This window comes from Spermophilus citellus (genome assembly GCF_964194105.1).
Source record: "Spermophilus citellus genome assembly, chromosome: X".
In the NCBI taxonomy this organism is placed as follows: domain Eukaryota; kingdom Metazoa; phylum Chordata; class Mammalia; order Rodentia; family Sciuridae; genus Spermophilus; species Spermophilus citellus.
Genome location: NC_138190.1, coordinates 116,714,284 through 116,786,372, shown reverse-complemented (window position 1 = coordinate 116,786,372; position 72,089 = coordinate 116,714,284). Strand labels below are relative to the sequence as shown.

The following is a 72,089-nucleotide window of genomic DNA, read 5'->3' as shown; positions in this document are numbered from 1 at the left end:
CTGTCCAGAATGCTTGATATGTTATATAATACAACATGCCTGTTCACAGGCAGGGAAAAACTTAGGAAATAACTTATGTGAATTTCTTGATTTCATCGTACAAGACAAGTACAAAAGCACCACCCATGCCTCTGAGAACATTGGACCATGCACCCTTGAAAAAAGCTTTGCCTCCTTCATCACGGGCAATTTTCCTCCAGCAGTCAATCGTGCCTGTATACATGATGTCAGCTGCAAAGAATAAAAACACGGTTAGAGACCCAAGCCAATCAAAGCCCTAAAATTCACTAGACTAAATAAAACAGAGCCCCAGCTGTAAGAACTAATGCCAGTTTTTTGCTTATTTGCAGTGCTGGGGAGCTAATAAACCCAGGGTCTCAATCAAGTGCTCTACCACTGAGCTACTACACCCCAGCCCCTAATGTCAGTTTAGAACTCAACATTTGCACATGAGCACAGGCAATACTGAAATATTAATGCTGTGATTGGAGAACAACAAGCATGTGTAGACTACCCACCGGTCTTAACCCCTAATACCATTTAAGCACCCTCATTCATAGGCATCTAAAGGGCCTGCTCACAGGCAACTGTGTAGCAGCCAGATGCTACACAGCTGCTATCAGCCCCACCCCTTGGCCTGAACACACTGCCATTTTTAAAGGAAGGCATCACTAGTTTGTGACTACAGTTTTCCCATGCCCATGACTTTATTTTCTGCTCAAGTGCAACTTACTTCCTTTGCGCCCTGACTGCATCATCATGCGGCGGCGAACAGTATCAAATGGATAGGAAGTCAACCCAGCAACAGCAGTGACAGACTGTGCAATCATCCAGCTGATGAAGATGTGAGTATTCTTGGGATCCGGAAGCATTCCTGGGAATAGAAAAGAGGCACTTTTATCAAAAGGCAGGGTTTTAGTGACCTATTTTCCATACCCTCCAAACATTTAATCTGTTCATGAGTGTTGAAAGGGAGGAGCTTGGCTTCCCTCAGCAATTAAAAACCAAATCTCTGGCCCCTGGACTATCAGGTTGGCATAATGGTCTTTTAAACTGTCTCATAAGAACACAGCTTCAAAACACAGAGCAAACTTACCCTTTGCAGTGTCATAGATACCAAAGTAGGCAGCTCGGTAGATGATAATACCCTGCACAGACACATTAAAGCCCTGGTACAGGCCCTTAATCCCATCAGATTTGTAGATCTTAACCAGGCAGTCACCGAGGCCTTTGAATTCCCTTTCAGCTCCGGCTTTCCCCACATCGGCTGCTAGGCGGGTTCGGGCAAAATCAAGAGGATATACAAAACACAAGGATGTGGCCCCTGCGGCACCGCCTGATGCCAGGTTCCCTGCAAAGTAGCGCCAAAACTGGGTCCTCTTGTCCACACCACCCAGGAAGATCTGCTTGTATTTATCTTTGAAGGCAAAGTTGAGAGCCTGGGTGGGGAAGTATCTGATGACATTGGCCAGGTTACCACGCCAGAAGGACAGGATTCCCTGCTCCTTGGGAATACGAACCACGCAGTCTATAATGCCCTTGTATTGCTTATCTGCAGTGATTTGCTTGCTGGCATGTTGTACCTGAAGGACAGAAGGAGGCCAACAGGGACAGTTATAACCATGGAGAAGGGAAGAGCATACATATATCATTTCGTTCAACACCCTTCGATGTTGGCTTTCCTTTCTCCAAATCTAGTCTTCCACATCACACAGGCTGGACCCTACTTAATGACTGCCACCCTCATAGGGTAAAGGGGATCTGCATCACCAGAGGCATTAAGCCTCCACCCCTTGGGGTGGGGAGGGGGCACATTCAAGTGGAACCGTGACCTTTAGACCCGGGAGAAAGGTCATTACCTTAGTCTCAGGTTCAGAGGCATTAGGGTGAGTCCCACGTAGGGCGCAGTCACCTTGTGACTGTGGCCTACCGCTGTTTCCTCCTGCTCCACCCCCCTACTCCTCTCCTATAGGTGACCGGTGGGCTACCACCCCTCCACTTGCCCCGGCGCGCCCTCTAGAGCTAGAGCCAACCAGCGCGCAGCGCAGTAGAGCAGGCCCAGGGACCGCGGCGGCTGCGCGGGGGCGGACGTACAAGGCACATGCGCTGCCCAGCGCCGGCCGGAAGCTGGCGAGGTTTGAGCGCGGTTGCCGGCTAGGCGGCCGCTGGGCCGGTCCGCATGGCCATAGCAAGGCTGTTATCTCCTTGCCGCGACCTTGAGGTCTTCGGTAAGGACAGGTGTTCCTCCTTCTACCTCCGGCTTTCAGGCTTTGCCCTTGACCCTCATGCCTGGGGTGACAGTCTCTCCCAGACTGCCTCCTGCGAGTTCGCTGCCTCGGCAATACCGATCCCTAGGTCTCACTTCCCTTGGTCCCCGACCCCTTCCCAGACTCAACTACTGATCACTAAAGGCACCTCCCTCAAGTTTCCCTTTTGGTTCGGCTCTGTGGTCACTCCTGCCCTCACCTCCCCACAAGTCTAAATAACTAGCAGCGCCACCCTTGGGGACACCCTCTTTCTGCGCTGACCCCCAACTTCCTGGTTGGGCCCTGAGATCCCAGGACATACCTGCAACAGCAGCTTGACCCGCTCGATGGGCGCAACCGCGGTCTTGGAGATGGCCGCGGCCACTCCACCAGCCAGGAAGTCCTTGGCGAAGGACACAGCAGCATCTGTCATGTTGGAAGAGGAGGAGGCGGGCTACTAAAGGACCAGACGAGATTAAGAACCGGCTTTGACTCCGGGCTCTGGGGCGGAGCGAAGCAAATGGCCGGTTTATATAGGGGAAGCCGGCGCCCCGGCGGCCGGCGTCAGGGGCGGGCAGGGGCGGGCGCCGAGCCCCGGCGCGCAGGGCAGCAGAGCCGCTGAGTGGCTCGACGTGCCCGGGGAGGAGCCCTGGAGGTCGGGCCAGGCGCCGCCTTCCGCGCCGCCGGGGGTAGCCCGCGGCACCCGACCGAGCCAGAGGAAGGGGCCGCCTCATGGAGTACCTAGCACCTAGACACTAGACCCTGTGCCAGGCCTAGGAGTGGGGAGGAAGGGCGAAGTCAACAGTGTGCTTAGAGAAAAAAAGCCTTGTAGCGAGCGGGGCCAGACCTAGAGGCACAGTAGTTACCGGGACACCAAGAAAACTCAGTAATCAAGATAAATAATATTGAATGCAATATTTAAAAATTTTCATATAGGCAAACCACGACCTGTAGGCTGGTCACTTGTTTTTGTAAATAAAGTTTAACTGGATACCCCCGACTGGGATCACAGTGAGACAAGTGAATCAAGGTCATACTAGTGCAGGATGGGATCCTTTATTTATTTATTTATCTTTTGGTTAACCGATGGACCTTTTTATTATTTATTTATTTATATGCAGTGCTGAGAATTGAGTCCAGTGCCTCACACATGCTAGGCAAGTGTTCCACCACTGAGCCACAAGTCCACCCTGGGGATCCTGTCTTTATTTAAAGTTTTCATCATTTGCTTATCATGAATTTTTGCATTACTTTTTTGGGGGGAATTGACGTCAGGGGCACTCGACCACTGAGCCACATCCCCAGCCCTATTTTTGTATTTTATTTAGAGACAGGGTCTCACTGAGTTAGTTGCTTAGCGCCTTGCTAAGTTGCTGAGGCTGGCTTTAAACTGGTGATCCTCCTGCCTCAGCCTCCTGATCCGCTGGGAATACAGGCCTATGGCACCACACCGCACTGCACCGCACCGCATGCCGGGCAGCATTACTTTTGACTTAAAAAAAAAAAAAACAGTGCATTAAAATAATTCGTCTTGATTACTGAGTTGTTCCTCACCAAGGTGCATAGCTTGATTCACTTCACCCTAGACCTGGCACTGCCCTGAAGCTGCACCAGTGAAGCCAGAGAATATTGGGGGAATAGTAGGGCTAGGACACTGTCACCATGCCCCAGACCCCAGTTTGCAAATACAATTTAACAAAATTTTTTCAGAAAATTGGCCTAGGAGAGTTCAAAGGACTGGGCTGAGGGTTAAGAAATGATTTTAGCCAGAAGCCTAATACAGAGATTGTAACCAGAAAGGTTAACAGGCTTAAGAAGGTTAAGAACTAGGTTGACATTTGACTCCCTGGACCCCAAGTAAAGTGCTCTTGGATTGAGTAGATTTCTGAAGTCCCCAAAGGTTTGGAGGATTCAATAGACTTAGACCCACAGCCATTGTGTTCATAGACAAGTGTTCACAGAGCCCCTTAATCCCTGCACTGGGTAAGCATTTGCCACAGATGTCCTTAAAAGCTTGAGTGCACTCCCTCAGGTTCAGAACAGCAGCAGATAGTGTAATTGCAAATCCCACATCTAAATAATCATAACAGTGTCTATAGAGATGAGGACAACTTTTAAAAACAGCAACTGCTGCTGAACCTTAGGTACCCAGACTTTCAGAATTCTCAAGGGCAGAACACCAGCAGGCCTGTGCTCACTGAAGGCATAGTAGCATATTCCCTCATTTTCCTCCCCTGCCCTCTCCCACCTTCTCCAAATCTGCCCACTAGAAGACCAAATTCTACAGTTCCTCCAGGATTGTCAGGCTCTTCTACAAATATACTCTGTAATTTGTTAGTCTTCCCAAGAACCCTAGCAACCCAAAGTGATGGGTGCAAACGACAGGTGTTCAAAGAGCAATTTTGAATAAGGCTTGGTGATTCTAGGGGAAATCTTTGACCTGTGTTAGTGAGAGGCTGAGTGTTTTTCATTAGCTGATTATGACAGTAATGCAGTAGGATACAGAAATGACCTGGCTGTACAGTGTTAGAAAATGATAGGGTATATTCTCTGAAAGCCACAGTCACTTTTACTTCTGGTAAGAGAAGTAACAGCTAAAGCACAATCCTATAGAGGGTTTTATTTGGAGGGAGATGGTTTTATAATGCATTTCATAATAAAATTTAAAACCTTTCTAGTTTGAACCCCTGACATCTGAAGTAATGCATTTTATTCAAATGTTAATTGCTCCTTGATATACCCCACTAATACTAATAAACCCCTTTTCTGTGTGTGAACTTTCATTGGCCACATCTGCTATTCCCTTTCAGCACCATGCCCCTACTCTATTCTATTCCAGAGCTCTTTTACCATTTCAAGCACTTCCCCATTTACCGTTTTGTCAGATTTCTTTCTCTTTCTCTCTACATGCATGCGCGCGCACACACACACACACACACACACACACACACACAGGCATACAAAATAGGATAAAATAATTACATGGAATTTGTCCCTTCTCAGTCCATGAGTAACTAAGTGTAGCTTTACTGAAGATGAAATACAATCTAGGTCATTTAAAAACCACTTCCTGACACAACCTAGAATTTTGCTAAGTCCACAGTGATTTAGAGCTCTCCTAGTTGCCTATTACCATGTATACTTCAAGATTCAGGATGTTCTTAAAAGTGTCAAGATCATAAAAGACAAAGACTTAGGAACAGTCAAGGATTAAGAGACTGAGACCTGAAAACTTAATGTGTTTTGTGATACTGGGCACGAAAAAAGAAATTGGTGATACTGTTGGTGAATTTTGAATATCTGTAGGTCAGAATAGTAATACAACTATTCTTAGTTATGGTAGTTATATAAGATGTTAACATTTAGAAAAGCTGGATAAAGGATATATAGAGGGGCTGGGTTTGTAGCACAGTGGTAGAGCACTTGCCTAGCATGTGTGAGGCCCTGGGTTTGATTCTCATCACTGCATATAAATTTAAAGGTCATCAACAACTAAAAAATTATCCTTTTAAAAAAGGATATATAGAAATTCTTTGTGCTTTTTTTTTTTTTTTTTTTTTTTGGTACTGGGGGATTGAACTCAAGAGTGCTTTACCACTGAGTTACATCCCCAGTTCTTTTTAGTTTATATTTTGAGACAGAGTTTTGCTCAGTTGCTTAGGGCCTTGCTAAGTTGCTGAGGCTGGCTTTGAACTCGTGATCCTCCTGCCTCAGCCTCCCAAGTTGCTAGGATTACAGGTGTGCATGCACCACCATGCCCAGCTCTTTGTACTGATTTTTTTAAAAAAATTAAATTTGTTTTAATTAGTTATACATGACAATAGAATGCATTTATGCCCTTTGATATATCATACATAGATGGGATATAATTTCTCATTTATCTTTGTGTACGTGTTATGGAATCACATTGGTCATGCAGTCACATATACATATAAAGTAATAATGTCTGTTTGGTTCTACTATCTTTCCTATCCCACATCCCCTCTCCTCCCCTCCCTTCACTTCCCTCTATCTAACCTAAGGTAACTCTAATCTTCTCTAGTGCCCTGCCCTCTTATTGTGAATTAGCATCCACATATTAGAGAAAACATTTGGACTTTGTTTTTTGGGGGGATGGGCTTATTTAACTTAGCTTGATATTCTCCAACCCCATCCATTTAGTGGCAAATGCCATAATTTTATTCCTCTTTAAAGCTGAGTAACATTCCATTGAATATATACACCACATTTTCTTTATCCACTCATCTATTGAAGGACACCTAGGTTGGTTCCATAGTTTAGCTATTGTGAATTGAGCTGCTATAAACATTGATGTGGCTGCATCACTGTAGTATGTTGATTTCAAGTCCTTTGAGTATAGACCAAGGAGTGGGACAGCTGGGTCAAATGGTGGTTCCATTCCAAGTTTTCTGAGGAATCTCCATATTGCTTTCCAGAGTGGTTATACCAACTTGAAGTCCCACAAGCAATGTATGAGTGTACATTTTCCCCCACGTCCTTGCCAACATTTATTGTTGCCTGTATTCTTGGTGATCACTATTCTGACTGGAGTGAGATGAAATCTTTATGTAGTTTTGATTTGCATTTCTCTAATTGCCAGAGATGTTGAATACTTTTTCATATATTTGTTGATCGACTATTTTTTTTTCTTCTGTGAAGTTTCTGTTCAGTTCCTTAGCCCATTTATTGATTGGGTTATTTGTTTTTTTTTTTTTTTGGTGCTAAGTTTTTTGAGTTCTCTATATATCCTAGTTCTTTATATATCCTAGAGATTAATGTTTTATCGGAGGTGCATGTGGTAAAGATTTTCTCCCAATCTGTAGGCTCTCTTCTCACATTATTGATTCTTTCCTTTGCTGAGAAGAAGCTTTTAAATTTGAATCCATCCCATTTATTGATCCTTGGTTTTACTTCTTGTGCTTTAGGGGTCTTGTTGTGAGGAAGATCCTAGGCCCACATGGTGAGGATTTGGGCCTACTTTTTCTTTTATTAAGCACAGGGTCTCTGTTCTAGTGCCTAAGTATTTGATCTACTTGGGGTTGATTTTTGTACAGGGTAAGAGAGGTTTAATTTCATATTGCTACATATGAATTTCCAGTTTTGCTGCCACCACTTGTTGAGTAGGCTATCTTTTCTCCCGTGAATGTTTTTAGCACCACTGTCTAGTATGAGATAACTGTATCTATGTGGGTTTGTCTCTGTGTTCTCTATTCTGTACCATTGGTATACATATCTGTTTTGGTACTAACACCATGCTGTTTTTGTTACTATAGCTCTGTATAGTTTAAAGTCTGGTATTATGATACCTCCTGTTTCACTTTTCTTGCTAAGGATTGCTTTGGCTATTCTGGATCTCTTATTTTTCCAAATAAATTTCATGATTGCTTTTTCTATTTCTATGAAGAATGTCATTGGGATTTTAATAGGAATTGCATTAAATCTGTATAACACTTTTGGTAGTATGTCTGTTGTGATATTTTCTTCTTTGTCTTCTATTTTAGTAATTTGAGTTTTGTCTCCTTTTCTCTTCATTAGCAAGGCCAGGGGTTTATCTATTTTATTTAGTTTTTCAAAGACCAAACTTTTTGTTTTGTCAATTTTGTCAATTTTTTTTTTAAATTTTAGCTCTGATTTTAATTATTTCCCGTCTTCTACTGCTTTTGGTGTTGATTTGTTTTTCTTTTTCTAGGGCTTTGAGATGTAGTGTTAGGTCATTTATTTGTTGACTTTTTATTATTTTAATGAATGTGCTAGGTGCAATAAACTTTCCTCTTAGTACTGCCTTTATAGTGTTCCAGAGATTTTGAAATGTTGTATCAGTGTTCTCATTTACCTCTAAGAATTTTTTCCCTTGATTTCTTCTACTATCCATTCATCATTCAATAGTTTATTATTTAGTTTACATTTGTTAGAGTAACTTCTATTTTTTTACTTTATTGTTGATTTCTAATTTCATTCCATGTGGTCTGATAGAATGCAGGGTATTATCTCTGTTTTTTGTATTTACTAAGAGTTGCTTTGTGGCATTAGATATGGTCTATTTTAGAGAAGGAGCCATGTGCTTCTGAGAAGAAAGTATATTCACTTACTGATGGATGAAATATTCTATAGTTGTCTGTTAAGTCTAAATTATTGATTGTATTATTTAGTTCTATACTTTCTTTATTTAGTTTTTGTTTGGAAGATCTGTCCTGTAGTGAGAGATGTGTGTTAAAGTCACCCAGTGTTATTGTATTGTGGTCTATTTGATTCTAAAAATTGAGAAGGGTTTGTTTGATGTATGTAGATGTTCCATTGTTTGGGACATAAATATTTATAATTGTTATGTCCTGCTGATATATACTTCCCTTAAGAAGTATGAAATGTCCTTCTTTGTCTCTTCTGATTAACTTTGGTTTAAAACCTACTTTATCTGAGATGAGAATGGAAACCCTTGCTTGTTTACATGATTCATATATGTGATAAGTTTTTTTCTCATCCTTTTACTTTCAGCCTGTGGATGTCTTTGCCCATGAGGTGAGTCTCTTAAAGACAGCATATTGTTGGGCCTTGCTTTTTAATCCAATCTGCCAGCATGTGTCTTTTGATTGATGAGTTTAGGCCCTTAACATCCAAGGTTATTATTGAGATATGATTTGCATTCCCTGTCATTGTGATTTATTCCTGGCTTTTAATTTGATTTAGTTTCTCCTTTGGCTAAATGTTTCTTTAGTGTGGATGCTCCCTTTGTTGGTTTTTACTTTTTTTCCCCCTTTTTATCCTCATGGAATATTTTGTTGAGAATGTTCCGTAGTGTGGGCTTTCTAGTTGTGAATTCTTTTAATTTTTGTTTATCATGGAATATTTTAATTTCATCTTCAAATCTGAAACTTAATTTCACTGGATATAAAATTCTCAGTTATCATCCATTTTCTTTCAGAGCTTGAAATATATTATTCCAGGACCTCCTAGCTTTGAGGGTCTTGGTTGAGAAATCTGTTGAGATTTTAATTGGTTTCCCCCAATACGTAATTTTATTTTTTTCTCTCACAGCCTTTTTAAGAGTATATCTTGGGCTGGGGATGTGGCTCAAGTGGTAGCGCACTCGCCTGGCATGCGTGAGGCTCTGGGTTCGCTCCTCAGCACCACATAAAAATAAAATAAAGATGTTGTGTCCACCAAAAACTAAAAAATAAATATTAAAAAATTTTCTCTGTCTCTTTAAAAAATATTAAAAAAGAGTATATCTTTATTCTCTGTGTTAGTCATTCTCATTATAACATGTCTTGGTGTTGGTCTTCTGTAATTTTGTACATTTGGGGTCCTGCAAGCCTCTTATATTTGATTTTCCATTCCATTCTTTAGGTTTGGAAAATTTTCTATTATATCATTGAAAAGATTGTGTATTCCTTTGGTTTATATCGCTGCTCCTTCATCTGTTCTGATAACTCTTACATTTGGTCTTTTTATGTTAACCCATAATACTTGGATGTTCTATTCATGGTTTCTTATTATCTTCTCTGCATGTTTGACTCTACTTTCAGGATTATGTATTTTGTCTTCATTGTCTGAGGTTCTATCTTCCAAGTGGTCTCGTCTGTTGGTGATGCTTTCTATTGAATTTATAATCTGGTTTATTGATTCCTTCATTTTGAGGATTTCTGTTTTTTTTTCACAATCTCTCTTTATTGAAGCGATCTTTCACTTCCTATATTTTTTCTTTGATTTCACTCCTTATACTATCCTTTAATTCGAAGATCAATTTAACTATGCACATTCTGAACTCCTTCTTGGACATTTCTTCTACTGTGTGATCAGTGGCTTCTGTAGTTAGAACATCTTGGTTTGTTTGGGGTGTCTTATTCCTTTTTTTTATGTTGCTTGTGTGTTTTGCCATCTAGCATTATGGATGTAAGGCAGCACAAATTCTACCCTGTAGACCTGTAGTGTCCCTGAAGGTTTCCAGCACCTCACCTTTAGTGATGAGACCAATACCAACAGCACCCAGTATAAACAATATATAGCCTTAAACCTAATAGCTCCCACTAAGGCATCTACTACTTTCTTGCATTAAACCAAAATGATGAGTTCAATAATTTTAGTATAAACAGAAAATTTGCTAAAGTGATTTACAATTTCGAATGGTGGACAAGAAAACAGAAGTAGGATAGTATGCAGTTTTCACAAAGGAGGAAGAAAGAAGCTAGAAGCAAAGATTCACAGGAAGAGTGGAAGAGGAGCCAACAGAGATTGGCTGTGGGTTGGAGAAAAGTTGGAAAGAGAATCCAAGAAAACAGACAAGTGATAAGAAAAACATGAACAAAGAAAAAAAATTAAAAATATACAAAAATAACAAAAATGCAAAACACCATTCATATATCATTGTCCTCCATACACTGATGCATAAAAAACACTCTAATCCAAATATGGTAGTGATGTTAGAGAATGGAAAAATAAAATAAAAATACATCTCAATGGAATGTTGAACTGTATCCATCAGCATTCAAAAGTTTCTCAGCCCTGTCTCTGAGATCTCATGGGAGCACCAGGCCCAGAACTGCCCTCAAAGACCCAGTAACTATCCCACCAATATGGGCTTCAGATACCTCAGGCCTGGCCACACTGCAATCCCAAGATCTCAATGATGCTCTTTCTTGCAGAGAGACCACCAAGGATACACTCATGCAAAGGAGCAACCCTGAGATGCAGCAGCAAGACAGAGGCCACCAGCACTCCTAGCAGGAAGACCCCAGGTGTCTCCAAACCCACAGGCACCCCCACACTGGGCTTGCAGGTCCTGACTGTAGTCCCCAGACAGATGCTGTTGTGGTGGTAAATCTGCTGGCACTCTGGCCCCAGGCCCTGGTTAGTCCCCCAAGATGGGTGAAGCCACTTGCAACCAATCCTGGAGTCTCCCCCGCAGTGGTCCTCTAGGCAATGTTAGCAGTGGTAGTGCTGGTGGTTGGTAGCAGCAGGTCAGCAGCAGCGGTACTGCAATGGTGTCTGCAGTGGTGGCTGCAACTGTAGCTGTGGAGGCAGCGTCACCCAGATGATCTCTGGGGGATGCAGCAGGTGGCTGCAACTGCATGGGCAGCAGTACCCAGAAAGAAGACCTCCAGGCAACCTCGGGGTGGCAGCAGCAGTATCAGAGGCAGCTGTGAAGGCTGTAGTGGTGCAGGCTGCAGCTGATTGGAGAAGACACCTCCTGGCATCAGCAGCAGTGACCTCAGAGGTAGCATTGGAGGTAGTGTTGGCTGTGCCCAGAGAAAAGACCTCCAGACTCTTTGTAATTTTTAAAATTAAACTTTATTTTTAACTGATACATAAAAAGAAAAATACTACATATTAATGGGATACTATGTAATGTTTTGATACATGCATACATTGTATAACTTTTTTTGGGGGGGCGGGTATCAGGGATTGAACTCAGGGGCACTCCACCACTAAGCCACATCCCCAGCCCTATTTTGTATTTTATTTAGAAACAGGGTCTCACTGAGTTGCTTAGCACCTCACTTTTTGCTGAGGCTGACTTTGAAGTTGCAATCCTCCTGCCTCAGCCTCCCAAGATGCTGGGATTACAGGCAATCGCCACTGCACCTGGCTACATCGCGTAACATTTATAGAGTTAAATACATCTGAAAACTTCATAATTTTTTTTCTTTTTTTCTGTTACTAGGGATTGAACTCTGGGGTGTTTTTACCACTGAGCTACATCTCTACCTTTTTTTAAATTTTATTTTGACACAGAGTCTCACTAAGTTGTGAAAGGTGGCTTCAAATTTGTAATCCTCCTGCCTCAAACTCCTGAGTAGCTGGTACTACAGATATGTACCACTGCACCTGGCCATTTACCTTTTCTTTATAACGAAAGCTTTCAAAATCTTTTCTTCTAGTTTTTTGAAATGTACATTGTTACCTATAGTCACCCTACAGTGGAGTTTCTTATATATTCTGAATATCAACCTCTTGTCAGATGTATCTTTGCACAATTTTTTGCAACATTATTGTAAGTCTGAAAGTTGAAACAAACAAACTAAGAGAGCTCAGCGGAATAGAAAATAATATTGATGATAAGAATAATGTTGTTTATATATAGCTGACCAATTCATTAAAATCTCATTTCTCTAGTGAGACATGGTAGGGACTGTGTTAGTAACTATTTTGTTTCTTGGAGCTATATAGAATACAAGACAAATAAAAAAAAAGAATAAGAAGAACTAAAGCTAAGGCAGTGCCTAGTAATTCTCATGAAAAAAAAAAACAAGGAAGAGGCTCAGAAGCAAGACAAGGGCCTTAGATATACATGTACCAACACCCAGAATATGGGTAATAAAGTGAATGTAAAATTTTAATACAAGCAGGAAAACACAATTTTAAAGGTATTGTTCAGTTTCCATAGAATGGGACTTATGGCTGACATCTGGAAAAGGAAGAATAAATCTGGTTCAGAGAGATTCCATGTAGGAGGAGAGGAGAGCAATAATTTATTAAGAAGGTATAGTCAGGGCTGGGGATATAGCTCAGTTGGTAGAGTGCTTGCCTCACATGCACAAGGCCCTGGGTTCAATCCCTAGCAACACACACACACACACACACACACACACACACATACACGCACAAGAAGGAATAGCTAGTAATTCATTGGCTAGAGGGTAAATGTGTTCATCAAGAATGAAAAGGAGAAATGAAAGTGATTTTAGTTGTGAAGGTATATAAGAGGTACTGCTTAGGTAGATAAAAAAGATATGAAGAATTTATAAAACTGTGATAGAATCAAGAAATTATCACAAACATGGACCATCTGAATATCTGCTGGAAGTTTCATTTTTTTGTTTGTTTGTTTTTTGTTTTGGTGGTGTTGGGTATTGAACCCAGGGCCTTGTGCATGCAAGACAAGCACTTTACCAACTGAGCTATACCCCCAGCCCAGTTTCATTATTCTGATGGCAGCACATCTGGCAAGTTTGTGACTCTCTTCCTGATAATTCCAGTTTGCACACAAATGAGAAATAATGAATACATTGCTAAGTTGGGCTTAAAACAACCAATAAGAAAGATCTGGTTAGCAAAGTGAAAGTGACAGGAATCTTGGGGAAAGTGACCATGCCATCTGGATCTGTTAAGCAAAAGAATTGGTCACATAGGTTAATTGGCGTGTGTGTGTGTGTGTGTGTGTGTGTGTGTGTGTGTGTGTGTAGAGCTCAGAGAAAAAGTAAGTGTGATATCCTGTTCAGATACCAAAAAGGAAAATTCAAGAGGGAGGGGGATCCAAAAACAAAATATAGATCTGCACAATTTAGTGAAATTCCAGTGAGAAATTAAACAGGCGAGATATCTAATAAACTACAGGATCCATATAGATTATTCTCTGATGAGCTCACATTTTATAAGTACATGTAAAGATGACAAAAGGAGGACTAGGCTTCCTAGTACAAAGACCAGAGTATCACAAATCTCCAGGAACTGAATCATAAGGACAAAAGTCCAGAATATACCCAGGCTCATAAAATGGGAAGAACTGCAATAAAGTGTTCTAATGCTATATTTAGTGCAAGACATTTAAGGATAAAGAAGTAGAACTTAATTGTAGTGTGTGTGATAAAGAACTGGGGGGGGGAGGGATCTTGTCTGTGAATTGGTAATGCCCCAAAGGGCTGAATGTTGGGTGGACAGCTCAGGGGGACTAAATGGTAGAAGCTTCATGAAGGTAGATTTCAGCTTGACAAGATTACTTTCTAAAATATGAGGTAGTTCAAGGTCAAATATGTTGCTGTGTGATGTGGTGCACTTCCCATTCTTGGAAATGCTAAAATTTGAGGTAGACTAGCCACTTAATATGGACACTGTGGAGGGGATTGCTGTGTTGGTTGGGAAGGGAGGTCTACAGGCCTTCCAGTTCTATGATTATATGGCTCTATAGTTTTTTTTTGATGGGGAGGGTGGGTGGGTACTGGGGATTGAACTCAGGGGCACTTGACCACTGAGCCACATCCCCAGCCCTGTTTTGAATTTTTTTTCTGAATCTGCTACATTTTATCAAAGAAGTATTTTGCATTTGCAGAGGCACTGAAAAGTTATTGAACCAGTAAGCAATATAAAGGTTACTGCATTCTTTGGAAGAATTGTATTATGTATGTTCTTTTTTAAACTTTAAATTTATTTATTTATTTCTAATTTGTTATACATGACAGCAGAATATATTTCAATTCATAGTACCCATACAGAGCTAGATCCATAATTTTTTTTTTAAAAAGTATGCATTTGTAAATTAAAAGTGAATAGTTGTTTTCTAATGATTTACTCAGGCTTTTCTTAAAATGCTGCCATTTGAGACTATAACAATTTCACCCAGTAAAATATCTTGATATTTAACTGATAGGTCTAAAAAATCCTTTCAGAATTAAATCCAGATCTCAGATGTTGCGGTTGAAGCACCTGCCTGCCTTTTTGTTTTCCTTCCTTATTCATAGTAAAAAGAAAAAGCAAAAGAAACAAATGCAATAACCTCTTCTTTGTCTTCCTAAAAATGTAAGCTGATTTTCAGAAGGCAGTTAGTAGTACATCCTTTTTCTTTTTTTAAACTTTTTATTCTAAATTGTTATATATGACAGCAGAATGCATTACAATTCGCCTATTTTGTATTTTATTTAGAGACAGGGTCTCACTAAATTGCTTAGTGCCTTGCTTTTGCAGAGACTGGCTTTGAATTCATGATCCTCCTGCCTCAGCCTTCGAGCCACTTGGGATTACAGGCCACTGCGCCTTAGGGAGGCCCTAAGCAACTTAGTGGGACCCTGTCTCAAAATATAAATATATTATAAGATTGAATGGGTTCAAACATCTGGGTCCCAGCATATGGGGCAAAATGAGAAAAGTTATCCCAGTGGTTAAGAGGGTAGACTCTGGAGCCAAACTGCTTGAATTCAAATTTGGGCTCTGCCATGTTCCTAGCTGTCAGGCCTTGAGCTATGTTGCTTTTCCTCTTTAAACTTCAGTTTTTTTCAGGTATTAAACAAAAATGATAATAGTATCTACACCTCAAAGGACTGTTCGAACAAGTAACAATAATAAGCAATAATGTATATATAGAACAGAGCCTGATACACAGTATGCATTCAATACATGTTTGATTTTATTACTATTAAGAAAAGTGCTACCTTACTTATGTTTGACCATCTCTAAATTTTAGTGAACAGTTCACTCAACCCTGCTTAAGTAGGGTGGTAACCCAGTTCTTCTGTAGCCCAAAGGTACTTTGGCAACCCTATCAGAGGCCAAAGGATTTGAATTTCTATGAGGTGCTCAGAAAAAGTACTCTCATTTCTTTCAGACCTGGCTTATGCTTCCAGTGTGGAAGATTAATTAATAGTGTAATTACTGGGGAAAAATCCATGTATATAATTTGTGGATCATTCTTTTTGTGTCTAGTCTCTCACTGCTTCAGCTTCTGGAATGTTCCTGCCATGCCCACTTTTTATCACATCAACTGTTACTCAAGAACCTAATGGCTCCCTTTTGCTTACTGGATCAAACCTAAACTCCTCAGCATAGTCTTGGAAGCACATTTTTCTTTTACCCTCAGTGCTTAGAGGGACTTTATTTCTGGCAGGCTTAGAAAGCATTTACAGATTTCAGCCCTGGGGTAAATGCTTAGAAGAAACAAAATAAATCTTACTGAGGTATAATTGTCATGCAAGTAGCTGGGGCCCTGGTGCATGCATATAATCCCAGTGGCTGAGGCAGGAGGACTGCAAGTTCAAAGCCAGCCTCAGAAACTTAGGGAGGCCCTAAGCAACTTAGTTGGACCCTATCTCAAAATAAAAAATTAAAAAGGGCTGGAGATGTGACTCAGTGGTTAAGCACCCTTGAGTTCAATCCCCAAAACTGCCCTTCCAAATAATTATCATGCAAAAGAATTGTACATATTTGAAGTATACACTTTGATAATGTTTTTACATATGTGTATACCTGCAAAATTATCATAGCAGTGAATATAGTGAACCTGTCCATCAACCCCTTCAAACTGAACATGCCCCTTGGTAATCCCTCTACCCCAACACAACCATCATTCAGCTTTCTGTCATTCTAGATTAGTTTGCATTTTCTAGAATTTCATACAAATGGAATCATACGGTTTCATTTTATATTAATCATACAGTTTTTGTGGTCTCACTTCTCTTGATGTATTATTATTATTATTTTAAAATTCATCTATGACATTGTATGTATTAACAGTTCTTTCCTTTTGCTAAGCAGTATTGCATTGTAGGGATATACCACATTTTATCTGTTCATCAGTTGATGGACATTGGGTTATTTCTACTTTTTGCCTATCATGAGTGATGCTGCTATAAACATTCATATGTAAGTTTTTGTGTGAACATAGATTTTCATTTCTGGGCTACAAACCTAAGAGTGGAATTGCTAGGTCATATGGTAACTCTATATTAAACCAGTTGAGGAACTTTCCATTTTTTCCAGAGTGATTGTATCATTTTACATTCCCAACTGCAGGGTACAATTGTTCTATTTCTTCCACATCTTGAGGGCTTTCTTTAGCTGCTATCCCCTCCATGTCATTTCTTATTTCTTTCTTTGAGTTTCTTCCCATCTACTCCTTTGATGGTCTCATTCAGTCCCTCCAGTTTAAATGCCATCTATCTGCTGATGACACCCAAATTTCTATCTCCAACCATCACTTTTACCTGAACTACAGACTTCTCCTATTTTGAAATAATTATCAACAATGTTCTGGCATATTAGTTTCCTATTACTTCTTTTTTTTTTTTAAGAGAGAGTGAGAGAGGAGAGTGAGAGAGAGAATTTAAATATTTTTTTTTAGTTCTCGGCGGACACAACATCTTTGTTGGTATGTGGTGCTGAGGATTGAACCCGGGCCGCACGCATGCCAGGCGAGCGCGCTACCGCTTGAGCCACATCCCCAGCCCCTCCTATTACTTCTTTAACAAAATTATCACTAACTCCATGGCTTAAACAACACAGATTTGCTATTTTATCATTTTGTAAGTCATAAGTCTGACATGGGTCTCACTGGGTCAGAATCAAGGTTTTGGCTGGGCTGTGTTCCTTTTCTTTCTGGAAGATCCACATGAAAATCCATTTCCTACCTCATTCGGCTTATTGACTGGATTCAGTTCTTTGTGGTCATGGGACTGAAGTCCTCCTTTCCCTACTGGCTGCCAGCTGAGGTTCATTCTCATCTTCTAGAGTCCTTCTCCATTCTTTGGTTCCCAGGTACCTTTGTCTTCAAGGCCAGCAGTGAGTTGAGTCCTGGTCATGCCTCATTTCTCTCATCTTTACTGCATCTCTGACCCACTCTTCTACACCACTTTTAAGGACTCCTGTGATTAGACTGGGCCCATATTAACAATCCAGAATAATCTCTCTGTCTCAGTGTCTAAGTGTAATTTCCTCTGCCAGATCTCTCTCTCTCTTCTTTTTTTTTTTTTTTTTTTTTTTTTTTTGGTACCAGGGATTGAACTCAGGGGCACTCTACCACTGAGCCACATCCCCAGCCCTATTTTGTATTTTATTTAGAGACAGGGGCTCACTGAGTTGCTTAGTGCCTCACTATTGCTGAGGCTGGTTTTGAACTTAGGATCTTCCTGCCTCAGCTTCCCGGTCTTGGTCTCTGGGATTACAAGTGTGCATCATCATGCCTGACTTCTTGATTTCTATGTGTCCTGGGCATTTTGAATTTTACATGTCCAACATACAACATTTAATTCTTTCCCCATCAAAACTCTGCCCCCTAGTCTTTCCCACATCAGCAAATGGCAATATCATCTACCTTGCTAGCTCAAATAAAAACCTAAAACCTGGGCTGGGGCTGTAGCTCAGTGGCAAAGCACTTGCCTAGCATGTGTGAGGCATTGGGTTCCATCCTCAGCTCCACATAAAAATAAATAAATAAATAAAATAAAAGCATTCTGTCCATCTACAACTACAAAAAAATTTTAAAATAGAGCCCAAAACCTAGGGGCTATGTTTAATTCTTTCCTTTTACTCCCTACATTCAATTGTTCAGCAAATCCTGCTGAGTCCAATTCCAAAATATGTCTACCTTTATTGACACCATTGTACTTCAAGCCTTCATTTCTTGCTTGGACTTCTGAAATCACCTCTTTTTTTTTTTTAGAGAGAGAGTGAGAGAGAGAGAGAATTTTAATATTTATTTTTTAGTTATTGGCGGACACAACATCTTTGTTTGTATGTGGTGCTGAGAATCGAACCCGGGCCGCACGCATGCCAGGCGATCGCGCTACCGCTTGAACCACATCCCCAGCCCTGAAATCACCTCTTAATTGGTTTTCCCACTTCCAGACTTGCTTGCTTCCACTCCATTCTCTACATAGCAACCAGAATGATCTTTAAAAAATGAAAGTCATATTGCTTTTCTGCTTAAACACCTTCAATACTTCCCACTGTATTTAGGATAAAATCAAACTTCTATCTCTGGCCTATGTGGCCACATAAGATCTGGCTCTTAGGATCTGGAGCTGTCGCTCAGGGCTAGAGCATGTGCCTAGCTTGGGCAAAGTCCTGAATTCAATCCCCAGTGCCATAAACAAATGAAACAGATCTGGTTCTCTAATTCAACCTCATCTCACAGTACTTTCCCACTTGCTCACTGCACTCTGGCTACACTCCCCAAACCTTTTCCCACAACCAGATTTTTATACCTGTTCTTCCCTCTGCCAAAAGTTTCTTCTTATTTCTTTCTATGGTTTCTTATTTCTTTTCCTTTGGATTTTATCTCAAATGTTTCCCTCGGAGTGGGCTTCGTTGACTCCTTGATTTAAACCGGTTCCCTCTTTACCTCATAATCCTTTAATAAAGCACTGTTTATTACCCTCATAGTGTAACCAAAAGCTCGGTCCTTGTCCCTGATGCCAATTCAATAAGGAGGTCACAGGAAAAAACTTTTTTTGCTATACTAGCAAAGGAGAAACACTGGGAACTCCTGTCCCAGAGGCTGTGATTCTGCCCATCCGGGAAAATGGAGGGCTTTTAAAGGAGCTATTCAAAAGCCACATTCCAGGTGTGCTCTGCAAGGGGGGTCCTAGGGCGCCCTCCTGGTGTGTTAGTAACAATTACTTGTTAATTTGGGAGATAAACACTTCCTAGATTCTCTGCCTGACAACTCCTCCCTATGGAGCACAGATAATTCAAGGTAATCTTATTCCCTGCCCTCAGGTTAGGAGGGGGAGAGGGAGAAAAGGAAAAGGAAAACATGTCCTTTTTAAAAATACACCTCAGCGGGCTGGGGATGTGGCTCAAGCGGTAGCGCGCTCGCCTGGCATGCGTGCGGTCCGGGTTCGATCCTCAGCACCACATACCAACAAAGATGTTGTGTCCACCGAGAACTAAAAAAATAAATATTAAAAATTCTCTCTCTCTCACTCTCTCTCCTCTCTCACTCTCTCTCCTCTCTCACTCTCTCTTTAAAAAAAAAAAATACACCTCAGAACTATATTCAAAAGATCAAATGGACCACTGTTACAATAGCATAGCATTACAATGTATAATTACCTAACTTATCTATTAGCTTACGTGTTTATTGACTGCACCCCATGAGTGTAAAGCTCATGGGGGCAAGAACCTTATGTGTCTTTCATACCATTATGTCCATACTACCTAGCAGTTACTGCATGCATGAAATGTCTTCTCACTCTATCCCAAACACTCCTTCCTTGCTATGACATTGCTTACACCCAGCCTTCAAGCTGCAGTGGCTTTCTATTCTTGACCAATTAGTATTTCAGGGCTTAGTTCAAGACTCAATACCTCCAACAGCCCTCGTTCTTTATTAGCCCATCCCCCTGTAATGATCCCTTTAATAATTTATTCAGTTAGTATATATTGAGCTCCTTGGCAGTCTTGCCAACAGTTGAAACTACATCATCAAGCCTTTTCTTGTATTTGCTTTATAATCATGGTCATGTCATGCATGTATGTATGTTTTATTTCTGAAGACTGTAAGTTACTCCTGGGTCAATATTTCATCACACCTCTTTATAATCCTCATGAAGTACTTAATCTTGTGTGGTGCACACTGGAAATGATAAAATAGAGCAGGAAGACAGAACACTTCCTCATACCTTTGAGAGCTACATCCCCAGTCCTTTTTTTATTTTTTGACAGGGTCTTGCTAAGTTGCTGAGGCTAGCCTTGAACTTGTGATCCTCCTGACTCAGTCTCCTGAATTACTGGGAATGCAAGCATGCAGTCACCAAAGAGTTGTTAGGGGGTAGGGCTGGGGTTGTACCTCAGAGGTGGAGTGCTTGTCTAGCATGTGCCTTGCCTAGCATGTGTGAGGCACTGGGTTTGATCCTCAGCATCACATAAAAATAAATAGATAAATAAATAAATAGAAAGGTATTGTGTCCATCTACAACTCAAAAAAAAAAAAATTAAGAAAAGAGCTGTTCGGAAATGAGAAAAACGAGGCACATTCTTTTTCCTCATTTTAATTTATTGAAAAAAAATCAAAACTGCAGTTTAGGAAACATTTCTGTGATAAGTAGCAAGAGTTTAGCTATTTTATAGTTGTAGAAGAATATATAGCAGGGCCTGGGGCTCTAGCTCAGTAGTAAGAGTGCTTGCCAAATTTGATCCTCAGCACCACATAAAAATAAATAAAATAAGGGAAAGGCATGCTGTTTATCTACAACTACAAAAACAAAGGCATCTATAGTGTAATGACAGATTCGTGGGACCCCAATAGACCTCCAGGAGCTGAATCCGATGCAATCACAAAAGAGACTTTATTGCAAGCTTAAGCCTGGACTCACAACCCTGATGCAGCGGTCCCAGGGAGTGAGTCCTGGTCCTTTGTTCAGTGAGATTTTATAGGCTTTGGAGGGATACTTTATGTGTCACAACATCACACAGCAAATCATTCCATACCTCCGGAAAGTCAAACAACAATCTTAACATTGATTAGCACATTCACTGGTGGGAACAAGTTGGGTAGGGGTGATTGGTTAGTACAAGAGGGGGATTGTTTGAACTGATTGGTTTAGGCCACGAGGGGTGTACGTGCTAAACTACATGGTTTCCCAACATGTTATCAACCACCATAAACTACTGGGGGATCATCTGGCATCCCAGGCATTTTCCATCTCATGCTGATTGGTGGTTGCTAGGGGGTTGCTATGGGTCCTCACCTAGCCTAACTGAGTCAGGGACACCTGGTGCTGCAGATCTCTCCTGTTATTTGCAGACAAACAACTCAGCAGGGTGAGTATGTGCTTAGGAGTGCTCTGTGGGTTTTTCCCAGGACAAGGGTCATGCCCCCTTCCTTAGGATAGGTCTTGAGGTAGAAGCTGGTTTCTCAAAAATGGAGTCACATCAGTTTCTCAATAGCAGATATACTATCAAGTATATAACCTGAGGTTAGGATTTTAGATTTTGTACAAAACTGTTTTTGAGGCTTTTAGAGCTTTTTGAAAGGTTGTTTGCTTCAAGGGAAAGAAAGAATGACAAATATGAACTAGGAATTTGCCACCCTCCAAACTCTTTAATAGATTGGGCTACCGATAAAATTTGCATGTGTGTTAACCACCATTCCTTGTAAAACTGTTAAGGTCTAATCTATACTGTAGTGTGTGCTCTCAGAAGTTAGCAAAGGTTATGAATTCAGGAACAACTGGTATGGGTTCAGGTGAAATGAATAAAACTAGGCCAGCAGTTTGTGTGCTCTAGCAGTTGGAAAATGAGTTATTTTCATGTATCTATATAGGACAACATTCTAAGAGTTTAATATTTTAATATAAGTTCAAGGCCAGCCTCAGCAACTTAACAAAATATTATTTAAGTGTTTAACCATAGTTTTAAAACTCTGATTAGTAACAAATGACCAATACAACATTTTTTTTCCTTTGGAAAATAAATTTAATAGCAAAAATACTTTTAACATACTGAAAAACCTTAGTGTGTATCTGAGAGAATGTGTGCATGAATTAACAACTTAATGTTAGATATTAATGTATTTTAAATGAATAGATAGGCACTATTTGAAAAGGTATAGTTATATGAATTTTACATGAAATCTTCAATGTGGAACAATCATGCAATTTGACTTTTAAAAATTCAGTACAGATTATTAGCCTAAAGTACTTTTATTCTGTTACTTTTTTAGGGGGATATGTGTCAAATGTTCCTTTTGATTCTTCCTAGGCAACTAGGACATCTTGTGAGAATAACATGATTAAATAATTTATTTTCAGGATAGGCTTGCAAAACAAGTGAAAAAGGCAGAGAATTCAGGCCATTTGAACTGTACGTGATTTTAGTCAGAAGATCTGTGGGGCATAATTTTGCAGTCATGGTAAAAACTGCCTTCCTGAAGCACAGATTCTAAGCCTAGGATGCTTCATATTTCAATAGAGGTTGGTTCTACTATGGTGTGGTTAACTTTTAAAAGTTAAATGTTTTCATTTGGTTTCTGTTAAGGTCTAATCTATATTATAGTGTGTGCTCTCAGAAGTTAGCAAAAGTTATGAATTCAAGAACAACTGGTATGGATTCAGGTGAAATGACCAAAACTAGGCCAGCAGTTTGTGTGAGCTTTGCATCAACTGTGAGTAACCCTGTGGCTGAGTTTGTGACATAGATTCTACTTGATCATTTCATCTCCTTGTTACTTGAGCTGTCGTGGCAATGCCCTTTTGTGTTGTGTTTCTATTCAGAAGGTAAATTGCACATTTTGTCACTGCTATGTGTTGGTTATAAAATCTGGTAGGAGGCTGTCAAGGCATAGTAGTGTTGAGAAACTTCATGGCACAGGTGTTCACAGGGACTCTAAGGACGTATGTGGTCAAATTGTGTAATTTCCAAAAATGGCAACCAGAAATACCCTCTTATTACTCTTCAAGTGGACAATTATGAGACTACATTTATCTCCAATTTCAACATGTGTTCAGCTAGTGCGCTTCTAGTTCCATTCAGTTCTACAGTGTTGGTTTTTTAGACTCTAGTTTTCCAGTTTTGAGGAACTTCCTTAATTCCCTTAATTCTTGGGGCTTCAAACTCTGGTCCACTCCTGGGGTCAGTTTATTGCTCAAAGGAGACACAATGTAACCATTTTGATAAAGACAGATTCTCTTGCAGAACTCAAAAGTGCTAAACATAACTCCAAAATATGGAACTACCTGTTAAAACAGAAAATGAAAATTGTGTTAAACTCTTCAAATATCAATGTATCTGCATCAAGATAAATCAGGACAAATTGACAATAGCTGTGGGCAATACAACATGGTAATTGTTTTTGAAATTGGGGAGAGGGCAGAAAGAAGGCTGGCACAGTATGGATGGGGGGAGAGGGATGACAGCAATTGAAGGGCATGCTCTGAGCAAGCAGTGGGCCTGGATTAATACGCATGTAGACACCTGACACTGTCTGTCAATATATATGCTGGCCTTGATTGGAATCATTTATATATCAGCTAGTGCAAAGTTAATTCAGAGTTCTTAACCTTAACTTCTGGATCATGGAGTTCTTTGGGAATATGATACACACATGCGCGCGCGCGCACACACACACACACACACACACACACAAAACACAGTTTTGCAGACAATTTTAGGATGAGGTTAGGTTCCCCTAAGTGGTCCATGAACCTCAATATTAGGAACCTGTAGACTAAATGCTCTTCTCATCTAGGGTGGGAGAGAAGATGATCCACCACTGCACAGGGTCTCCTTTCTTCAGGGTTGACAACCAGCCTGCATCTATAGGCCTTATGCTACCATCAGTGCTAGTTGGTGTGTTTCCATGTATACTATATAGGTGGGGAAGGTGACAAAAAAAGGGGGTAGAACTGGAAGAGGCAGAGAGGCAATGGACTGGTCACCCTTCTCACCTTCAATAAGTTGGCTGTCAATCCATTCCAGAGCCCCAGTACCCCTTGGGCCTTCACTATCTGCCGGAAACAGTCCACTGCTCCTGAGAAATGAACATCTACACCTCCATAGTAGGGAAGATAGGGGCTCTGAGCCTGGCAAGAAATAGAAGGTGGGATGAAATTATTTAAATGCCAGGAAATAAATGTCCTAGTCAAAGAAGCCAGGGTCTCTGGACTCTGGATGTATGCTCCTGGCCAAGATGATGGCAAAGAATGGCTGCCACAGGGACTTGTTCCATAGACTTAGAATGAATATTAACATGGAATAAAACCATGATGCTCTGTTCATATGCTTATGGTTTATTTCACTTGGAAGGAAGCCAGCATTTGGGACAAAATTGATTTTATGCTTACATTCCCTCCCAGCCTATGCCCTCTGGAAATGATAACATTTTTAGGGAGGATGGGGTGTACTAGGGATTGAACTCAGAGGCACTCGGCCATTGAGCCACATTCTCAGCCCTATTTTGTGTTTCACTTAGAGACAGGGTCTTACTGAGTTGCTTAGTGCCTCACTTTTGCTGAGGCTGGCTTTGAACTCAAGATCCTCCTGCCTCAGCCTCCCAAGCTGCTGGGATTACAGGCATGTGCCACTGCACCCAGCTTGGACATGATAGCATTTTAGAGTTTATTTTTCCGGTTTTGAAGAACTTCTTTAATTTTCATTAATTCTTGGGCCTTCAAACTCTGGTTCAACCCTGGGTTCAATTTATAGCTCAGAGGAGACAAAATGTAACCATTTTGATAAAGGCAGATTCTCCTATAGACTCAAAGGTGCTAAACATAACTCAAAATATGGAAGTAGATGTTAAAACAGAAAATGAAAATTATGTTAAACTCTTAAAATATCAATGCATCTGTAATGAAGACAGATCAGGGTAAACTGACACTTAACCTTTTTAGTGCCTTCTTGAAACTTTGTCATAACTAACCTGTCTCCTGGGAAGCTATAAAGTGGGGGCTGCTTACTTATTTCCCTATATCACAGTTGTCACAAGGTGGGGAACAGAGTGATAGTGTGATTGTGGTGTTTTTGTAGCTCCCTGTTGCTGTTCGTAGACCCTTACTCCTTCATTCTCATGCCAAAGTGTTCATCTGGGGCTCATGTTTCTTAACTGCATTTGTTGTCCTGCTATCATCTACTGACCTCCTGGCTACTTTTCCACATTCACTGAAGACTGTATGACACCTGATGGCTCACCCTCACCTAGCCTCACCATCAACTTAGATAACTTTCTAAAAAATTTTTAATTTGTTATATATGACAACAGAATGCATTACAATTCATATTACACATATAGAGCACAATTTTTGTATTTCTGGTTGAACACAAAGTAGAGTCACATCCTTTGTGTCTTCATACATGTACTTAGGTAATGATGACTATCGCATTCCACCGTCTTTCCTACCCCTATACCCCTTGCCTTCCCCTCCCTCCCCTTTTCTCCTTTGCCCTATCTGGAGTTCATTTAATCCTCCCCCCAACACACAGCGTATTATGGATTGCCATTCTTAAATCAGAGAAATCATTTGGCATTGGTTTTTTGGGATTGGCTAACTTCACTTAGCATTATCTTCTCCAACGTCATCCATTTACCTGCAAATGCCATGATTTTATTCTCTTTTATTGCTGAGTAATGTTCCATTGTGTATATATGCCACATTTTTTTATCCATTCATCTATTGAAGGGCATCTAGGTTGGTTTCACAGTTTAGCTACTGTGAACTGTGCTGCTATAAACATTTATGTGGCTGTGTCCCTATACTATGCTGTTTTTAAGTCCTTTGGATATAGGCCAAGGAGTGGGATAGCTGGATCAAGTGGTGGTTCCATTTCCAGTTTTTCAAGGATTCTCCATACTACTTTTCATTTTGGCTGCACCAATTTGCAGTCCCACCAGCAATGTATAAGTGTGCCTTTTCCCCCCACATCCTTGCCAACACTTATTGTTGTTTGTATTCTTAATAGCTGCCATTCTGATTGGAATGAGATGAAATCTTAAAGAACTTTGTTTTGATTTGCATTTCTCTAATTGCTAGAGATGTTGAACACTTTTTCACATATTTGTTGAGTGATTGTATATCTTCTTCTGAGAGGTGTCTGTTCAGTTCCTTGGCCCATTTATTGATTGAGTTATTAGGCTTTTTGGTGTTAAGATTTTTGAGTTCTTTATATATTCTAGAGATTAGTGCTCTATGTGACGTGTGTGTGGTAAGAATTTGTTCCCAATTAGTCGGCTCTCTATTCACCTCACTGATTGTTTCTTTTCCTGACAAGAAGATTTTTAGTTTGAATCCATCCCATTTATTGATTCTTTTTTTTTAGAGAGAGTGAGAGAGGAGAGAGAGAGAGAGAGAGAGAGAGAGAGAGAGAATTTTTAATATTTATTTTTTAGTTCTCGGCGGACACATCTTTGTTGGTATGTAGTGCTGAGGATCGAACCCGGGTCGCGCTACCTCTTGAGCCACATCCCCAGCCCCCCCATTTATTGATTCTTGATATTAATTCTTATGCTATAGGAGTCTTATTAAGGAAGTTGGGGCCTAATCCGACAGGATGGAGATTTGGGCCTACTTTCTCTTCTAAAAGACTCGGTGTCTCTGGTTTAATTCCTAGGACCTTGATCCATGTTGAGTTTTGTGCATGGTGAGAGATAGGGGTTTAATTTCATTTTGATGCATATGGATTTCTAATTTTCCCAGCACCATTTGTTGAAAGGCTATCTTTTCTCCAATGTACATTTTTGATACCTTTGTCAAATATAACTATAATTATGAGGGTTAGTCTCTGTGTCCTCTATTCTGTACAATTGTCTACATGTCTATTTTGGTGTCAACACCATGCTGTTTTTGTTAATATTGCTCTGTAGTATAGTTTAACTTCTGGTATAGTGATGCCACCTGCTTCACTCTTCTTGCTAAGGATTGCTTTAGCTATTCTGGGCCTCTTATTTTTCCAGATGAATTTCATGAGTATTTTTTTTCTGTTTCTATGAGGAATGTCATTGGGATTTTGATTGGAATTGCATTAAATCTGTATAGTGCTATTGGTAGTATGATCATTTTGACAACATTAATTCTGCCTATCCAAGAACAAGGGAGATCTTTTCATCTTCTAAGGTCTTCTTTAATTTCTTTCTTTAGTGTTCTGTTGTTTTCATTGTAGAGGTCTTTCACCTCTTTCAATAAGTTGACTCCCAAGTATTTTATTTTATTTTAAAAATACTTATTTATTTATTTATTTTAGTTTTAGGTAGACACAATATCTTTATTTTACATTTATGTGGTGCTGAGAATCAAACCCAGTACCTCACGCATGCTAGGCGAGTGCACTACCTGCATCAGCTATGGCTTTAAACACCATCTACAGGGACATGACTCCCAACTCATTATTTTCAGCACTGATTTCTGCCCCTGAGCTCCAAAACCAAGCACTCAACTGCCTACTGGACCTCTCCACCTGGACAGCACTCAAAGCCTTGACACACCAAGAACTATTATTGGCTGTCTTCTTCCTGGGGTCAACTTTATTCTTTCTTATTTCTTTTCTTTCTTTTTTTGTTTCTTTCTGGTGGTGTTTAGAGATGGATCCCAGATCCTTGTGCATATTAAGCAAAGCAAGCACTTGGCATTGAGATACACCCCCACATCCTTTTGTAATTCTTATTTCAGTAAATAGCCTCACCATTCAACCGGCTGCCCTGAGGCAGAAACCTGAGAGTCCTTTATTTCATTCACTCTTACTGTCCTCTCCAGTCAATCATTAAATCCTACCATTTTTATCTTCTAAATCTAGTATTTTTCAGATCCATCTCTTCCTCTACATCCTCACACCTTCCTTAGTTCATGCTACCTACACCTCATGCACACATTACTATGATCCACTCTTAACACTGTAGCCAGAATGTGCTTCTATCATTTCAATTTGGATCACTGACTCCATCCCTGACTTTCTACCACCTAAAGGATGCAACTCAAGCTTCTTAGAATGACATACAAAGTCCTTAAGGACAACTTTTCCAGTATTAAAAGCATTCTTCACCACAACCATACTAATTGTGTTCCTTAGCTCTTTTTTTTTGTGCACTCCCATTCTCTCCTCTGAAGGCTTTGTTATTACAATATTTATTGAAGGGCTGGGGGCACGGCTCAGAAGCAAAGCACTTGCATAGCTTGCAGGAGGCCCTAGGTTCCATCCCCAGCACAATAACAAAATAGGGCTGGGGATGTGGCTCAGTGGTCTAGTGCCCTGGAGTTCAATCCCTTGTATGCCATACCCAAAATGTCACTGGTATTTTGATGGGAATTGTATTGATTCTGTAGATCACTTTTGGCCATATGGCCATTTAAGGATATTAATTCTGCCTATCTATGAACACAGGAGCTCTTTCCATCTTCTAGTGTTTTCTTCAAATTACTTTTTTGAACATTTTGCTTGTAGAGGTTTTTCACCTCCTTGGTTAGATTTATTCCTAGGTATTTTATTTTTTTGAAGCTGTTGTGAATGGAATTATTTTCCTGATTTCTCAATGGGTTCATTATTGGTACATAGAAAAATTATTGATTTTTTCCTTTAATTGGTTCTTTTTATTTACACACGAGTATTCATTTTGGTATAATTATAAAGTATGGAATATAATTTGTTCTAACTCAGTCCCCTGTATTTCCCTTTTCCCTCCTCTCCTTCCTCCCCTGTACCTGAGAAACTGATGTGACTCCATTTTTGAGAAACCAGCTTCTACCTCAAGGCCTATCCTAAGGAAGGGGGCATGACCCTTGTCCTGGGAAAAACCCACAGAGCACTCCTAAGCACATACTCACCCTGCTGAGTTGTTTGTCTGCAAATAACAGGAGAGATCTGCAGCACCAGGTGTCCCTGACTCAGTTAGGCTAGGTGAGGACCCATAGCAACCCCCAAGCAACCACCAATCAGCATGAGATGGAAAATACCTGGGATGCCAGATGATCCCCCCAGTAGTTTATGGTGGTTGATAACATGTTGGGAAACCATGTAGTTTAGCACGTACACCCCTCGTGGCCTAAACCAATCAGTTCAAAGGAACCCCCCTCTTGTACTAACTAATCACCCCTACCCAACTTGTTCCCACCAGTGAATGTGCTAATCAATGTTAAGATTGTTGTTTGACTTTCCGGAGGTATGGAATGATTTGCTGTGTGATGTTGTGACACATAAAGTATCCCTCCAAAGCCTATAAAATCTCACTGAACAAAGGACTGGGACTCACTCCCTGGGACCGCTACATCAGAAACGGTTGTGAGTCCAGGCTTGAGCTTGCAATAAAGACTCTCTTGTGTGATTGCATCGGATTCGGCTCCTGGAGGTCTATTGGGGTCCCACGAATCTGGCATAACATACCTTTCCCTCTACTGATCTTTCTGCTATATACTTATTTTTTTTAATATTTATTTTTTAGTTTTCGGCGGACACAACATCTTTGTATGTGGTGCTGAGGATCGAACCCGGGCCTTACGCATGCCAGGCGAGCGCGCTACCACTTGAGCCACATCCCCAGCCCCTATACTTATGTTTTTAAATTAGTGTCTTGTGCACTTAACTTTCTTATATACATATATGAATATGCCACAGTGAATCTCACCATCACATACATCCATAAGCTATTGATTTTTATGTTGATTTTGTATCCTACTACTTTGTTGAATTTATTCATCAGAAGTCTTTGGGTAAGGCCTTTGGGATCTTCTAAGGATAGGATCATATCATCTGCAGGGAAATTTGACATTTTCCCTTACTATTTGCTTCCCTTTTATTTCTTCCTTTTGCCTAATTTCTCTGGCTAAAATTTCAAGTATTATATTGAATAGGGGTGGTAAAAATAGACATCCTTGTCATATTCCTGATTTTATAGTAAATTCTTTCCAGTTTTTTTTCCATTCAATATGATGCTGGCTTGTTTATTAAGTTGAGGCAAGTTCCTTCTATCCCTAGTTTCTTCAGCATTTTTAATCATGATGAGATTTTGTCAAAGGGTTTTTCTGCATCTATTGAGATGACCATGTGATTTTTTTTACCTTGATTCTATTTATGTGATATATTACATTTATTGATTTTGCAAATGTTAAAACATCCTTGCATCCTGGGATGAAATTTACTGGATCATGATGTAAGATCTTTTTAATATGTTGTTGAATTCAATTTGTAAGTATTTTATTAAGGATTTGTGCATATATGTTGTCAAGGATATTGCTCTGTAATTTTCTTTAGTTGATGTGTCCTTGTCTGGTTTGTGTATCAGGGTGATACTGGCTTTGTGGAATCCGTTTAGAAGTGTTCCTTGCCTTTTATTTCATGGAATAACTTGAGGAACATTGATGTTAGATATCCTTTAAAGATGGTAAAATTCAACTGAGAATCCATCTGGTCTTGGGTCTTCTTTGTTTCCTCATTTTTTTTTTTTTTGTGGTGCTGGAGATTGAACCCAGGACCTTGTGCATGCGAGGTAAGCACCCTACCAACTAAGCCATATCCCCAGCTCTGAGCCCTTCTTTGTTGGAAGGCTTTTCATTACTGCTTCAATCTCATTGCTTATTATCGGTATATTTAGGTTTTTTATATCGTGTTGGTAGGTCATATGTGTTTAAAGATCTTTTACAATTAAATATCCTTTTTCTTAAAAATTTTGTTTTAGTTGTAGTTGGACACAATATCTTTATTTTATTTATTTTATTTTTATATGGTTCTGAGGCTGGAACCTAGTGCCTCATGCATGCTAGGCAAGCGCTCTACCTCTAAGCCACTACCTCAGCCCCAATTAAATATTCTTTGTGAGTACACAATACAAAATCCAAAAGTTGCCATAAGTGTACATTAAAAACTAAGACTCCCCACCCTTTGTTCCTTAGCCACCCAGTTCTTCCCAGAGACAACATTGTTGTTACCGGTTTCTTATCTGTATCTTTCCAAACTTAGTCCATGCAAAGATCTGCATAAACATGCACATTTATGCTCTTTTGGGGGACAGTAATCAGCAGCATACTACATATACATTTATGCACCTGTTTTTTTAACCTAAAACTGTATCTTGGAGATGACATCATATCAGTCCAGATGGATCTCTCACATATTTTTTTAACTTGGTTATATACCTTTATTTATTTATTTATATGTGGTGCTGAGAATCGAACGCAATGCCTCACACATGCCAGGCAAGTGCTGTACCACTGAGCCCCAGCCGTCTCTCATATTTTTAAAAAATATTTATTTTTTTAGTTGTAGTTGGACACAATAGCTTTGTTTTATTTATTTATTTTTATGTGGTACTGAGGATCAAACCCAGGGCCTCGCATGCACTAGGTGAGTGCTTTACTGTTGAGCCACAACCCCAGCCTGCTCCCACATATTTTTAAATTGTGACATAGTAATCCCTAATATAATACCCTGTTTCTTTACTCCCATTTGTGGACATTTAGATTATTTCCAATCTTTTATTATTACTAAACATGCTGTAAGAAATATGCTTGTAATATACATCATTTCCCACATATGCAGATATATCTACAGAATAAATTCTTCTAAGTAGGATTACTTTGATCAAAGGGTATATGTGTTTTACACCTTTATACATATTGTTTAAGCTTGGCATGGTAGCTCATACTTGTAATCCCAGAAACTTGGGAGGCTGAGGTAGGAGGATGGCAGTTCCAGACCAGCCTGGGCAACTGAGTGAGACTCTGTCTCAAGATGAAAAATCAAAAGGAGTAGGAATATGGCTCAGTGGTAAAGCACCTCTGAGTTCAATCCCCAGAACCAAAAACTAAGTTAATAAATTATTAATTAAATTATTTCAGTATTCATGGAAAGAATGGTAACCAAAATGTTACCTCTGTTGGAAGGCCTTTATGAAGTTTATCACAGAAATGTTCAAGTGATTTGAAGTATTTGTTCTTCATTTTCATCTCCTATAAGTTTGTTTCTTCCTTCCTTCTATATATATTAAGCACATACTATGTGCCAGGCATGTTAGTAGGCTTTAGGGATAAAACCATGGACAAGACAGAAGCTCATCACCGCCCTCATGGTATTTGTAGTTAGAGGTGGGGCAACGGGGGTAGGAGGACACATGAAAGGAATAATTGTACAATAGATCATTACAAACTGTGTTAAGTGTCCTGACGAAGAAATACAGGGTGACCAAAAGTGTTCAAGAGGCCCTGACTTAGTCTGGGGATCTGAGACTACTTTCCAGAGGAAGGGCTATTTATTCTGATCAATAAAACTGATTAGCTGCTGGGTGTGGTGGTGCATGCCTGTAATCCCAGTGGCTAGGGAAGCCAAGGCAGGAAGATCGAATATTCAAAGCCAACCTCAGCAAAAGTGAGGTGCTAAGCAACTCAGTGAGACCCTGTCTCTAAATAAAATACAAAATAGGGCTAGAGATGTGCATCAGTGGTTGAATTCAATCCCCCATACCCCAAAACAAAATATAAAAACAAAAACAAGACAGATTAGCAAGGCAGAGGAAATGGCAGAGCTGAAGTCTTAGAGGCAGGAAGGAACATGGAATCAGACCAACAGTAAAGAGTATGAGCTGAAAGGGTCTTCAAGATAATTTCATTTTAATCTCCTCTCTTGAAAAATGAGGCTACAAAGGTTTAAAGTGGTAAAAGACTTGGCCAAGGTTACACAAACAGTGGCAGAGCCAGGCCTGGCTCCCTTAATTTTTTTTCAGATGATATCATCCTGCGGAATCCAGTATTCTCCTGAGAGCTATGGATCTGAACTAGACAGCTACATTTTATTAGCCTGGATAGTTGCCTGGGTTTGTATAGAAGGAGGAATTAAGTACAGGTCCTTGTGACAAGCAGCCTGATGTGCTGTTTCTTTTTACTAGCAAGATACGGTTTGGGCAAATGGAGATCTAGCATTCCAGTCTAGCAGGTTGGTTTGGTCTTTAGCATACTAGTCTCTTCTCCAAGTTTAGCTAATTATAATAATGACATTAATAAGAGTGTTTACTTATTTAGTGCTTGCTATATGTCAAATACAGTTCTAAAGACTTTGCATGTATTAAATAATTTAATATGGACAACAATCTGACAATGTAGGTGTTATTATTACCCCACTTTACAGATAAGGAAATTAGGGCTCAGAAAGGCCAAGGTATTTGCTAAAGGCCCCATAGCTAGTGAGTCACTCCAGGATGTCTAGCTTTCCCCAAGCACTCTTAGTGAGTTTAGCAGGCCGATGGTCTGAGCCCTGAGCTGCATGTGCTGTGGAAGGCCCACACCAATGGGTGTCAACTTGGATACATATCAGAATCACCTGGAGAGCTTGTAAAAATGCTAATGTCCAAGACTCACCCTAATTCAGTTATATGGCAATCACTAGGGGGTGGATCCCAGCCATTGATGATTTATAAAACTTCAGCCCTGGTTAGACTTAATATGAACCTAAGGGTTGAAAAGCACTTGCCTAGTGCGTGTGAGGCACTGGGTTTGATCCTCAGCACCATATAAAAATAAATAAATAAAATAAAGGCATAAAAAATACAGCAACATTAAAAAACTGTTTTAAAAAAAGAAAAGCACTTGTATTTAGCCTAATCATCCCTTCATCCTTTGGGGGTGACCAGTAATACATGCTTGCCTTTATGTTCTGGATACCCACTTAATATGACACTTGTAGAGGCACTTATTCATACCATGCCAAAAGCTCCAGTCTTCGAATAAAGAATCCATTCAACAAGGCATGATGGCATACATCTGTAATCCCAGCAACTTGGGAGGCAGGAGAATTGGGAGTTCAAAGCCAGCCACAGCAACTTAGTGATATACTTAGCAACTCAGCAAGACCCTGTCTCTAAATAAAACATTTTTAAAAAGAGCTGAGATGTGGCTCAGTAGTTGAGCACCCCTGGGTTCAATCCTCAGTACCACAAAAAAGCGGGGCGGGGAGCACAAGGTAGGGAGAGAAACCCAACTCAAAGCTAGAAAACAATTCTAAGGGCCTGGGGGTATAGTTCAGGGATAGAATGCTTACCTAGCGTGTGCAAAACCCTGGGTTCTATTCCCAGCACTGCAAAAACAATAACAAAAAGGACAAAAGGAAGAAAAAGAAAGCAATTATAAAATAATTGAAGAAATGTGACCACTAACTGGATATAATAATGATATTAAGGAGTTATAATTTTTTTTTTTTGGTACCACACATTGAACCCAGGGGTGCTTAAACACTGAGCCATATATTCAGCCCTTTTTAAATATTTTATTTTTAGACAGGGTTTTAAGTGAGGCTTATATTTTATTTAGGGCTTTGCTCAGTTGCTAAGGCTGGCTTTGAACTCGCAATCCACCTGCCTCAGCCTCCCAAGCCACTGGGAAGGAATTATAAATTTGTAGGTGTGATAATGGTAATCTATACAGAATGTACATATATATATATATATATATATATATATATATATATATAATATATAGATAGGTAGGTAGATAGATATATTCCCTCTAAGGAGCCATTATAACTTAAAGAAACACAACTACATATACACAGTCAAATTGAAATGCTATCTGTGGGAGTAGAGATGAAAACAAATTGGCCATGCATTGCTAATTGCTAAAGCTAGGCATTGGGACTTTGTATTCATTTCATTAGCCTACTTTTGTATATGTTTGAATTTTCCACAGTAAAAACTCTTCAAAACAGAGAGAGAGAGGTAAAGTTTAAGAAAAGGGAAAGAAGGCAGGAGATATAAGCAGAAAGGAAGGAGAAAGGGAATGAGCAGTTTCAAGTGCAGAATCAGAAAAAATTTTTAAATGACATAGTCTATAGTACAGGTTGGGTGACTAGTATTTTGCCCATCTGAAAAAAGTATTCATACTGTTCAGGAGATGTGTGAAAAGTGTGCATGGATATAAGGTTTCTGGGGTATGAATATGTATTGGGGTTCTCCAGAAAAACAGAACCCATGAGATATGTATGTACAGAAAAAGATTTAAAAAAAAAATTTTTTTAGTTGCTTATGGACCCTTATTTTATTTATTTGTATGTGGTGCTGTGAATCGAACCCAGTGCCTCACACATGCTAGGCAAGTGTAGAGATTTTTATTTTAAGGAATTGGCCCACATGATTGTAGGGAATGGAATGCTGGAAATCTCCTGGATGGACCGACAGGCTGGAGACCCAGGGAAGACTTATTTTGTAGTTCAAGGCCAAAAGCAGTTGGCTGGCTGAATACCTTCTTCCTGAAGGGACTTTAGGCTTTTTTCTTTTAAGTCATTCAACTGATTGGATAAGGCCCACTCACATTATGGAGGATCATTTGTTTTATTCTAAGTCTACTGATTTAAATGTTACTCACCTAAATAAAAAAACACCTTCACAGCAATATTATCCAGACTGGTGTTTAACCAAATATCTGGGCACTATGTCCTAACAAGTTGACACAGAAGATTAGTTGTTACAGGGTTGTAGTGGGAAGTGATGCTGGAAAAACATGAGGGGGCCATATTATGAAAGGTTTTGAATTCTGTTAAATTTTTCTTTAGAAAACTCCTTTGGAGCCAGGCATGATGGTGTGTGCCTGTAATCTCAGTGGCTCATGAAGCTGAGGCAGGAGGATCACAAGTTCAAAACCAGCCTCAGCAATTTATCAAGACCGTAAGCAACTCAGTGGACCCTGTCTCTAAATAAAAAACAAAATGGGGGGGCTGGAGTTGTGGCTCTGTGGTAGGGCATTTGCCTAGCTCATGTGAGGCACTGGGTTTGATCCTCAGCACCACATAAAAATCAATCAATAAATAAAGGTATTGTGTCTGTTTACAACTAAAAAATATTTTTTTAAATAAAGAATTTAGCCTTTATTTTATTTATTTATTTTTATGTGGTGCTGAGGATTGAACCCAGTGCCTCACCTGTGCTAGGCAAGTGCTCTACCACTGAGCCACAACCCCAGCCCCCCAAATTCAAAAAAAAAAATACAAAATAGGGCTGGGGATGTGGCTCAGTGGTTGAATGCCCTTGAGTTCAATCTGTGGTACCAAAAAAAAAAAAAAAACCAAAATAACAAACAAACAATAACAACAACAACAACAAAAACAAAGGAAAAAAAAAACCCGAAGAACTGACAAGATTGGAGTAAAATAGAGTTCTGATTCGTCATATTATATTATTACATGATATACTTTGATCAAATTGTGTTATGTGTTTGTACAAACATGGCATAATGAATCTCACTATTATGTATAATTGTAATGCACCCCAAAATTAATGTCTGTTTGCAGCATTGGTGAGAAAAGAACCAGGGAAGAAGATAAGCATGAAAACAGGAACAAACTACAAACTTTCTTTTTATTTTTAATTTTTTGTATATGTGTATGTGTGCTGGGGATTGAATTCAGGAGCACTCTACTACTAAATTACATTTACAGGCCTTTTTATTTTTTATTTTGAGACAGGGTCTAAGTTGCCTAGGCTGACCTTGAACTTTCATCCTCCTTCAGGCTCCTGATTTGGTGGAATTGTAGTAGTGCAACACTGTGCCCAGATCCCTAACTTCCTTTTTAGGTGTCATAAAGTGCAGGATTCTTTTTGATGCATTTTATGAGAAAATAGAGACTTCATGTTAAGATATTAGCTTTAAATATATAAACCTCATTAAGATTTATTGAAAGTTATGCATTAAAGAGGATATAATTCATTAGTTTTTAAAATCACCTAATGAACTTTTAATAAATGAAATTTAAATAATTAAATTTTATTTTTAGCAGCATAAAATCATGAAGTAGGCATTTGAGGATGTTTTATTATAAAAATCTCTGATATATGTAACAAATATATACTCTTCCCTAAAAACAATAAAAAAAGAGTTCTGATTGGGACAAAAAGTGTTGGAGATATTTATTAGACTTCTGAATGCAGGTGTCAAGAAGATAGTTGCATGATCCTGTGGCTCAGAGAGATAGGAACAGCAGGGTAGAAATCTGGAAATCATGAGGCAGAGAATAGAAAGCAGGCCAGTGCAGTGTAAATGTTTGTTCATGAACAAAAGAATGATAAAGTTGCAAAGATGGGCAGAGCACATCATGTAAGGCCTAGTAGCCTACAAGCAGAGTGCTAAAGCCAGCTCCTGCTGGCTCAAGGGAGCTAATACTTAACTTCAGGAAATTTGGGAGCTGGTTGACCTAACATTCAGTACTCTGAAATCAGCCATGGTAGAAATATTTATGCTTCAACTCAAGAGATTTTATTCCCCCTAAGAGACCCAGTTGGTAAACATTTACCACCATGTTGCCACTATAGCTTGAAGGTAATAAGAAATATAGTTGGGTATAAGTCATTAAAATATTTGAAGCAGATGAGTCAAAGGATCTGATTTTTTAAATCATCACAGAGAATGGTCTAGAGAGTTGGAAGGCAAGGAGACCACTAAGGAAGTTGAAGTGGTGGCCCAAGTGAACAAGGATGTTAGCTTGGAAGTGGAGAGGGAGTGAAATAAAGACATTTAGAGGAGTGTTAAAGTCTTATCCTGAATATAGATGGCCCTGGATTTATCACAAATTGATTATAATTGACCCATTATATAATTCATGTAGGGGCTGGGGCTATAGCTCAGTGGTAGAGTGCTTGCCTAGCACATGTGAGGCCCTGGGTTCAATCCTCAGCACTACATACAAATGAATAAATAGAATAAAGGTATTTAAAAATAAATAATTCATGTAGCTTAGCATCTTTTAGTTGTGGTGGTGGGGTAATAGGTTACAAAATAATTACTTTGCCTCAAGAGTTGGACCTTTTGCAGTTCTTACCAGAAACTAGCAGAAGACAAATATTATTTCCTGGGAAGTCAGGTTACTTTTCTACACAAACATCATTTCCTCTTTTCAGTATTTCAGTCACATGGTAGCAGGAGGGACTTGAAGTCTTGTGATTCTTTCTAAGGGAAAAAGAGGCTTAATATCTATTTGACAATAGCTCTCTACTGATAGAAGATGATAGAATGGAGGCCAAATCTGAACAGTGTTAAGGGAAACACTGTATGACATTTACCAAAGACCCCTGACCATTTTAGCTACTGAAACTCCAGACCAGGAGACTCAACTTGTCCATTTCATGTTCTAGTTCTCATAATCTGGCATGTGATTGGTTGTTATTGTACCTTAAAGGGAAGGCCAAATTCAGAATTGTCACCCTTCACCTTGATGGAAAGCTCTGTATTTTTAAAGTATAGAATGTTGATCCTTTAAGCTAGATTAATGAGGAAAGATATGATAGTCATTTAATAGAAGACAAAGAACTGGGAAATCTCATTAACTTGCATGCCACTAACCTAAAAATTTTAATAACCCAGGGCATTTTAAGCAAGTGAATCATATAAACAGCACAATTACCAGAATATTAAACTCTCCCAAAAGAAACTGCTTATAAAGCCTACTGAAATACCTATTTAATATTAGTAATGGCTAATTATCATTGAACACTCATAATGTTACTGGAACTCTTCTTCATTGTCTCATTTAATTTGCACATTTGAAATGAGGACAGTGAAGCTCAGAGATATTAAGGAACTTACTTAAGATCAAATAGCTAGGGCTGGGGCTGTGGCTCAGCGGTAATACACTTGCCTGGCATGTGTGAGGCACTGGGTTCGATTCTCAGCACCACATATAAATAAATAAAATAAAGGTCTATCAACAACTAAAGAAAAAAAAAGATCAAATAGCTAATGAGTGGAATGGAAGAGACAGTGGTTCAAACAGGTCTGTGTGATGCTAAAGCCCACAGGTAGAAGGCTGGTGCTCTACTTAGGCTTCCACAAACCACTCAACTACCTATGAAAGTAGTAGCCTGAAAAGTTTCTCCACTAGGTTACTCTTCATTAATCTAGTTCTAGTCATAAATAATAAAATAGAACATTTTCCCAAATTTTTATAATTTATACTCACTCCCCTTTACACATATGCACTAGTTGGAATTAGTGTTAGTTTACTGTCTGGTTTATTGAATGTCCTTATAGTGGGGGCTCATGAGCTAATGTTTAACTTAGGCAAGATGATGGCTGTCATTGCTGGGACTATGCAGCAACAGGAGCTGGGGTGGGGTGTCCTACAAGGGCACGAGATAGGTAGCTGTCAGGTGTAGCACAAGTTGTGGTTTTAAGCCTTAGAGCCTGGAAGCCAAGGTCAGAGAGCCACTGGAAGTAGGATTCTATAAAGCAGATTGGAGTAGACCAAGAGACAGAGCATCTGGCTTCTAGTCTGGCCCCTACTGCACAATAAATCGAGTTTTGAGTTAAGTTACTCTTCCTCTCAAGGTTTTAGGTTTTCATCTGTAAAATGAAATAATTAGCCTGGAAGATCTTAAGGTCTTTTTCAATTTGAAACTGATTTGGGGATTCTGGGCTTATAGGCCTTACAGTAATCACTGCTTTGAAGATCTAGGACTCAGAGAGCAAGAAAGAGTCCCATTTCGGTGATCACAGGTAACAAAAATAAAAAAGCCAAAAGGTTTGGTTTGAATCATTAAACTGAGTTTTAGCACTACTCTGAATGTAATTATAATTTGTTCCTCCAGTCTAGAGATTTTTATGGAAGAGAGGGGAGAGAGAGGCTAAGTAAAATATGGTCCTAGCCATCACTGATCCCACAGTATCCTAGGAAAATGGGACATGAAGCAACTTACTATAATACAAAACAGAATAAAATGTGCTAGTAACTAGCTATGTGGATCTTGGTCAAATTGCTTAGCCTGTTCTTAAGCCTCAGTTTCTTCAACTGTAACAGGCACATTAGCAGTCAATAAAGGTTGGTAGCTATTAATGGCAGTAGCATTATTATGGACTACATATGTAATATTTTGTATTATGTTATTGCATCTTAGTAAAATAGAACTATCTACAAAGTGTTGTGAAGAAAAAAATACAAATTTTAAAATTTATTTTCTAAGGATTCTGCATTACATTGTATAGATCTGTCATTTTTTAAAAAATATTTTTAGTTGTAGATGGACACAATGCTTTGTTTATTTAGTTTTATGTGGTGCTGGGGATTGAACCCAGTCCCTCACACATGCTAGGCAAGCGCTCTAAAACCAGCCCCTTGGTCTATCATTTTTATAATTCATGCATAAAATTATGTTAAATGCTTTTAAAATTCCAGTCTGTTCCTATCCTGAGCATTTTATACATTCATTCAGCAAACCATTCAATGAGTACTGGAAATGTGTCAGCTTTTGGTTAAGGCACTAGAGATACAGAAATTATCTCTGTTTCCTGGTTGCCATCTCTGAGCTGGTTTTCTCCACCATACCCTTCTGCTATGATGCTCTGCCTTACCTCATGCCCAGAGCTATGGAGTCAGCCAACCATGGACTGAACCTCTAAAACCATGAGCCAAAATAAAATTTTCCTCCTTAGGAAAGGGAGACAGAGAGAGACAGAGACAGAAATTAATAAGACCTAGTACTTAGAGTACTCAGCCATGTTAGTTAGCTTTTTGTTGCTGTAACAAAATACTTGAGCTAATCAACTTAGAAAGAGGAAAAAGTTGTATTTCACATCGGAGTTTTGGAAGTTTTGGTCATGGCTGTTTGGCCCTATTGCTTTGGAGCCTGAAGCAAGGTCACATCATGGTGGGGAGTGCACAGCAGAACAAAGCCACTCACCTTATAACCAAGAAGCAAAAGATAGAGGAAAAGACTGGGATCCCACAGTCCTTTTAAAGAGCATACCCCCAGTGACCTGAATACCTCCCACCAGGATCCACCTCCTAATGGTTCCATCATTTCCCAGTAGCACTATGCTGAGGGACCAAGCCTTCAACACATGGTCCTTCAGAGATATTCCAGATCCAAACTATAGCAACAGCCTACTGGGAAAAACAGCCATGCAAGTCAGACATGATTAAAATACACCTGTGAAAGAGTTGTCCATATTCACTGTGTCTAATCTTTCTATTCTCATTCTCTCTTTTATTAGGGGTGGGGTGGGTACCAGAGATTGAACTCAGGGGCACTTGACCACTGAACCACATCCCCAGCCCTATTTTGAAGCTGGCTTTGAATTTGTGATCCTCCTGCCTCAACCTTCCTAGCTGCTGGGATTATAGGCAAGTGCTACTGCACCCAGCCCATTCTCTCTTGAATATTTTCCAGTCAGGCTTTTGCCCCACACCACTCAATAGAAAACTCTTCTTTTTTTTTAAATTTTTTTTCTTTTTTTTTTTATTGGTTGTTCACAACATTACAAAGCTCTTGACATATCATATTTCATACATTAGATTGAAGTGGGTTATGAACCCCCAATTTGAAAACTCTCTTCTTATGATATCCAGTATAACCTTTATGTCTCTAAATCCAACAACCAATTCGGAGTCCTCATCTTATCTGGCCATCAACTGCTGACCACTCCCTCCTTCTTGATTGCCTTCACTTGGCTTCCTGGACACCACACTTTCCTGGTTTTCTTTCTACCTTACTGCTCTTTCTCAGTCTTCTTTGCTAGTTTTCCTCTTACTCTGACATCTAAATGTTGGCGTATATTTGGGCTGAGGCCCTACTCTGTCTCTTGGCTTTAAATACCATATGTGTGATTTTTTTTTTCTTTTGGTACTGGGGATTGAACCCAGGGACTCTACCATTGAGCCACATCCCCAATGCTTTTTATTTATTTTTATTTTTTTTAAATTTTGAGATAGGGTCTTGCTAAGTTTCTCAGAGCCTTGCTAAATTGCTGAGACTGGCATTGAACTCAGGGTCCTCCTGCCTCAGCCTCCTGAGCTGCTGGGATTACAGGCATGTGCTGCCATGCCCAGTGCTAAGATTCACTTTTATTTTTATTTATTTTTTAAAAATCTATTTTTAAATTTTAGGTGGACATAATATCTTTATTTTTATGTGGTACTGAGAATCAAACCCAGGTTCTCATGCATTCTAGGTAAGCACTCTACCACTGAGCCACAACCACAGCCCCTAGGATTCACTTTTAAAGGCTTCTATACACATTGAGTTTTATTCAAAACTTTTCTCCAGAGTCATGTCAGTTTGTAAACATCAAAGCCACAATAACCTACTTTGATGGTTGAAATGTTTTAGTTCAGGAGTAAAGAATATGTTTTTTTTTGAAAAATGCTTACATTAAATAATACAATTATTATTTTTAATTTCTTTTGGTGGTGGTGTTGGGGATTGAACCCAGGGCCTCATGCATGTGAGGTAAGCAGTCTACCAATTGAGCTAAATTCCCAGCCCCAATTATTATTTTTAAAAAGAATATTCTGCTGTCATGTATAACTAAATAGAACAGATAAGAAAAAAAGAACTTTAAGAAGTAGAAATAAAGTCAGGCACAGTAGTGTATACCCGTAGCCCCAGCTATTTGGGAGGCTGAAGCAAAAGGATCACTTGAATACAGGAGTATGAGGCCAGCCTGGGCAACATAGCAAGACCCTATTCTGAAGGGGATGTGGGGAGAGGCAGGCAGGCAGAGACAGACAAAAGAAAGGAAAAACAAAATTAAGTCTGCTAGCTGGAGCAAAGAGGAGGTCAGAACCTTTCAATTTGTCATTTGGAAGTGATCTTTATCTTCTGTAGATGTGCAAGATTCAGCCTGAAGACAAAGCTGTCTACTTTCAAAACCATCTGAGATGTATATATGTGGAAGGCAGTTGTGATAGGCTTGAATCTCTTGGCAAATCCCCAATAATCAAACAAAAAAAGCCAATTGAATTGGAGCAAAAAGACCCTTCTATCCTGTGAGCCTCATGACCCATATTTCTCTTGGCATAGCCATGACCCAACTAGATGTCATTCTACAGCTGGAAAGTCCCTAGTCTGCAGTGGGGATATTCACACAAGTGGCTTTAGGCTGCTGCCCTTCCAGCACAGCATGCTTATGAGATTATTTCCAGTCCCTCCAGAGTGAATGTCTTCCATTTCAGCAGCAGGCCAGAGTGATGATTAGCTGATCACTAAGCCTGCCATCACCACGGGGGGAGTGGGCAAATGATGGCAGGTTAGTATTCTGCTTGGGCAGAGAAAAGAAACAGTAGGTTCCTGTGTGGCCACTGGGGTAGAGGTTGGGGAAGTCTAAAGGGCCCACCCGGAAAGCAAGTTAGATGCAGATGAACAGAACACGCTGCAGCTGAGGCCCAGGATGAGGCAGCCCCAGGCAGAACAGTCATGCCAACTTTTAGAAGATTCAACTTTGAGAGTCTCATCTTGACTGAGGGCAAGAATGTGTAGGACCAGTAAAGAAAAAGATTTGGAAGATGACAGTTTTTAGAAGCCTGGGAATATCCAGATATACTCAGGACTTGTGTATGGTGGCCTCTCAGTAAATGTCTATTAAACTAACCAAACAAAATAAAACGAATTCTCTTACCATCCCTGCTCATCATTAGCTATAGAAAGAGGACCTACTGAGGTTTTATGATCTTGGCTCATGTGTGGGTTTAGAGTAAACACAGGAAATAAACACACCTGGACTGGCTTTTATAGTTCGAATCAGGCCTTCCATGCTATGCATAGATTCCGAAGAGATGCTGCAAGCACATAAAAATACCATTGATTATGTGCCTGGCTCTGGATCTGCAATAACCAAATTCAATCTTTTCTGTATGTATATGAGGTAGGCACACTTCTCACTCCCATGTTTTACAAATGAGAAAGATTAGGCTAAGAGAAATTGTGTGGCTCACCGAAGTTCATGCAAGAGTAAGGGGCAGGCTGGGATCCAGAGTCCACACTGTGACCCATTGAGCTTGTGTGTCCATTAGAGCCTTATTGTGAACACAGCCATTAAAAACAAATAATTGGCAGGTATGTGGAAAAAAGGACATGAAATTGGTGCTTCATTTCCAAAGCTGGCTGGAAGCCAGTGCAAGAGTCAATAAACTTCAATCTCCCTATCCTCCTTAGAGCAGGGGCTTTCTATGCATGCTCATGGCTAGAAGCGGGGCTTAGCTGGTTGACAACAGGCATTTTTTTTGGACCCTTTTTCTTTTGGGGGGGGTACCAGGGATTAAACTCAGAGGCATTCAACCACTGAGCCGCATTCTCAGCCCCATTTTATATTTTATTTAGAGACAGGGTCTCACTGAGTTGCTTAGCACTTCACTATTGCTGAGGCTGGCTTTGAACTCATGATTCTCCTGTCTCAGCTTTCTGAGCCCCTGGGACTACAGGCATGCACCACTGCACCCAGCTGAACCCTTTCTTTCACTTTCCCCTACCACTGTCTTCACTTCCACTGGGGGGGGGGGAGGGGAGGGAGATGGGCGGAAGCTCCTATCTTAGCTGCTGTTACTGTTAAGGTAGAGCGCAAGGAAGCCTGCCTAGCACAGGTGGTCATTTTGACTTCCAGGCCTTTATCCCTTCAAAGGAGTAAGTCAGCTGGAACCAGGGGAAAAGGGCAGAATGATTTTATATTTAGTGGAATTAGGAAGGCTCCTCCTTACTCCCTCCTTGCCAGCTCCCTAGGGACAGTCTTGTTTCCATGATCAACAACTACCATCCCTGAAGTATTTAGGGCACTGTATACCTTTTGGAAAAACAAAGGGGGAGAGTTTTCCTTTTCCTTCACTTTAACAATGAGGTTTAAAAAAGCTACCTTGCCTAAGGAATATCCAGGTATCCACCTGGATTGGAAAAGCATCCTTTTTCTACGATAGCGAAGGCAGTGCCACTTACTTAGGCAGAAGTTAGTCCTCAAAGGGAACAGACCTCGAAGCAAGATGACAGCGAGGGATTAATTGAAAATGCAACAAAGGTAAGGTTCCCATCCTCTCTCACTACCCTTAGAGATCAGCCCTCAGCAGTGTTTGTACTTCCACACAGGTAAGTCGGCTCTGTTAGGAAAACAGAGGTCTGATCCTACTGAGAATAGGTACTATGCCAACCAAGAGAGGTTGCAGGAGGCAGAAACCCTGAAAATCTGTTAACATGTCTTAGTAAGGGTGATGATAACAATTTTCTCTCCTCTCTTGGGGCTTTGTCCCTGCTCCCCCAAGGGCTCAGAGAGCCAGTGGGGCTCTCTTCCCAACCCTTCAGAACAACCATGGTCAGTTTATGACTGGCCAAAGGGTCTGTGGCTGTTGAATGATCTATGCCTGTGGCTCATTGTTCCTCATTACGATCTGATCTGATGGCTTCAAGTCAAAGCTGCCAATTTGGCCAGCATTCTGTTGCCAGGCTGCCAGGGACTAAAGCAAGCCCTAGGACAGCCCCATTTTCCTAAGATTTTCTTTCTTTCACTTGAGTTAACCATTTCCTGGCCAAAGTCAGGCCAATGTTATGGTCTGAAGGTTTGTGTTTCCTCCAAATTCTATGTTGAAATCCTGACCCCCCCCCCCATGTGATGATATTAGGAGGTGGGGTTGCTGGGAGATGAGTAAGGCATCAGGGCTCCACCCTTCTGAATGGGATTAGTACCCTTACAAAAGAGGGCCCAAGGGGTGGCTTTGCCTCTTCTATCATGTGAGGACACAGAGAGAAGTATACCCCCTGCCACCTCCCCCGCCAGAACAAGGAAATAAGCCCTCACCAGACGCCAAATCTGCCTTGACCTTGGACTTCCCAGCCTCCAGAGTTGTGAGAAGTTAGATTTCTGTTGTTTATAAGCTACCTAGCTTGTGGTATTTTTAAAATAGCAGCCTGAAGGGATTAAAACAAGGCCCCTGCCTGTCAGCTTCTGAGCTTGCATGGTATTATTTTTCTCAGCTTCTCTTGCATGGAGGATTTGAGCTCCCAGTTCTCAAGATGTGTCTTCCCTCTCTCTCATCCCTTACTCCCACACTAAGGGCAGGGGAACTAAAGTAAAAATTAATCAATTACCTAACGTCTAGGAACAAGTCCCTGGATTCCTGGTCGACAAAGGAAGGACCTAAGGAAGGAGAGACCCAGGTTCAAATTCCAGCTCCACCACTTACCAGCCATGTGATTTTGGGGCAAGTGACTTACCCTTTCTTGCCTCACTTCTTCATCTATAAAATAGGAATGATAATGGCACTTATTTTGTAGGGGTTACAGAAGATCAAATGCGTTAAGAAACTGCTTGTACAAATTAAATGACCAATATGGTAGTTAATATTATATCGCTACAATTTCTTAATCTCAGGGGAGGCATTCCTGTCATTATCTCCCCTGACATAGCTTGTCCCCATGCTTATACCCCTGACAAAAGCTTCTCCACCAAAGAAGAGCACAGATTTCCATACATTCATTTAGATCTGGTCACATTTACTGAAAGCAATCAACTAACAAATATAAATTTGATGATGCTATAATTTTCCAAGAAATTCTAGGCATCACACATAGCAGTGAGAGGCTAGATGGAGAGAGAATATAAATCAAAATGGTGTGAAGTTTTTTGTCCTGTGTCCTTTCAACAAATTTACCTGCCTTGAATTGTTATCAGCTATTTGCTATAGGCTGCACAGAACCTGACTGCTAAGGTAGGAGATGGAAGATGTGCATTGTCATAATGAAGCACATAGGCAGTCTCAGGCAGGGGATAAGCAGAGGTTTCCTTGGGCTGACGAGGAGGCAGGCTTGGGTGTTCTTACCTTCGGCTAGGGTAGGTACAACCATGTGGACATGGGGCTTAGTCAGCAACAGCTAAGGTTGAATTTTATACTCGCAGCAAGATATTCTAAACTCACCCTAAACTTATTTTTTATTTTTATTTATTTTTTTGGTACCAGGGATTGAACCCAGGGGCATTTAACCACTGAGCCACATCCCCAACCCTTTTTTTATATTTCTAAATTTAGAGACAGGGGGTCACTGAGTTGCTTAGGGCCTCAATAAGTTGCTGAGGCTGGCTTTGAACTTGCAATCCTCCTGTCTCAGCCTTCCAAGCCGCTGGGATTACAGGTTTGCACTACCACGCCTGACTTAAACTTAATTTTTTTTAACAAGTATCAAGTGCCTGCCATGTGAAACTATGTGTTGTGGGGATATATAAATGTGTAAGACATACTTCCCATAGACAACAGCTTGCAATTTAGAGAAAATAAGGAACACAAAAGAATGTAATATAAGGAAGCATGTGACCTGGGCCATAAGGGAGCTCTACAGGTTGACTATCCCTTATCTGTAATGCTTGGGACTAGAAGTGTTTCAGGCTTTGGATTCTGGAATATTTACATATATGTAACGATATCTTGGGGATGAGATTCAAGTATAAACATGAAATTCATTTATGTTTCATGTATATCTTATTTGCACAATATGAAAGTAATTTTATGCAATATTTTTAGTGTGCCTGCATTTTTGCTGCAGCCCTTTATATAAGATCAGGTGTGGAAATTTCCATGAGGATGTCCTGTCTATGCTTAAAAAGTTTCGGATTTTGAAGTATTCTGATTTCAGATTAGGGATGCTCAACTTGTAGCAAGAATGAGCTAAGGCCATTGAGAAGAGGGAGACTACTTCTGCTGGGGAAGTGAGTGATGACATCAGGAGGTGGGTGTGACAGTGAAGAGACAGCAGAGCAATCAATGGTGCTGAGATGGGAAGAAGTGGGGGCATGGAGAGAAATGCTAGGGAAAAGAAACTGGCTGCATTAGAGGTCACATACAGGCTCACAGCATCAACTAAAAGGAGTTATTCAACCATAAATCTTTTGGAACCAAATAACTGTGCTCTTGTGTGTGGTGTGGGGGAGTCCATGAAAACCCGGAATCCACAGTTATAGATGGAGCATACTGTTTGTTAACTCAGCCTCTTGCCCCAGAATCCCTACCCTCGTAGTCTGGAGCAGCTGCCCTGTGATTCTACTTCCATCCAAATTAGATAGCTGTTTTAGGAAAAATCAATATATTTATCAAACAAACACGTTAGATCCTGTGACAGTAGGTCAGGAGAGACAGCCCTCACTGAGGCAAACTCAGAAGAGCCTTTAAGTAGACAGTAGAGATGCTGAAGCACAAGGAGCCATGTGAACAAAGGCAGGGTGATTGAAATGTAGAACACACTTAGTCTTCAGGGCTTGGGTGAGGGGGACTAAAAAGATCACTTGGGTGAAAATGGAGGCTTGAGTAGAGCAGAGGTCATTAAAAGGCATGTTTTGTTTAGCTCAGTCAGTACTTAATTGTTATTTGTAACACTGAAAAACTGAGAGACTTACATAAAAATCTGGATTTTCAGCACCCTTGAAAACTAGGCCTGCATTTTGAAATGGCAGCCATCCTTTGGAGAGGAGGGGCTTGTAGCTTGCCTACAGCCTCCACTGGCTCATTTCATTCCTTTCTGCTAAACATATTTAAATGCTAATCACATTTTGTGAGCCCCGTGAAATTGAGCTCTCCAAAATGCTTTCAAATGCCATGATGGCTCGAAGCACAGGATTATTCTTTAGGGCTGAGTGTGTGTTCTCTGGGTTACTCCACATGCTCTTTTCCATGTTACTTCTGAGTTCCTACAGACATTTGATTTTGCAACTCCTGATACAACAGGCCTCTGTGTGATGAGGATGGCAAAGTTGGTAAGGGAACATGCCAGGCCAAGGGGCTCAGCCTTTATTCTTTAGGGCAATAAAGAAGGACCAACACAGGCAGATCTTAAGAAAATTTGTCTGGCAGAAGCCCATGGGCCAGGCTGGAGGGGAATGAAATGAATATTGATCTTGGAGACAAGCTACCTGAGCTTATATCCAGTTCAGTTACTGGCTGGTATACCAGCAGGCTGCAGAACCTTTCAGTGCCTCAGTCTTCTCATTCATAAAATGGGCTCAATAACAACAGTGCCCACCTCATAAAACTGTAAGGATTAAATGAGATAATGAACATAAAGCACTTAGGACACTGCCTTTTATATCATAGTGTTTGATGTTTATGATCATTTTTAGAATGAATCCTGGAGACCAATTAGAAGATTGCTGTAATAGTATAGATGTGAGCTGATAAGGTTCTAGATTGGGGCAGGGGGCAAGAACAATAAGAGACCTGTATGGGAGAGTTAGGAATGAAGAAGTAACTGGGCTTAAGGATGACTAGGTTGGCAGAAAGATGGTCAAACCTAACTTCTGGATTTCCAGCCTGCCTAACTGGGACAATGATCGTATTGAAATGGAAAACTCTGGAAAAAAAAAAAAGAAATGGAAAACTCTGGGAGGAAAGTTTTTGGGGACAGAGAGGTCAGTTTGATACATGTTAAATTAGAGGTGATGGTGGTGACATGATGGCTAAATGCTAATGTCTGGCACAGTGTGAGAACTATGGTATCAGGGCTCAGGAAGGAGGTCAGGCTGAAGATAGAGACTGGAGCATGAGAAGCAACCATGTCCAATCCAGCAAGGGCAGCTCAAGGTGGAAACCACCTCACCTAGATATGGAAGCTCTATTTGAGCAGGCTGGGGCCTCTGTTTATTCACTGACCATGTGTGTTCTGCTCAGTCAGCTGTGCCACTCGGATACTACCTTTGTCCTTCATCTTATGTGCTTTTAGTTCAAATGCTGACCTGGCCCAATGCTGCTTACCTTGTGAGCTGTGGTGATGGGGTCAAAGTCCACTGGGGTATAAAGCAACAGGCTGACACTTGGTTTTATGTTTGATGAAATGGAGACACCTAATACCGGCAACAGGGGAGGGTATTGGGCAGAGTTGTGCGTGGACCATGCTTAGGCCTGCTGTCTCCTTCCTGATTCTTTCAGAAGGCCTATTAGGCTCTGAGGCTCCTGCTTTCTCAGCTGCTTCCTGGAGGTTCAGGGCAGTGTTCCTCCACCTGTCTACTTCTCCATATGCACCTGTCCCCAGAACCATATTCTGGTGACTCCCTGGTCCTTTTTAGGAGCCCATAGATTAATTATATAAATTAATCTTTGACAATATTTCCCCCTCCCTACTTGTTTTCTCAATACACTAAGTGCTGCCAGTCTCTTCTGGCCCAGATCTGGGCCAGCTGTGGGAGATACAGACAAAAGGGATGTACCTTGAAGAGCTTGGACTATAATGTACAGAAATTTGGAGAAGGGGATTTCAGGCAGGGTGGTACACTAGGTGGAGGCATCTCAATTCATTTGTGCACAGGGTTGACCCACCCCCTCCCATCAAAAACATTCTATCAAAACATGCACATGCATAATTTATTTACCTCTCCATTCTCTAGCATGCCAGACAGGAGCCAAGGTAAGAAAAAGGGGGAAAAAAGGAAAAAAATGAGTGTAAGCATGGTGAAGGAAGGGCTCAGGTGGTTAAACAAGACTTCTGATTACTGTCATTAATGTTCAAAAGAGTTCCAACCTGATGTGGCATTAAATGGGTAGATTGTGTGTGTGTGTGTGTGTGTGTGTGTGTATCTGGATAAAAGCATATTAGGAAAATGAGACATTCAGACAAAGGGGCTAGTCATCGTGGGGGATGAGAAAAATTCCCTGTCCAGTTGCTGGTCCACCAGACACCTGCTACTGATTTGCTTGGTGCCGGGCAGTGCAATGGGGAAGGCACTGGAATGCAAATGTTACCATTAACATGGTTTCAGTTCACAGCAGCCTGGTTGTCCTGCAAAGGTCCCTTATTACAAATTCTGCTGGCAAACACTGCCTGCTCCAGTGAGGCAGATAGTTCTTAAAGTTCTCTCTTCTTGGTGAATTTGGATTTTGTGGTTTGTCTGTCGTCATTATGAGGATAAGGATAATAATTGGACAGAGATCCCTGAGATACTGGCTCTCGTACCCTCAGGTGGTGCTCAGATAATTTCCATTTACTGCAGCGACACCTAATGGCCAGAGAAAGAAATGCCATGTTTGCATTTAAAAGCAGCCTGTGGTTTTGTTTGGGGTGTTATTTTTTTTTTTAAATATAGTATGGACAAGGTATTATTATATTTATTAACCCATGAAAAGTAACAGTTTGAGGGGCTTGGGCTGTAGCTCAGTGGTAAAGTTCCTGCTTTGCATGTGTGAGGCACTGGGTTTGATCCTCAGCACCACATAGAAATAAATAAAGATACTGTGTGTTCATCTACAACAACAACAATAACAACAACAAAAAAAAATTAAAAAAAAATAAAAGTGGGCTGAGGATGTGGCTCAAGTGGTAACATGATCGCCTGGCATGCGTGCCCGGGGCGCTGGGTTCGATCCTCAGCACCACATAAAAATAAAATAAAGATGTTGTGTCCACCAAAAACTGAAAAATAAATATTAAAAAATTCTGTCTCTCTCTCCTCTCTCTCCTCTCTCTCTCTTTCTTAAAAAAAAGAAAAGTAACAGTTTGACTGCAACACTAAGAATTTGATTTCTATAACCTTACATGATATGATATTCATAATTAGCTGCTGATCCTATTTTGTGAAGCAGCACAATTATCTCTTTGGATTTTTAATTTTTACAACTATCATAATTTTGCATTTATTAGAAAGCTTTTATTGAAGCTCTTTGTATGCATTATCTAGAAGGTTCCCATAAAAGGGAAAAGATAATCAGGATTGCCCTCAAATAATCTACTTCTGGTGTATCTTACCCCAGTTCTTGGCAGATTGTTGTGGTCAATATGTATCCTAGTATAGAACACATTCTTGGCTACATTCTCCCAGATGAAGTCACTATTCTAGCTCCCAGTAAGAGAAAGGAAAGCTAAAGGTTTATGGAGAAGACTGAAACCCCTCAGCTCCACATTTAGATGTCAGTGAACTTCATCTGAAACCTTTCTCACAACAAGTCCTAATCCCCACCACTCCCCGAGTCTCAAGGCCTTGTTTTTGGACAGGACTGCTAGGGGAAGGAAGCTGAGCTCACCAACTTTTAACTATGCATAAGGAATACTAAATTATAAGAGGTGGCAGAAAGTGCTGGAGAGATGCCCTTGGCAGTGAAAGAAATTCTTAGGGCCAGGATTTTGTGGTACTGGGGACTGAATCCACGAATGTACTATCTCTGAGTTACAGCACCAGTCCTTTTTTAAAATTTTATTTTGAGACAGGTTCTCATTAACTTGTCGAGGTTGGCCTTGAACTTGTGATCCCTCTACCTCAGCTTTCAGAGTAGTTGGGATTATAGGTATGCAACAACACTCCTGGCAGGGCCAGGATTTTTTAAAAAATGAGTAAATGCTTGTAGTATATCATACCTCATTCCCAACTTATTGCTTCTCATTTTATGTTTCTTTTTGTTTGTTTGCTGCTGGGGGTTAGGGCTCATCCATGCGGAGTACTTTGCCACTGAGCTACATCCTCAGCTCTCAGCTTTTGTTTTTCTTTTTCTTCCTTCCATCCATCCTCCCCCTCTCTCTCTCTCTCTCTCTCTCTCTCTCTTTCTTTTTTTGTAACAGGGATTGAACCCAGGGTAACTTCATCACTGAGTGATATCACCAGTTCTTTTTCTTTATTTTTATTTTGAGATGGGGTTTCGCTGTGTTGCTTAGGACCTTGTGAAGTTGCTGAGGCTGGCCTTGAACTTGGAATCCTCCTGCCTCAGCCTTCAAGTCACCGAGATTATGGGTGTGTACCAGCATGCCTGGCAACATTTTTTTTTCTTTTTAAAGAAGGTATCTTTTTTAGAAAAAGCATAAATACCATCTGAAGAAAATACCTTTTCAAGGGTTGAAACATATGAAATTGCCATTTGAATATGTCAAAATGTGGGATGCTGGCAATTTCATATGGTTCAATCTAAAAAAAGAAAGCTAAAGGATATATTATATTCCTGAAGAAGATAGAAAGTTTGACATAATTTATTCCATGTTTATAGTTTAATATAAATAAAGTTCTAAGCACAAGGTAATTCTAAAGTTTATCAGGAAGAGCAAATCACTGAGAGTAATCAAGGAAGTGTTTTAAAAAGTGCAATGAAGATAAAAGCCATTTTAAAGCTATAGTAATTGAAATAGCATGGTACTGGCACAAGAACAGACTGACAGATCAACGGAACAGAATATACAGCCCAGAGATAGAGACCCTAGAATATTTCTAAACATTTAGCATGCGGCAAAAGTCAAATTACAAAGTAAAAGTTATTTAAAAAATGGTGCTTATGGGGCTGAGGATATAGCTTAGCTGTTATAGTGCTTGCCTCACATGCACAAGGCCCTGGGTTCAATCCCCATCGCCACACACACACAAAAAGGTGAACTAAGAGTTAGATGACTGCCTCATATCATGCCCCAGGTAAATTCTAAATGCATTCAAATGTTAAGTGTGAAAACTATGACAAAACATATTTAAAGAACATATAAAGCCAAGCTCAGTGTCTCACGCCTGTAATCTCAGCAGCTCTGAAGGCTGAGGCAAGAAGATTGCAAGTTTGAGCTCAACCTCAGCAATGTAGCAAGGCCCTAAGCAACTCCGCAAGACCCTCCCTCAAAAACAAAAACAAAAACAAAAACAAAAAACAATCAAACAAAAAAAACAGCTGGGGATGTAGCTCAGTGGTAAAGTGCCCCTGGGTTCAATCCCCAGTACCAAAAACCAAACACCAAAAAAATCAACATATAAGTGAATAATTATTCATAAGATTAGTATGAAGTAGACCCTTTAAGCAGAAAAGCAAAGTTAGAAACAAAACAGTAATAAAAATACATACAACAAAACAGCAACCCAGGGCTGGGGATATGGCTCTAGTGGTAGTGTGCTCGTCTAGCGTGCATGAGGCACTGGGTTCGATTCTCAGCACCACATAAAAAATAAAATAAAATAAAGATATTGTGTCTACCTAAAACTAAGAAAAAAAACCTCAGAAACCCATAAATAGAATTAGAAGCCAAATGTAAAACTGGGAAAATATGTGCACTGTGTGACAAAAGGTTAATACCTTTAATATATAAATATTTCTATCAATCAATAGAAAAATCTGTGTGTCCTAGAAAAATAGGCAAAGGACACAAAGAGAAAATTTATAAAGAAATACAAAGGGCCAAATGATATATGGAAAATGTGCAACCTTACTTAGAAACAATAAGATACCATTTTTTAGCTACATGATTTAAAAAGTAACAATAATATAGGTTGAGAATTTAGAAGATGAACCACTTTCCCTTACTGCTGGTATAAGTGTAAACTTACAAGTTTCTGCAGAGTAAATTTCATTAAGAGCCTTAGAATAATTTATATCTTGTGTCTTGTTCATTAATTTCTAGGAATGTATCCTAAGAGTACTATCACAGGTCTGAAAAAAACATAAGGGTTTTCACTGCAATGTTATTATACTTTAGAATTTGAAAAAATTACTCTTAAAAAATGAGAAACTATTAAATATTTTCTGGCACATCAATTTGGTGGAATATTATACGATAATTAAATACTTAACAGCCTGGAGCAAAGCCCATTATATAATAAGTGAAAAAAGCAGGAAATTCATTTTTATTTACCATCAGGACACAATTCTATAAAAAGAAATAATCTTACATATATTTACATATATACTTATATTTATACATACATACATATACATAAGAGAAAAACTCTTCATCATTATAATCCATGGAGTGATGGGATGGGTAATTTCTATTTTTATTTATTTATTTTGAGATCAGATCTCATTATGTTGCTCCAGCTTCTCTCACATCTGTGAGCTCAACTGATTCTTCTGCTTCAGCCTCCCAAGTAGCTGGGAACTACAGGTATGCCACCATGCCCACCTATGGATAATTTATTGTGGTTTTTTTGTACTTTTATATATTCCTCCAATTCCCTATATCCTATATGCATTACTTTTTTGTGGCCAAACATATATAGCATAAAATTAACCATGTTAACCATTTTAAGTATGTGTATATAACTTTTAAAATTAGAAACAATGCTATTAATAAATAAGTATGCACTAAGCAGCCTCTCAATTTGCACCCACACTACATTTATAACAATGTGACTATTATTTATCTGGTCAGGGACAGGAAAGAAACATAACCCAGACAGATGAGAAGTGTCATAGACTGAAGTGGCAGAAATGAGTATGATCATGTGTGTTTGTCCAAAGGCAGCTTTGATAGATAAGTACCTTCAGGCTTTTTAGTGCTGAGGTAAGCAATGGCCCAGATCAGCAGAGAATACTACAAAGTAGAAGCAGGAAGTGGGGAGGGGCACTGAGCAAGCAGGCGGACAAGTCAGTCACATGGAAAAATGAATGACTGAGACTAATAATTTAAAATTGCAAGTTGAGTGCAGTGGCTCATGCCTATAATCCCAGCAATTCTGGAGGAGGACTGCAAGTTAGAGGCCAACCTCTGAAACTTAGCAGTGGGGTATATGGTTATGGAACAGAATAAAGTAATTAGCTCTGTCTCAAAATAAAATAAAAATAAAAAGGGCTAAGGATGTAGCTCAGAGGTAAAGCACCCCTGGGTTCAATTCCCAGTAACAAAAAAAATTGCATTCAACTGACCCCAAATTCATTTTTATACAGCTCTTCAGGAATATATCAATTATATAAATCAGGAATTGTCCAGAAGAGGTAAAGAAGGGAGACAAGCAAGCCAATGGAGGTGTAATTTTAAGGGAGAGATCTAGATTAAAGGAATATGCAAAGCCTCAATCGTGCTTGGATTGGGAGCCTGCTCCTATTATGCACATGTGGCTATACTTCCCCAGCCTTATTTGCACCAGTCTGATTTTTCTTTGATCAAAACTGGCTCATTCTAGGATAAACCAATTATTCAGTTTGAAAGCTCTGCTACTAGGGTTGCCTCTATGATCTATAGAAAAAAATGCAAGTTTCCCCAGGTAACAATTAGGACAATGCATGGTCAATCCCACTAAGATGTGGCCTATCTTATCCATTAGTCCTGCAGTTAGTCCTCAGTGAGGGCGTCAGGGACTAGTGGATCCTTGCTGGCTAGAATTGTTGGCTTATTTGTCCTAGGCAGTCAATTCACTGAGGCAAGGTGCACTGATGAAGCACCTATACTACTATGTGAATCTTGGAGGAAGGAGAACCACAATGATGTATCCAGGAGGAGAGGACTGAAAGGGGCCTTATTTGGAAGCTTCATAAAAGACTGAGAACAGAGTATGGTATCAGGTGGCAGCTTGGGCTCAGGCCGAACAGCCCTGAGGTTAGCAGCAGAAATGCCACAGAGTTGGGGTTTGCATAGTATTTGCACAAGCAGTCATGAGCTCCTCGGAAGCCTGGCATTACTTAGGGCTGGTATTCTTTGCTGTTTTTGTTATCCACCCACAAACACTTCAAGGCATCATCTCACCTGCATCTTTCTCTTCACGGTGTCAAAGGGAAAGGAGAGGGTCTGGGTCACAGCAGCAGCCAGACAGACAGTGGTAAAGTTCTGCAGCAGAGAGAACTGGTCTCGGGGTCTGTTCCAGATTTTCTCCAGGTTCATGTAAACAAGAAGGGAGCCTGCGGAGAATGGAAGAGCACCTGCAAAGCAACAAGAGGCTGCTGTCTGGAGAAAACAAAGTTTAGGAGTGGGGTATATGGTTATGGAACAGAATAAAGTAATTAGCTCTATATGGATTGAACAGTCTGTTAAAACCATATATAAATGCTTTTAACATACATGCATGCGCACACGCACACACACACACACACACACACACACACACACAATTTTTGTACCAGGGATTGAACCCAGGGGCACTTAAAGACTGAGCCACATCCCCAGACCTTTTTATATTTTATTTAGAGACAGGGTCTCACTGAGTTGCTTAGGACCTTGCTAAGTTGCTAAGCCTGGCTTTGGACTTGCAATCCTGCCTCAGTCTTCTGAGCTGCTTAGATTACAGGCATGTGTCACCATGCTCAGCTGACTTCTATATTTTGATAGGCGTTGTATCATTCATCAAAATGTATCAAATAGTTCATTATAGGTGAAGGTTTGTGTGCACTTTACTATATATAAATTCAACATAAATAGAAATGTAAATATTGAACTTGAGTTAATGATATACATTTGCAGTGTTCAGGGATGAAGGATCAAGTGCACTGGTGTTCAAAAGTTACATTGAAATTGTCAATAAAAAGATAAGGGATGGGGTTGTGGCTCAGAGATAGAACGCTCGCCTAGCATGCTCGCCTAGCATGTGTGAGGCACTGGGTTCGATCCTCAGGGCCACATAGAAATAAAATAAAAATATTAAAAAAAAAGATGAGCTGAAGATTAGGATGGATAGATATGTGATAAAGCAAGAATGTTAAGTGAGCTGGGTATGATGGCACACACCTGTCATCCCATCTATTTGGGAGGCCAAGGCAGGAGGAACAAAAGTTTGAGGCCAACCTGGGCAACTTAGTGAGACCCTGTCTTAAAATTAAAAATAAAAAGGACTGGGGGCATAGCTCAGTGTCAGAGTGCCCTTGGGCTGAATACCCAGTACTGCAAACAAAAACAACCCCCCCCATAACAAAACAAAAACAACGAACTCCCACCTCCACCCTGGCAAAATGATAACTGTACCATCTAAATGGTAGATATATGGTGTTTATAAGTCTTCTAACTTTTCTGGAAGTCTCAAATAAAATGTTGGGAAAAAATCACTCCCATAAAAGGAAAGTTAGTGGGCAGCACTTAATTACATTTTGGAGCTTAGAAGGGACTGGTCTCTAGCGAAGAAAGTATTTTGTGAAAACTGTATTTGGAGAGGATATCTGACCTTGCTTTTGAGAATGACACAGTTTTATCAGGGCCCAGTGGGCACGCTACCTTGTGAGGCATCCTCACCTTTCTAGTAACTAAGATGGTGAGCCACTAACACAGTAGGTGGCCCTCTTACAAACTTCCAGAAACTGGGCGACATCTTTGGCTTACAGAGGGACTAAATTTCTCCCACAAAATGAGATTTAAAAGAGGAGATAACACAAGTGGGATTGCTTATCTTTAGACCAGGTAATATTTATTTAATGAACATATTAAAAATGAATCACCAACCTCCCTTTTACCTTTATTCAGAAAAATTTGGAGAGTTCATGGTATGTGCTGGGCCCTATGCCAGGTGCTGGGAATACAAGGGTGCAGGCCAATTCCTGGAGATAGTTATCATCGAGGGCAAAAGATCCCAGAAAGGGCCAGGGTTGTGGCTCAGTGGTAGAGCACATGCCTAGCATGTGTGAGGCACTGAGTTCGATCCCTGGTGCCACATTAAAAATAAAAACAAATAAAATAAAGGTATTGTGTCCATCTACAACTAAAAATAAAAAAAGATCCCAGAAAAACTAATAAGGGTATGGTCCCTGATATGCATCATAATAGGGGCCTATACAAGATGCTTTAGGTACACAAGGATTGAAAGGATTCAGTTTGACTGGGAGAATGAGGAAGGACTCGACAGAAGAGAGATCTTTTAAACTTGGTCTGGAGGAATGGGTAGGAGTTCATTAGGCATAAAGAGAGTGGAAAGGCAGTTCAGGCTGAGGGAATGGCATGTATGAAGGAATAGTATTTCTGGGAAACACAAGTCCTGTATGGTTGCACATGAGTGCAGGTGGAGGCATGGCACCGGATGGGATAAGGTGGACTAGATTGGCAGGGGCAGGTCTGAAGAATTTGAAATGCCATAAGGAGTTTGAGTTTTCCTCCTTAGCTCAGAAGAGGCCAAGGAAGGCTTTTAAAAAGGGCAGGTGGTGAAACAAATGCATTTGAAAAGATCATGCTGCCCAGCAGCAATGTTGAGGTCTGCTTTTCTACCAGTATAGCTGAACCACTTGTATTCTGTGCTCCTCTCTTCCATGGAATGTGACTGGCCAAAGTTTAGGAATGGGGTATATGGTTATGGAACAGAATAAAATAATTGGCTTTATGTGGATTGAATTCATATGAACTTGACCTTGGTGAAACTTATTTTACTGGTTATAAAGGTATGTAAAACATTCACATATGCCAGAGAACATAGTCTTTTCTTGAACAAGGTGAAATGTTCCATCTTACCTAAAACAGCGAGGGAAACCCCTCGATAAAGGGCCAGGAACCCTTCCTGTTGATAAATAGTAGAAAAAGCATGGAAGATTCCCTTGTAAGTCGGTTCCAGCATGTTCTGCACAATCAACCGGGTTTTGATGAGGTCTGTAGGATATGTCACAATGGTGGAGACTATGCCTGCGAGACTCCCAGCTACAATGGAGCTCTGCTGGGAAATATGGCCTGAGTCATCTGTGAACAGCCCAACAAACCTGGGAGAAAATAGGGAAAATCCCAAAAGAATCAGATATGGATTGTGTTTACACTACTTCTCGAAATAAGTGCTTTATAAAGTGGTAATTTCTACTATTAGAATTGATGAATAATGTATTTAAATCCTATATTTTTTATTCTAATTTGTTACATATGACAGCAGAATGCATTACAATTCATATTACACATATGGAGCACAATTTTTCGTATCTCTGGCTGTATATAAAGTATTTTCACACTATTTGTGTCTTCATACATGTACTTAGGGTAATGATATCCATTTCATTCCACCAAGCCCCTTCCCTTCCCCTTAAATCCTATATTTTTATAATGCTAGTTAGCAATAAAGAAAAGATACCTAACCCTTTTATTTATTTCTACCATAAATTCTTCCCACTTCATTTCAAGCAGTTTCCCCCCTCTGCTTTTTTGCGGGGGAGTACCAAGGATTGAACTCAGGGGCTCTCAACCACTGAGTCACATCTCCAGCCCTATTTTAAATTTTATTTAGAGACAGGGTCTCATTGAGATGCTTAGCACCTAGCTAAGTTGCTGAGGCTGACTTTGAACTCTCAATCCTCCTGTCTCAGCCTCCTGAGCCACTGGGATTACAGGTGTACGCCACCCTGCCCTGCTGCAGTTTCCCCTTTTATCTGCATATCTGTCAAGTCTAGCTTGCCTGTGAGGTATAAACGCACAGAAGTACTTGGCAAATACTAAATTGGAATGCACTCTTTCAGTCCTGTTAAAACTTAAAAGGAATAGAATTTCTTGAAATGACGACTTTCAGCATCCCAGAAATTGAGTTTTGAAAATATAGTTTTAGTAATGTTAAAGTTTTGTAGGAGGTCATGGATTTGGATTGAGCACCTATACTGGGCCTAACAGACCTGATACAGAGTTTAACCATAGTAACTGAGCTTTCGCTGCAGAAGGTCCTATAGCCAGTTAGTTAACTTATTAGGCTATAAATAATTAGCCTTAAGCTGTAACCAACTGATTAGTTGATTGACTAGGCTGTAGCTAATTAAGTTGTTTTCTAGGCATTCATTCTACTGTACTATAAATAGTGTCTGACCACACTACTGTTTGGAGTTTGCCAAGCCTGCTTGATTCTGGGAGCTGTTTGATATGTGAATTTTGTATTTGTTTTGTTCAGATAAGCTCTACTGACTTTAATTGATCTAAGGAATTTTCCTCTTAACAATAATTATAAAAGAAGATGCTCTGTCTCAGTAGTTACCAGAAAAATGACACATAAAACAATGGCAAGATACCATTTATCACCAAGAAGATTAGCAAAGGTCAAAAAAGTCTGATAATGTGAAATGATGGTGGGAATTGGCTTTCAAATTTGGAAATAAGTCTCACCCATTGCTGGGAGAAATAGAAATTTGGCCACTTTGCAGTATCTATCGAAACTGGAGAAACATCTATCTTTATTCCATTAATTCCATTTGTAAGTGTACATTCTAGAGAAACCCTTGCAAGACATACTACAGTAGTATTTATAAATATGAAAAGCTCATGCAAACTAAACTTCCATAGGTAAGGAGATGGATAAATTGTGGCACTATCATACCATAGATATTAAATAACCATTAAGATGAATGAGCTTGGAACTATTTGTCAATATAGATAAATCATAAAAGAATAATGTTCAATGAAAAAAAAAGCAAGCTGCAGTGATATATAGTGTATGATAACCATCTATTTAATTTAGAAACCCTTACAGCAATGCCTTATACTATTCATGAATAAATATATATGAAGAAGTATGAAAATAAACCTCTGGGAAAGAGGAGAAGCAATGGGACTGGAAATGAGAATGAAGAATTCAGCTTTTTCTGTTACATCTTTTTGTATCTGAAAAAGAAATGTGGCTGCCCAATGCAGTGACCCATACCTGTAGCCACTCAGGGGGCTGAAGTGGGAGGATCACTTGAGGCCATTCAGTTTGAGTGTTTGGTAGACTATTCTCTTTATCTTTCTGCAGTTTTACAATTTAGTTAAAATGTATTTGGGTGGAGTTTTCCAAAGGCAAAACATAAAGCTTCTCTGTTACAATTCTTCTAAGCAGGGCATCCCCAGTCACAAGGGCCTATCCTGGCAGAAATCATTACAAGAGGACTTTTCATCTGCTCCCTGGCCAGGAAGCAAAGGGATTTTACTCTTTGCTGATGAGAACAAAATACTAAAGGGCTTGAAGTCAGAAAAAAATAATAATTTCTGCCAGATAGTGGAAATAGGGAGGGAGATAGTGAAGGTTTGAAATATAAGTGAACACAGCTAGGCTAACATAAATGTTTTATTTATTTATTTAAAATGAGAGCATCCCCAGTACTTTGGCTTTCAAACCTCTAGCGAAGAGGTTATTTCTTGCTCCTTCAGCTGTCAGCAGGCCCGGGCCCTGTGCATGATGAGTGACTGTTAAAGTGAAACCATCTTAAAAGGTTCTAGGCTAGCATCTCTGCTCCTAGGAAACATTCATTGATTAAACACATCTCTTCTGAGCTGTAGGAAAATCTTCATTTTGTTAACCTGCCTTAACTGTCAATTGAAACAATCCTTTGAGTAAACCAACTATTTTTTTGGAGGGGGAGTACTGAAATCAAATGCAAGAGTGCTTTATCACTAAGTTACATCCATCCCCAGCCCTTTTTGACACAGGGTCTCAAAAGTTGCCCAGGTTGGCCTCAAATGTTCAATCCTCCTGCCTCAGCCTCCCAAGTAGCTGGGATTGCAGGTGTGTGCCAGAGCACCCAGTGAGTTAACCAACTACTTTTTAATAATGCATGTAACTAAAGCTGGCATTCACCAATATACTATTTGCCTCATTCTTACTGTCTATATCCTTCCTCATTCCTCTCTCCCCTCTCCCTTGGCACTACTGTCAAGTTAGAGGGGTAGGGAAGATAGAGGAAGTGGAAATGCTTGACTGGATGTTGGCAGCAGCTGGAACAACCTAGAAGGTGGAGTATGAATAGCCAAAAGAAACATCATTCATTCTCATTGTCCCACCCTTATTCCCCATTCCACTTTGCCACATCTAGGACACTGATTAATTACACATTTGTTGAATATCCATAATGTGCCAGACACTGTGCTAGCTCTCAGCATAGATCATATATGAGAGCTGAACAAGCCTGATAAGGAAATGACTAATGGAACAACCAGTGGGAAACAGGCTCTTGGTCCTCTCGATGACTTGAACTAGAAGTAGAACCTTATCTTATATCAGTCTATTTTATAAAGTAGGGTCTTACTATTTTTTATATATTTATTTTAGTTGTAAATGGACCTTTATTTTATTTATATGCGGTACTGAGACTCGAACCCAGGGCCTCACACATGCTAGGCAAGTGCTCTACCACTGAGCCACAACCCCAGCCCCAAGTAGGGTCTTACTATTAAATATACAAAATTAAAAAGAAGAACCAAAGGTAACCCTTTCTTCTCAGACTCCTATCATCTGACATAGGGACAAAGAACACCAATCTCTCATTAGAATTGCTAAATCAAGACAAGCAACCCTGATTGGCCACCAATGACTTTATCCTGGTCCCTACATCTTAAATGCTTGTCTGATTGGCTGGGAATGTTGGGGTTCTCATTTCCGTTCTTCCTCCCACCCCCACACATACATACATGCACAGAAGCTTTTCCCCGGGAGTTTGGATAAGCTAGTGAACTGCAGTAACCCCTTCCTTTCAGCCAGCACAGACATTACACACACCTTGGATACGTGTGGTTAGAATGGCTAACACTTCAACCTAACACAGGCTAGCAGCAAATGTAGCCGAACACATGCTTATGGAGCAGTTGTTCAACAAGGAAATGGCATTGGTTCTAAACAATTTCAGAGCTGCAGGGACCCAAACCAAAGTTTAGATAGAAAAATAAAGTTGAGAGAGGTTCTTCTATTTGATGTATTTGTAAGCCATCCATTTTGTCATTGGTTTATGACAGGAACCTACCTACTGATAGACACTATCAAGTGGACTCTTTTGATCTTTAATTTGAGTAAGCAGATATTTCTGCTGTGAAATGGTGGACAGAGCCCTGGAGTGGCTTCAGGAGCCAGAGGACCTAGTTTTAAGTTCCAGCTGTGTCATTGTGTTTGCAGACAAGTGGCTTAAGCACTCTGTTTCCCTGAACATGCCAAATGTTTATGCTTTGTTCAAACTCATGAGCAGAAGCAGTGACATTATCCCATCCACCTGTTTTACAAATTTGTCATCAGGAAAAGAGCAGAAATTAGTCAGTATAATGATGAATCATGAATATCATCTTTAGGTAGGAAGGATGACATTGTGATTAATCAACCACTTTGCTTTCTGGCTATGCCTTGCCATTTATTGAAATACTTCTTTTTAGCTTCCAGAAAGAAAATAATCCTGTAGGAAGAAAGATATTAGCAAATCTAGCTCATGTAACCCTCTGTTCTCCCATGCATTGTTCTCTTCTACAGTCACTAGCCTATTTCAGGTGCCCTCAGTTGCCATGTGGACTAGAGCAACAGGTTCCTAACTGGTCCTGCCACCCTAACCTTCCTCCTTTCTAGTCATCCTACCATGCTACCATATGACAATCATTCTACATGAACTGCTTTAATCACAACACTGCCTCCCCCACCCTGCAAAAGAATTTCCCACAGCTAACCTTGCATACCAAGTTGAATCTAAATTCCTTAATCTGATCCTCCAAGATCATATCCCAACCTGCCTTTCCTGCTGCATTTCCAGTCATGCTGCATGCCTTCCCGCCTCTGGCCTTTGCTGACATTACCTGCAGTTCTTTCTCCCGATCTTTACCTCAAGGCCAAACTCAAATCTTTTTTCCTCGTCTGTGAAATCTTTATACCTTCTTTGTTTCTTCCCTTATCCAAAGTGCACATTTCTATAGCACTTTATCCTCAACAGTCACATGCTACTTCATATGTTATGGTTAGAGATGCACCTACTAGTCTACTGGTCTTATTCTTATATTACTCTGTAAGCTCTTGGAGGCAGAGATCATCCCCTCCCATCCTTGCATTGTTCCCAGCATTATGCACACAGTGAGTACTTCATGTACCCTAACTAAATTAATGTCAAATAAATTTGGAGAGAGGGGTGGGGAAGGGAGAGTGAGGCGGCAAGATGTAATAGAAAGAGTATGAGAAATGGAGTCAGAGAGCCCCGTGGTAGCACTCAACTCTGTCACTGATGTAGTATACCAGTCTGAGTGAGTCCAATTCTGCATCTGTCAAATGGACATAATTCTTCCTGTCTAAAGACCTTACAGGGCAGGAGACAGGAGTTGTAGAAATGTAATGATACACACACACACACATACACACACACACACACACACACACACACACACAGTGATTAGCAGAAAAGCCACAATACTTGAACCTGCCTTTTGAAATTCTGCTTCCAGTTCCGTGGTACACATTTCTATCCCACGCAAAGGAAGATTTCCATATCACTTTGTGGAAAAAGGGTGAGGTGAGGAGAAATTCAATTATTAAAACCTAGAAGAGATTATTTACAGACTGCAGGCAGATGTTGCTGAGGGCAAGGGGGGCTGTGGAGGGAATACAGCCTTGACAGAAATGCCACACAATCCTACCCATGATCCTCTCCTCAGAGAAGGAGAAGGGAATGCTCCTCCCAGACAGAAATAAAATGAATGCCAGCTGAGAGGACTCTGTGAGAAAGATTTTGTTTGACATGTCAGGTGAGCCTTCCAAGTGACAGCATCAAGGCAATAATCTTTTGACTGTTAGCCACCAAGGCTAAACTATGAGGTCAAGGCTCACCAGCTTTTGAGACTGGAGTTGTAGCTCAGTGGTAGGGGCTTGCCTAGCATGCATGAGGCTCTGGGTTTGAACCCCAGTGCTGCAAACAAACAAAAAAATCACAAACAAATAAAGACTTATCTGCTCTCTGGGCTATGTGCTGTTTGTCTAATTCAGAGACAAGGCCAGTGCCCACTGAATAAGAACACAAGGAGTATCCTTCCAAATACAGAAACTGCTCCCTTTCCTAGAATGCCATTGCTTCTAGTTTTCTTTTAGGCTGCTTCTCCAGTTTCAAGACAAATATCTCTAAGCCCCGAGGAAGCTTTTGGGCTCGTTCCACATGTGCATATCTAGATTTTTTCCTAAGGAGTAGCTATGGATACAGGAGAAGATGCAAAAGCCCAAAGAACAAGGCCAGTGGGCAAAGGGGTGAGGTGAAGCATTAGGCCCAGGGGACCCTTCACAGCTTAGGGGCAGGGAAGCTGCAGCCTTCATTGGGGTCTAAAGTCAAGCTTGCATTAATCTGGGTTTGGGGCTGGGGATGAGAGTGGGCAGGAATCTTTGGCTTTTGTGAGGTGAGGAACCAGTCCCTCCCACCCAACTGAGACCTTTTCTCTTGGGCATTGGCCACACAGACCCATTTACACACACACACCTTCAAGAGGGTCTCTCTCCTAAGCCAGCCAAAGCAAAAATTTCCAAGTCGTTGAATTGATGGGAACGGTCAGGAGTCATCTTTGGAGAACTCATTCCTTTACCCCAAATCTCCATTCCACCTCCTCACCCCTTTCACCCGGGGAAAACTCCCAGGGCCTGGGCTGCGTGCCACAAAACTGCATCTTCCAGGGCAGGAATCCCTGGAAGTGAACAACTTAGGGACTGGGCTTTGGGGCTCCAGGTGTGGCCTTGTGGCCTAACTGCTCCGAGAGTCCCCATGTGATGTGGAAGGGGTCAGGCCCCACTATAGGGCCCGACCTCAGACAGTAAGGTGGCGGTGAGCCGCTGCACGGCACCCGGGCCCAGTCCCGGCCTCCCTGCCCCGCCCGCGCCGACCCAGCTCTTACTTGCGGTAGGCGGCGAGCTGCACAGCGCTGTAGGGGAAGAGGCGCAGGCATGCCACCCCATTCCCCTTCCACAGGGCTCGGGGCCCCTCGGCCCGCCACACCCGGCGCCCTATGGCCCATGGTCCCTGGGCGTGGCCTCGTGCGACGCCGACCTGGGCCAGCACGGTGGCGAGCTCCAGGGGCGCTGTGAGGCTGAGACTGAGCGTCCCCGCCAGCCCCGCACACAGTAGCCGCTGACTGCCGGTCAGCCGGCCGTCCCGCCTCCACGTAGCCATCGAGCCCGGCCCGGCCCGGCCTGGCCCGGGAGACCGCGTGGCTCGGGCCTGGGGTTCGTGGGCCACCAGCAAAGGGGGCGGGCCAGGCCCCGCCCGGCGTGGGGCGGACCCGTGGGAGGAACTGAAACACCGTCCAAGCCTGAGCCTGCCTTGGGGCTAGAGGTGGGGTCGAGGGCCAGCTGACCCAGGGTGAGGCCTCCTGGTTGAATGGCATGCGGGCTCTACAGTTGTCATGACTCGGTTTTCAGTTGAGAACAGTCAGTCTATTTTCTCAAGGCCTAGCCAGCTAGAAATTTTTGTTTCCTAAGTGTTCAGAGATTCCTCTGCCCCTCTTCAGGTTTGCCCCTTTTCTCAAGCCTCCTAGACCTCTTCTTCCCCCTGCTGTTTCCTCTTTCTCCTTTTCTCTCCAATCTTTTTTTTTTTTCCCTGCCCCAATAAAAAGCCCAGAACATTACGCAGTGTAGAATGGACAAACCAGTAATAACCATGGCCACTACCTATCAGACACTTGCCAAGTCCTGGACTTTACAAATATCATCTTAATGAATCCTCAAAACAGCCCTTAGTAGGTATGACCTAAGGCTGTAGGGTTGGTGGTTAGAACCTGGAATCTGGATCCTGCCTTAGAATCTTGACTGCAAATTGCCAGCTGTGTGACCTTGGGGAAGTTATTGAATCTCACTGTGCCTCAGTTGCTTTATCTGTGATGTGAAGATTATGGTCTCTTTTTCCTAAGGGTTGTTGTAAGGATTAAATGAACAATGACTGCGATAGGTAAGCAGTACATATGTTAGTTATGGTGGTACTTTACAGCAGAGAAAACTAAGATCCAAAGACATTGACTTGCTAAGGGTCACAATAATACTAGAAGGCAGAGTCAGAATTTAAATCTTGATTGCTTTTCTGCCAACATCTACTGAGCTACACTACACATTCATTAGTACTGTAGAGTATAACTCCAGTAGGGACATTATCAGTGGTTCTGTTACTTACCGGGACAATTAGAGGAAAGAAGGGCTCTAAGAGTGACTTGACCAGAGTCCAAGAAGGATTTTAATAAGTTTTAAAAAACTTGCATTTTTGTCTTTTTTTTTTAAACTGGAGATTGAACCCAATAGGGCTCTATCAATGAGCTACATCCCCAGTCTTTTTTAAAATTTATTTTATTTTAAGACAGGGTTTTGCTAGGTTATTGAGGGCCTCTTTACATGGCCAAGACTGACTTTAAATTGTGATTCTTCTCTTCTCAGTCTCCCAAGTTATTGGAATTATAAGTGTGCACCACTGGCTGGCTCCATGACTTTTTTTTTTCACTACTGGGGATTAACTACGATGCTCTACCACTGAGCTGTTCCCCCAGCCCTTTAAATGTTTTATTTACCTTGCCAAGACTGTCTTGAACTTGGGTTCATCCTGCCTCAAACTCCCGAATTGCTAAGATTACAGGTGTGCTCCACCATGTCCAGCTATCTCTCTTTTTAAAAAAATCCATATCAATAATAATAATTACAAGGACAGGGACAGTGAACAGTCTATTAGTGTGAGCAAGATGTCCGAGGGACCAGTTGCTTTTAGGACTGTGTATTACTTTGTACATCAACTAACAACAAATGAATTCTTTTTTTAAGTGTGTGTTTGTTTGTTTTGTGTGTATTTAAATTGACACATAGTAATTGTACATTTTCATATGGTGCAGTGTGATACTGGATACATGTATATAATGTATCACTGTATTAGCATATCCATTGCCTCAAACATTTATAGTAATTTATTGTATATTTTAAAATTGCTAAGATAGGATTTTGAATATTTTTGAATATTTCTGACACAAAGAAATGAAGGAAGTTTTTCTAGAAGGCGCTGCAGGGCTTTGATTGGGAGAACTTGTTATACTTACGGAATCCCTCTCTGCTCTCAGCAATTGGGAAATGCTTATTTTTCATGTTTTGTGAATTATCCTGTGTTCCTGTAAGTTAATTTTATAGTTGTGGGAAATTGGCAAAAGTAGGTCTATGACTGGAAATCAGAGGACAACAAATTTTTAAAGGACTTGAATTGGGATTTGGGACTGTGATAAGGAAATCTTCAGGCACTAGCCTGTGCTAAAGCATTCTGTTGTCAACAGAACTGGATCCCAAAGCCCTTGCAGGGAGCTTGGCCTGGGACTGGAACAATTGATGCAATACCCTATTGTATGGAGATGGGATCAACTGAGCTGTGTCATTTGGTTTTGTTTTAAGGCAACTTATGTGAGAGTTTCAGTTGTACCAGTCTTGAGAACTGAATACTCTTTTCTTTAGCGTTGCCAGCACCCTGCCTCCCCCTCCTTCAGCACAAATAAGATTTTCAAGTGAGCCAGATGCAAGAAGGGCCATTTTAAGTCTTCATAGCTAGAGGCTAAGAAAGATAATGAGCTGATGGTTTATTTTAATCTCAAAAGTATATTTTAGTATATTTTCTCTGCAGATAATGAACAGTAAAATGAGTAACAGCAAAGTATATATCTGATGCCTTCTGTGTTTTCATGATAATGTGCTAACAAGATGTGTTCATATTTGATTCAGCTAGTCTCATTCATTTACTAAGCTTTGGGCAAAATATGTGCATTGATTTGTGTTTGGGTGTGTGGTGCTGGGGATGGAGCCCAGGGCCTCCTTCATGCTAGGCAAATGCTCTACCACTGAGCTACATCCCCAGCCCTATATATTGATCTTAAGCATAAATACAACCCTGAGGGTATCCAGTGGTTGTATTGTGTCTTGTAGACCCAAACTAACCTTGCCATCTCTTTTTCAAACTTGTTGAAATGTCTTTGAAGAGCATCATTAAAGTCTACAACTTTGGGAAATATATATGATATGAAACTTGGGTCCTATATTAAAAGTAAGTATATAACTAAAAAAAGGGGGGGGATAGGCAGTCAGTTAAAATGTTTTAGAAGTACAGTTGTAACAGGAGAAAGGTGGTTAGCTCATTCCAGACAATCACCTTATTCAGGCTTTGGGAGATGCTAATGGTTTGTTATTTCTCCAACTCTAACTTTTCTGTTTCTCTTCTAACTGCTCATCTTAGTGTAACTTGCTAATATTTCTCTTTAAAACACATTTATTTATTTTTAGTTGTAATTGCACACAATACCTTTATTTATATGTGGTGTTGAGGATCGAACCCAGGGCCTCGCACATGCTAGGTGAGTGCTCTACCACTGAGCCACAACTCCAACCCCCTAATATTTCTTATAATCTATTTTACAGCATTTATACTAATGCTGTTTGATTCCTACTCTCCTAATTTTTCTTTTATTCAGCACTCTTATAGAATTGCATAAATTACAAAAGTGGTACATATCTGTTGTACCAAGATAGTACAGAAGTGTACTAAGGAAAGTGACATCTATGCTCTGAGATAGCCACTGGTGATATGTGTATGCATACTCTGTGACTTTGTGCTCAAATAATTTTGAATTTATTTGAGGTTGTTTTCTTCTCCCTTCACTTCTCCTCCTTCTGTCATTCCTCCCTCCCCCACCTTTTTTCTTTCCTCCCTCTCTCCCATTCGTCTTTCCTTCCTTCAAAATAAAAATGAAATTATTTCTCCAGAAGGATACAACAACAACACCAACTAAAACAAATCCCCAAACCTGATAATCAGGTTATCTTTGGGGAAGGAAACCAGAATATATGGGAATAGAGGTAGAAGAGGGATTGTGTTTTGACTTCACTTTCCCCTCTCTTTTCTTTTCACCATAGACATGTATTATCAATTTCTCTGAAGCATTCCCATCAGATAGTTTTCTGTGGTACTGTCTAGTCATTGATGAGGTGTTTTTATTTTTATTTTTTAAAGCAAACAACTCTTGATTCTGAATGGAAGAAAACACAATCTTCCTTCTATTTACATGGTGCTTCCATTAGAAAATACCATGTACAAAAACACTGTGCAAAACATGTTTTGTTTTTAAGGGTAAAGCGGAATTAAGTTCTCAATCCTGATAAACAGGTTTTCTATCTACATGGTCTGGTGGGATCTTTGAAAGCCATGCAGGATTATCTTGTGCATTACAGATGTGCAGCATCCTGGCGTTTGCCCATGAAATGCCAGAAGAATCTTGGTGGGGTGGTGCTTGCCTGTAATCCCAGACTTGGGAGACTGTGACAAGAGGCTGAGACAAGTTCAAGGCCAGCATCAGCAATTTAACCAGATCCTGTCTCAAAATTAAAAAAAAAAAAAAAAGGCTGAGGATGTGGCTCAGTGGTAAAGCACCCCTGGGTCCAATCCCCAGTACAAAAAAAAAATGCTAGTAAAATACCCTGATCATTGTCTCCTCCCCATTTGCAAATGCTTCCTAGAAGGGGATGTCTTTCATGTTGAGAACTGCTCTCTACCTGCTGTCCCTGCTTGGAATGTTCTGCCCCCTGTTGTTTTCAGAGTTGGTTCTTTCTTGTCATTCAGGGCTGAGCTTAATTGTTACCTTCTCTGAGATGGCTTGCCTGACCACCCAACCTACAGATCCCCCCACTTACTTTTACAACATTGCTCCATTCAATTCTCTGGATAGCATTTATTCCTATCTATTATTTTTCTTTTCTTTTCATTGTCTGTTTCCTCCTAGCAGGATGTAAGATTCATGAAGGAAGGGATCTTATCTCTTGTTCACAACCCTGCTGTGTTCTTATTAGATGGAACAGTGCACAGGAATTATAAGATGAATGAGTAAAGGATACAAGGAAGGCAAGAAGAAAGGAAAGAAGAAAATCTCCAGTTGTTTGAATTGGAAAAGGTTGGCAGAACACAATGTCTTCATGAACTTATTTATTTAGGGAATATATCATAACTATATTATGATTAGCTAAATTCATAAGACTGGTAGATTAATTTGCAGCAAATAACATCAATCCTGTCAGAAATTGGATATTTGCATTTTAAGTTTCCCACCACTTCTCAGGACTAGTATATGACAGAGACATTTGCTTTGCTTCCAAATCATCATTTTCGCCATTTCTTTTGTAACAATTTTGGCAAGTGTGTCAAGCAATGACTTCAGCAGCTCTGTATTTTGCAGTTAAATATAATACTCTAAAATGTGGTTTCCACAGCTTTTGCATTTGGCCCAGTGTCTTTAACTTTATGCAGTGCTTGAATGTCCTTTCATTTGGTTTCAACATTTTTGATGACATTTGAAGCGGGAAGGTTTCACATCAAAACATAGGAATCTTTTACTCACTTACTCACTCATTCACTCATTTATTCATTCTAAAAATGTATACTGAATAGTTATCTGTATCAGGAACTGTGATAGGGATACATGTCACATAAGGGATTTAATTTACTCCCATCACCAGGCCATGATAATCCAAATTTGTTATTTTTCTTGGTATTCACATTATGCTTTAAGTTTCTTTTTTGCTAGTGTTCTTTTCCCAACACTAGTAGGTGGCCCTACCTCTATAATACTTAACTGAAGACCTAGGAATAAACTCATCACACATATACACACATTTAAATTGATACATATTAATTGTACATATTTGTGGAATACAATGTGACATCTCAATACATGTATAGAATTGTTATGATCAGAACAATGGTATATGTATCACCTCAGACACTTATCAGCTCTTTGTGATACATTCATAATACTCTCTACAAAAAATATCCTTTCTGCTAGCTATTTTGAACTATTCAACTAATTGTTGTCATAGTTATCCTCTTGTACAATAGAACATTCAAACTTATTCCTGCTATCCAACTGCCCACCATACCCTTAGCCATCCTCCTCCC

General features: G+C 40.4%; 2 protein-coding genes across 4 annotated transcripts in view; both read right to left on the bottom strand.

Moving 5' to 3' along the window:
* Positions 1 to 2,770, bottom strand: part of SLC25A5 (solute carrier family 25 member 5) — a 2,961-nt gene extending 191 nt beyond the window's left edge. The window contains exons 1-4 of the mRNA XM_081277026.1: positions 2,569 to 2,770; positions 1,097 to 1,583; positions 734 to 874; positions 1 to 231 (exon numbers count right to left, since the gene is read on the bottom strand). The exon at positions 1 to 231 is cut by the window's left edge and continues 191 nt beyond it. Of these exons, the coding sequence (XP_081133152.1) occupies positions 74 to 231; positions 734 to 874; positions 1,097 to 1,583; positions 2,569 to 2,679 (897 nt within the window). The 5' untranslated portion in view covers positions 2,680 to 2,770 and the 3' untranslated portion in view covers positions 1 to 73. The remainder of the gene's footprint in view (positions 232 to 733; positions 875 to 1,096; positions 1,584 to 2,568) is intronic.
* A 19,411-nt stretch (positions 2,771 to 22,181) lies between these two features.
* On the bottom strand, positions 22,182 to 66,332 carry SLC25A43 (solute carrier family 25 member 43). 3 transcript variants are annotated; one of them, XM_081278334.1, is made up of 5 exons: positions 66,034 to 66,332; positions 64,585 to 64,622; positions 56,263 to 56,435; positions 24,116 to 24,250; positions 22,182 to 23,404 (listed from the first exon to the last, which is right to left on the bottom strand). In XM_081278334.1, exons 1-5 carry the CDS (start codon positions 66,306 to 66,308, stop codon positions 23,204 to 23,206), a joined length of 822 nt encoding a protein of 273 aa, XP_081134460.1. In that variant the 5' UTR covers positions 66,309 to 66,332; the 3' UTR covers positions 22,182 to 23,203. The 3 variants fall into 3 exon arrangements, with proteins under 3 accessions (XP_081134460.1, XP_081134458.1, XP_081134459.1); XM_081278332.1 differs by lacking the exon at positions 64,585 to 64,622 and adding an exon at positions 58,939 to 59,180; XM_081278333.1 differs by lacking the exons at positions 24,116 to 24,250; positions 64,585 to 64,622 and adding an exon at positions 58,939 to 59,180.
* Positions 66,333 to 72,089: the final 5,757 nt, after the last annotated feature.

Coding starts and splice junctions, on each gene's coding strand:
- SLC25A43 (XM_081278332.1), bottom strand. CDS start 66,308: ATGGCTACGTGGAGGCGGGACGGCCGGCTGACCGGCAGTCAGCGGCTA. Junction 59,181..66,033: donor CAGCTCGCCGCCTACCGCAA/GTAAGAGCTGGG, acceptor ATTTTCTCCCAG/GTTTGTTGGGCTGTTCACAG. Junction 23,405..24,115: donor TGACAGCCAACTTATTGAAG/GTGAGAAGGGTG, acceptor CTGTTTTAACAG/GTAGTTCCATATTTTGGAGT.